Source organism: Cupressus sempervirens, chromosome 3 (assembly GCF_028749045.1).
Source record: "Cupressus sempervirens isolate cs-2001-9-10 chromosome 3, ASM2874904v1, whole genome shotgun sequence".
Taxonomy (NCBI): domain Eukaryota; kingdom Viridiplantae; phylum Streptophyta; class Pinopsida; order Cupressales; family Cupressaceae; genus Cupressus; species Cupressus sempervirens.
Window position 1 is genome coordinate 531,569,903 of NC_143120.1, and position 72,089 is coordinate 531,641,991.

The 72,089-nt window shown below is 35.1% G+C and overlaps 1 protein-coding gene across 5 annotated transcripts; it reads right to left on the bottom strand.

Moving 5' to 3' along the window:
- Positions 1–10,048: 10,048 nt before the first annotated feature.
- On the bottom strand, positions 10,049–58,748 carry LOC149567508 (uncharacterized). 5 transcript variants are annotated; one of them, XM_089820726.1, is made up of 5 exons: positions 58,193–58,735; positions 57,934–58,088; positions 15,055–15,292; positions 10,897–10,961; positions 10,049–10,789 (listed from the first exon to the last, which is right to left on the bottom strand). In XM_089820726.1, the coding sequence occupies exons 2-5, from the start codon at positions 58,040–58,042 to the stop codon at positions 10,680–10,682; spliced, it is 522 nt and encodes a 173-aa protein (XP_089676852.1). In that variant the 5' UTR covers positions 58,043–58,088; positions 58,193–58,735; the 3' UTR covers positions 10,049–10,679. The 5 variants fall into 5 exon arrangements, with proteins under 5 accessions (XP_089676852.1, XP_089676853.1, XP_089676854.1 ...); XM_089820727.1 differs by having other exon boundaries at positions 10,884–10,961; positions 57,934–58,748; XM_089820728.1 differs by having other exon boundaries at positions 10,930–10,961; positions 57,934–58,735.
- Between the last annotated feature and the right edge of the window lie 13,341 nt (positions 58,749–72,089).

The window sequence follows — 72,089 nt, forward strand, 5'->3', positions numbered from 1 at the left end:
TATATTAAAGATGCATTTTTTGCATTCTATAAGGAGCTCTTTACTAAAGAATTTACCAAAGAGAACTACTCTAGGCTTGAACAATGCCTCAAGTTGATTCCCAAGAAAAATTATGATATTGAAGCTAGAAGGCTAGATATGCCCTTATCTCTTGAAGAAATTAAAGTTGTTATTCTTTCTCTACCAATGAAAAATCTCCTGGCCCTGATGGTCTTCCTGTTGAATTTTATAAGCACAATTTGGAATGGATTGCCTCTGGGCTTTTAGAAGTATATGAAGATGCATTCAAGGTTGGTCTCTAGGTATTGATATATATATAGAGGGATTATCAAATTGCTACCTAAAGGGGGAGGTAAGTCCCAAGTCAAGAATTGGAGGCCAATCACATTATTAAAATATTTCTTATGAGATTATGGCTAAAGCTCTAGCTAAAAGACTTGGAACCTATTAAATGAATCGATATCCCCTACACAAACAAGGTTTATTAAGGGAAGGTTTATTCTTGAGAATCTGGTCACCAACTGGGAAGCTATGCACTAGGCTAGAAATGTTGATCAAAATGTAGTAACGGTTTACTTGATTTTGAAAAAGCATATGACTGAATTGAATGGCCATTGTGAAGGCTATGCTTCAGGCCTTCGGGTTTCCTTCTTATTTCTACAAATGGATTGATATTCTACTAAAAGACTCCTCTACTATCATTGATGTTGATGGTGATACCACTGATAGTATTACTCTAGAAAGATCCATTAGAAAAGGGTGTCTAATTGTGCCTTCTCTATTTGTGATAGTTGTTAATTCTTTTTATTACAATTTTAGGGCTACTCACCTAGTGCCCCCGGTCAAAAGTATCACTCTTTCTAATCAACAGGTTTTGCTTAATGCCCAGTTTGCAGATGATACAACATTGTTTATTGAGTTAGAGGAAGGTAACTTTGACAACATGGTTAATAGACCTCTATATTTTTGTAAGGTCTCTGGCGCCAAAATTGCTCCTCATAAATCATCCATCATAGGATGGTCCATCTCTCCCCTGGATTGGATAGTTAACAAAGGATGGCAATGGTGGACCAAATGATATTGCCAAATATTTGGGTATACCTTTCTCTATTGATCCCTCTCTTAAAGACATGTGGAATTGGACCTTTCCTAAAATTTATTTTTAAAATACCTTAAATGGAAAACTCATATGCTCTCTCTAGTTGGTAGAGTTCAGGTGGTCCAAAAAGTTCTTTCCACACATCACATCTATTTTTCATCAGCTTGGTTATTTTCCAATCATTAGAATGCTAGCCTGGAAAAAATCATGAGAGACTTCTTGTGGTCAAATGGTATTGGGAACAAAAAAAGGCACTATGTAAAGTGGGAATGGTGTTGTCTTCCCAAGGATAAAGGGGGTATGAGTATCAAAGACCTCAAGACACATAGTATGGAAATGGCCTCCAAATGGATTGTGAATTCCCTGTTAAGAGATGAACCATGGAATGTTCTGGTTAGGAATAATATAGATAGATCAAGAATAAAAAAAGGTAAAAGTTGGATTGATATTCCTCTATGTGATAAAGTGTTTGGTAGCTTTCACTTGACAGTGTTTGGTTCCAAAAGCTTTCAATCTATTTAGAAGGCATGGATCCACATTAGAACTCTTATCCTTAGAAGGGGTGTATGTGGGGGTTATCCTACATATTCAGTTTTGGATAGATCTTTATGGTGGGGGTGGAGACTAATTGCAAACCTCTAGCTCTTACTCAAAGTTGTTCTACCAAGAATTGGTCCAAACATGGGATTTGTCTTGTTAGAGACATTATGGTTGGGAATCGGTTAGGGAAATGGGAAGAGATCTCTGGAAAACATCACATTCCTAACACTTAGAAGAAAAAAAAACTTCCTCTATCATTAGTAAAGTTGTGGGCAATTTTTTTCCTAGTTATACTATGAATATTGAACAATATTTGAGATGGATCAAGTGGAAAGATGGTTCTAGTTTCAATATTATTTCCACTAAGAAGATCTATCATATGCTCAAAGATGAGTGTTCTATCTTTGACAGGGTGAACCTTAGTTGGGGGCTAAAACTATCGATCTCTAGATGGCAGTTTATCTTTAACCTTCTCTGGCACTCTCCTTGTGAGCCTAAAAAGTCTTACTTTAGGTGGCTGCTATTTTTGAGAAAACTTGTTGTTGGTAATACTTTACCTCATGAGTTGGGTTATCCTATTTTTTGTGGTATTTTCTATATTCCTAAATCTTTCAAACTCTTATTTTTTTAGTGTCCTTTTGCCCAAGGTGTGTGGTCTATCTTCTTTGGGTCTCCCATTGTGTGGAATGAAAATCTTGGTCTATCATGGAATGAAGTCTTAACTAGGTTTGTATAGTCCTTTGACCTCAAGTCTAACACTTTTTGGTTTGTTCTTACTTGTGAGATTTTGTGGTTTCTTTGGAAGGAGAGAAATGGAGAGATTTTTCAAAAGAGGAGGCAGCGTACTGAGTTTGGATGTAAACTCATTCATTTTTATATTATGTCACAAATTGTTGCAGCCTTAGAGATTACCAGAGACAAGTTCATGATGCTAATGAGATAGGGGCAAGTCATGATCTACAAAAAAGACATTGTCTTGTGCAAGTGCTTCTTCATTCACAAGGATATGCTCAACAAAAGAGAAATGGACAACCTAAACTATTCCATTGAGAAGCTTAGTATTGAAGACAGATCCAATGTTGACTACAAGGTGCATCATGATCAAGCATTACCAAGACACGGAGACAGATAAGACATTGTTGGGCACTTCTTTCAAGCCTTTTTGGTGTCAGGATCACTTTTTTGTATTAATAAGACTCTACATGAATGTTGAATACTCCAAATGTATGTGTGTAATGATCACTAGTTTTTGCATATGTGCAAGCGTTTATAGTAGTTCTTTCTTGAAACCTAAGGCTAGCTAAGATTCTAAACTCTTCTGAGGCACTAGTTCTTCTAAGATTTGGATTATTGTTCTCAAAAAAATTTACTGTTGTAATTCAGCTTTTTTCTCTATCTTAATACCAAAAAAAAAGTAAATTTACAATAGTATAGGTCTCCAAACATGTATTATTGTAGAAATAGTCTATTACCTAGTAGCATCAATTAGAGTTTGTGGCTTTTGTAGGTCCTAAAAAAACACAGTGGTGAAATGCATGGAAAGAAAAAATAATTTATTATCCCTAATTAAAAATCTTTTGTATTTCCTTAGAAGGTGAAATGTTATAATTCATAAGTGACAATAATTATCATGAACTGAGGAAAGAGAGTAATTTATCAATTAGTTATTTAAAAGTGGGTGTATAGCTTATTCTCTTGGCATGCCAAGAGGATTTTAAATATAAATTACAAAATCAACACATAAACACAAGCTCAATACTAAACCATACAATGCATATCAAAATTGATCGCATAAACTTGCAAAACATAAATTAAGCCCATAAGCAATAGCTTTCAAGTATTACAAGATAATATCATTTATTTTATGACAATGAAGACTAATAATTTAAAAATAAAATCTTAATGAACTATTGGCACTTATGTACTCTATATAGCCTTGAAGCTTGTAGAATTTTAATCCACATACAAGTTTCTCTTACTTATATGTCATTGTATAACAGGTTCAAGTCTCAGTCTATCATACATTTTATTTCAAAATGGAACATTGTATTATCTTGATTTTTTAAGGTTTTTTCAGCAAGAGAATTTTTATGTGAGTCACTCCATTACATGGAAAGGATCTTTGATCAACTCCTAGGTAAATTCTACCACAAGTGTGATGCACATACAACACGAGCATGCACAACTCAATAGAATCCTACAAAATGACAAAACTGTAGAAAATTTCTACCTTAAAGGGATAGAAAAAATTTAAATGAAAAGGTTTTCCTCTTGTTTATTCTAATCTTTAATAAAGGTTTATATCACCAACACTTTCTTAAAATTGTTATATTGGGTCAGAAGAAGAAATGTTACTTCTAGACCAATGTCCAAAGAAGAAAAACCTACACTTTCTTTTACACCTAATATTTTCCTTTTCATTAGTATATTGATTTTCGATGACCTCAAGATTAATTGTCATATACCCAAACTAAGTTATGCTTATTTTTCAAATAGACTGAAATCAAAACTCTTGAAATAAGGAGAAAAGTCTAGTTAACCTTGTTTTTTTGTTGATATAGGATTTGGACATTATGATCCCTACTACTTTAGATGGAGGTGTGAATGTAAACAAAGATTGGGCATCTACCCCACTCTGAGCCCATTTATCCCACAAAGACTAAGATATAATTACTAATTGCCCAAAATGATAAGATTGCATATTAAACAAAAGAAAATGTCTAAATGACCATGACAATTAATGTTTTTACCAACCTAATGGTGAATCTCTCTTCATTCCAATAGAGAAAAAACATATTTTTATATTATGCTCACAATTTTTAATATACTCCCTAACTTAAATCCCTAAGATGTAAAAGTATATTAGAAACATTACATTCTTCACTGACTTCACATAACTAAATGACACATATTTGATCACAATTTTAGTATAAGGTAAAGTGACTAAAAGTGGACAACCCTTCATGATGTTACTTCACTCAATTAGGGTTGAAAAATTAATTGGCTTGAAGTTGGTACTAAACGAGAGCCACTTCACACCCAATTTTCTTAGCCATGGGTTTATCATAGAAAAAAGAAATGTTTTCTTAATTGTACAAATAAAATGCTCAAAATTCAATGCGAGTTAACATTGACAAATGCTATCCTTAACTAATTCTAAACCAAAGAATTCATATTAAGTCTTTGTACTTCAAAATTTCCTACTATTAAAATAGAAAAGAAAATGGGGTGATTGCATATGACTCAAGTACTAAAGTTTCATGGAAAATGAATTCTTGAAATGATGTAATTTGTCTAAATATAAGAAAGCAATTAGCTAAATTCTATATAAAAAAATCTCGAAAATATTATGGGTTACTATTGCATGCAATTTTTTCATATATTTCTTTGAAAATTCAAAATATCTTTATTATTACTGCATAGTAGTAGTAGTTAATTAGGCTCATTAATTTGGCACTATTGGTAGTGTTTTCACTCATTTAAGTTATTTTCATGTAGAAAAGAGAAACATAAAATTGAATTTGGACGTGTATATCCTTGTATACATAATGAGTCGTGCAACTAAAGACGGTTGAAATAAAAAATAAGGGAGGAGATGAAGGATGCTAGGGTCCATATTACTCAGAAGGAGGAGTTGGTTGCTAGTGATGATTCAATGCGTACACTACCTCTTATATTTTAAAGAGATTGCAGGTGGTATTGAAGTTTATGTAGGAGTAGATATTAGTTTTTATCAATCTTCATGTGATCTACTTAAAGAGGTTGTCAAGCGGTTGTTAATTTAATATTCATAGTTGTTGATTTAATGTCTAATATTTTTTACAGTATTGAATCAATAGTCATGACTTCAATTTTTTTATTTCTTATGACTAATCGTTATCAAATGAAAGGATTGTTCTTACACCTTGATAAAAAGCGTGTTGATTTGGCACCATATTTGATGACCTGATAGTTAAAGTTTAGTTATTAGTGGAAAAAATTGTCAACAAAGCTTATAAAATATAAGAAATTTTTTAATTTACATCCCATTAAAAAATAAAGAATTCAATAAAAAATTTAAAAAACTTTATATAGATGAATTTGACTCATGTTCATAAAATCAAATGGTCTAAAGAACCGAGAGAATCGAAATTATTCTATTTTCCAGATTTCTTTCATATCAACTCCTTAATTATACATTTTAATTAAGGAATTTACCATATTTCAAAACTTTTACCTCCTCAATAATTTTATTTAGACTGTCCTTCAGAAAATTACAGATAAAGTCTATTTAGCCCTAGAATGTGTTTATAGTCCTAGACATTAAGGCCATGATAAATTAAATTATAGCCCTTGGTGGACATTTTAGGTACTTTCAAAGAAATTTCACAATAGAAATTAAGAATGATTATCACCCAATCTTGATGTTTCCCATAATAATAAGAGTTTATTAGAAGCGTTGAAACACAAAGTTCAATAATTTCACTTCACTAATTCCAAACAACACACCTCTTACCATGTCAGAAGTATACAGACAAGGCAATGTTTGATTGAAAACCATCTTCTTTACCTTTGCCACATGTGCCCATGCAAACATTTATTTTTCCTTTCCTCTCATATACAAATAAATATTGTGTTTAAGAGATAACTTACTCCAGTGAGAAAAGAGCATCAGAAAACAATGGGAGACGTGAAAGATAGAATGAGTTGAATTTCTCATTCCTAGCTTCATAATATGTCTTAATGTTTTATTGCTTTGATTCATTGTTTTACATTCTGTATAACTTCCAATAATTTCTAGATTGTCATTTCATCACTCTTATGGAAATGTCATATTCTAATGGACCTGAAACAAGATATCTCATCTATTTTTACCACTTTCATCTAAGTAATGATAAATATGTCAAGAAATGTGAGGGCAAGAGACATTTTTGAAGTAAGTATTGTACACTCGAAAGTGTCCCACTCTAAACCCTTCTATCCAAACGATTCCATGAGTTTGGAATGCTTGGATGCCGGCTTAGAGCTCCCTATCCACGGAGTGCAAGAGAGTGTATTTCAAGTTCAAGGGCTCTTAGATGAGCCTTAGAGATACTCTTCTTGCTAGTAAACCATGCAATGGGAGGTTCCAAAGACAAAATGCAAGAATGCAAATGTCCCAAGGAGTTCCTCAAGAATGCAATGCAAATGAAAATTAAACTAGGATGATAATGCAAAATGCAGCTATGCTAAAACATGTATGAGAGTGTTACAATACCATTATTAAGCTATGTGAGATTAAGCTACATGTAAAAATGAAAGCTAAGCTAAGATGCTATGGTATGAGAGAATGTAGACAAGAAATAGAAGTTCTCCACAAAGCTCCAAAGAAACCTGTTAGAAAACCTGCAGCATAACAATATTCAAAAAAATGGATGGATTGAGGGGGAAAGCTCTCTCCCTTTTAAAGATGTATGGACGGTGGAGATCAAGATGAAGATGGTGGATGATCAACGGTGGAATTCGAAAATAAGAGTGATCCATGTGCACACACAAATCAACCAATAGAATATAAGGTGACTTGTCATATAAGACAAAAGTCACTAAGCCTTTTCTTTTAATTGTAAAATAGAAAAAGGACTTTATGTGTGCACTTTAAGTGGGTTAGAAGAATGGGATCTTTTATTTAATTAAAAGGGGACATGTTCTTTTAATCAAATAATGAACTTAGGATAGCATAGTCAAACTATAGGTTATAATCAAATAAATTGATTATTAGCAATTTGGCTTAGGTAAGTGATTAAATTAATTTAGCCAAAATGTTGGAAAGGGGGCTAATAGTCTAGATGACCATTTTTAGGTGATTACAAGTATATGATGCAATAAAATGGGTACTGGATTTGTGACTTAGGTAGATACTTTGATGCAAAAATGGTGGGATTCTTTGTCATTTTGTCAGCCAATTTTTGTAAAGATTGGTATTGAAATAAGGAAAAAAAAATTGAGTCATTTCGTTTGGATAGTCCAAAAATTTAAATGTAAGAGTATAAGGTATTTTTGAAGTTATAGGGTCTTTTAATTGGGTGCTAAATTTGAGGGATTCATATATGCCTTTATGTTCATAAATGAGTTTTTCAACATATTGGTTAAAGTTTCATGGTCTAGTTTAGTAGTTTCATGGTTTTGCACAATATATCTCTTGCATTTTTAGCGTCTGTGCAACTTCGATTGATGTGTTGGACTTGTTAGATAAGAGGATTCAGTTGTTAAATATGATAATACACATGTTTGTTATGTTAAACTTAGGTGTTAACTCTAGAATTATTTTTTTGGTATGGTATGTGCACAAGTTTTAAACAAAAATTAATGATTTTACAGATCTTGATTTTGATGTTTCAATTTTAGAAGGTTAATTGTAACTGTGCTTCTGCTTGCATTCATACATTTACATAAAAATAACTTTGGGCCAAGCAATTGCAATTTTTGGGATAATACTTGTAAAAGTTGTGAACTTGTGAAAGAAAGGAAGGATGTAGAATCCTACACAATGGAAGAACCTTTGTTGAATGTTCATGGAGGAGAAGAAAGAGGGATGACAGAGAAAAGACCCCAACCCCCCTATGGAGGAGACTACGATAAGAGCATTGTTTATATTGGTCTTTCGCCTTGGTTGCTTCCACTATACATTTTCATAGATGTTTTTCATAACTGACATATTTTTAGATTCAATTTTAACTTGTTTTAGATTTGATATTATTTTCGATTTTTAAGTCTTTGTTTTGTTTAGAGAGGCTTTTGTATATTTGTCATTGTCATTTCTTTGTCCTTGGTTGCTGCCATTTCCAAATTCTCACCAAATTTATTCACTTATTATGTGATGCAGTGGAAGTTTTGGTGTTGGGGTTTTCAAATCTAGTGGTAGATGGAATAATCATGGGATTTGGGGATTTTTTTCTCACGTATTACAAAGAGGGATTTGGTTGATAGTGAAAGAGATGTCACAAAATGGAATGTGTGCTCTAATCTACCTCCTCAAGTCACACAAGTTGTTGCCACTTATAGTCCCTTGAGATGGACCGTCAAAGGCTATCATTTGCCTTTCCAACAATTACTTCATGCAAGGATTAATCTCTCAAACGATTTCACAAACACGGTGATGTGCAAATCTCCATTCTTCTACACTCTATGGCTATGATCAAAGCAATTGCAATTGTATCAAACTTTGACTTTGATGGCCCACACTCGGTTGTCCAAACCATTTATCGGTAGTCTAAAACCATTTGCCGATGACAACAATTTTATGGCATGAGTCAATTTCTGGTTGCAAACAACCATGTAGAGAAAGCCTATCGGCTAACTACCAACCCAATCAATCCACTCCACTACTTAAGGATATTCTTGATCTCAGACCTGAAGTTCAAAAGATGTACAACCTTCAAGAGGATATGGCAAATTTCCTTAAGGACCTTGGCTTACTCTTGGCCTCTTGACTCTTTCATGTGATCTATTGGTTGGCTCGTGTCTATTGTTTTTCTCTTCTACTCATTTTTAGGTGGTTGCTGATTTTTGACAATGTGTCTAATGTAAAGGGTTTCAGGTCCCTTCAAAACATATATTTATCTCTGAAAAAACAGATCATTTTCAACAAATTTAAAACATTATTTTTTTAATAAAAAAAAGTTTATGTACCAAAAAATGATGGTAATAATTCTAGTCTTCAAAGATGAATAAATGTACCAAAAAATGATTGTAATAATTTTGTCAAAATTAGAATGTTCACTAGTAAATAAAATGATGGGAGACAGGAATAATAAGTAGTCATTTATTTTATTTTATTTTTAAATAGAATAATTTAATATTTTTAAGAAATTTATTGTTCAATCCATTTGTTTTAAAGAATAATAGGATTTTTATTTATTTTTAAAACAACAAAAATAGAATGTTCACTAGTAAATTAAATGGTGGGAAATAGGAATAATAAGAATTTATTTTTAAAAAATCAACAAAATTAAAATGTTTACTAGTAAGTAAAATGGAGGAAGAACAAACTAAAATTATTATATATTTAATAGCAAACTATTTATTATTCACCCTTTAAAATATTTCTAAATTACTAGAATATCAAACGTTAAATATAAAAAAATTATTGCATTGAATTTTATTTAACATAAATATAATGCCTCCCATTTATAGAAGACTGAAGCCTTAATTTAATTTAGCTAAACGACATCACCAATAAGAGACAAATAATATTACCATTAAACGAAACCCAGCAAATTTCTGCTACAGTATCGTAAAACATTGTGTGAAGCCAGAGTTCTTTTCATAAGACACGTTAATTCATTACAATTAAATCATACATGCAATACCAAGCAAAATTATGTTAGGTGTTACATTGAGGTATACATATATATACACCCACGTATTAATGGCAGAAAGCTTGTGGATGAATTTACTTCAAAAATCCAAACAACGCCTTCATTCACTATTGAACAGATCACAAGCTCTATTGCAAAGAAAAATAGCGGTTTCCTTCAAATTTAACCAGTTCAGATGTGATCGACTTTGACTTCAGCATATCATAGTCGATGGCTTCTTCCACTGGATAAACTCAATGTTAAGAATTTGCATTCATTATCATTGCCTTACAAATGTACACTTCTCTAAGAAAAAGATCTTTCAAAACCATCCTGATTCTACATATCGCATTTTAAATTCATTCAAATGCTACTTAAATGAAGGTTATAATTTTCAAATGGATAACACAATCGCCCAGACAACTAGAACCTTCAGCTTCAGCTTGCTCGTACTGAAGCCCAACAGCATGTATAAATCAGAGCACAGTGGGCATACGGTAATGATCAATAAATACACAATGGGCATGTTATAAATCACGTATTCCTCTCAAATTTGGAAAATCAGTTTAAGGGACTAAATTTGGAAGTTCCTTAGGGAACTCGGATAATCTCCCTCTTCCAAGGTCTTGCTTTATATTATTATATTCTTATTGGCTTGATTACTTTTTTGATTTGAGAAGGATCGACTCACCCACTTCTAACCATTAAATCAGGTGGCAGAAATCTTAGGTGGTAATGATACATCTTGACGTGACCCGTGGAAGATTAAAGCTTTCTTGACTCTTCTTGTAAATTACAATCCAAACAATATACACGGTCATATTGGTTATTGAAGCTGCATGAACAAAGCAGGAAAGAGGTGTAAAAAATATATCAATATGAATTAAGAGCAAAACTTTCAGAAGGATCATAAGGAAAGATATTTTTACTTGTATATCGTACAATAAGAGCAAAAATGGTCATGACAATGCTCACATAATCGAAAGCAGCGATCACAAATTACTCTTCTGTAAAGTGGAAACAAAGAACAGTCAAAATCGTTCCAGCACTGGTGGAAAAATGCTATATACAATTTATGTTGAATAATATGATGTCGTCTCCTTGCAAAACATTATTCTAATTTCCAATGCTTCTCCGAGCTTTGCGGGACAACAAAAGAATTTCAGAATTTCAAGAATGGCAGGGTAGCAATGAAAATAATATAAAATTACTAACTTGTAAGTAAATAAAATAACTTCTACGTAAATATTTCTCAAAGCTGTTTAGATATATGATATATGATATATGTATTGAAGTTATCTATACTGGTAAATATTCAATCATACAAGTTGGCATCTCTCTACACTTCCAATATGAACCTCTTGTACACCAAAAGTAACTTAAGCGTGCATTAGTAAACAGTCCCCTTTCTCAAACATATTCCATAATAAATAAATAAAAAGATATAGTCCTCAACATTGAAATTCCTAACATCAGCCAAATCAGCCAGAATTTATCAGCTTTGCAGACTACATTCCATTGATGCAGAAATAAGCTACAATCACATACTGTGATATCACAACAGAATTTTGTATGCTTGTGGAATATCAAAATCTAAATTACAGTTCTCAACTTCGGAAATCCTAATATCAGTCACCTGACTGAATTTTTTAACATATTTGCACACATGAATGGGACATCTAAAGCTATATTCTATACGTATTATATGACCAAAATAAAAAATTGCCTCAGCTATGCTGCCTGAATCCATAGCTACCTGACTTTATGTTATACATCTCAGCAACAGCACAGGAACTCATATAAGCAAGTAGTTGTACATGCTGGCTAATATGCATCTCCCAGCCTAGTAAAACTCACACTATAGCAGCCATGCGATCTAAAGAATTAGTTATACATTCTAGCTTCCTACAGAGGATATCTAGACTATAAATGCATTCTTGTCTTGGTTGTAATTGATGCTTAGTCCACATCATACTGCTGCTACATGTGTTCAAAATTTGCATTGAATCTGTTGCTATTCTAAGCTCTCAGCCTTGAACATATAGATTTGACATGAGGATGCCCTGTTATGTGAGTACATAGTAGTTGAAATAAACTTTTGCAGAGAATGACAAGATCCAGTTCCTGAACAAGAGAGTGTTTCCTCTTCTACAGTTTAGACTCTGCTAAGCAAGGAGGTTTTCCCTAAATGAAAGATGGTTTAACTCAATTTGGCACGCATAATAAGATTAGAGTAGCCTGATGCATCTGATATGGATTTGAGTATGATACAGCTTAAATATCCTCAGATTGATGCAGGAGCATCCTGCCTGCCTGTGGCAAAATGGGAGTATGAAAACAGAGTATACACGTCCATCAAAGCATAATGAAGAGTTAGTCCAACATTGTAGTTGCAAGTACCTAAATGGAAACATAGACATGCCATGTGGACTGTATGACAAAAGACTACAGGATTTACAAGAATGGATATGTCTTAATAAAATTTCAAGTAATGAATTGGCAGATGTAATTCCAAGAAAGGGCATTGTTACTTCTTTTAAAAGGACAAGAATGGAAAGGAAAAGGCTAGCATGGTGGAGGAAGAAGAGTAACACTCAAGAGAAGTAGTGCAGTGAGAAAGTGAATAAGCTGCTAGGATTTTTGGATAGAATGGAGGGTATGAGAATGGAGGGTATGAAGTGAAGCATCAGAGCAGACAGGAGGAGACCTGTGCAAATAGGAACCCCTGATTCCTTGCTATTGAGTGGAGAGAACAGCATGAAAGGAAGAAGAGACATAAACTAAGTTATGGAGTCTCACACATCACTTCCACCATAGCTACTCCCAGAGGGTGGAACAAGCACTCTCATCTCAAACTTCTCTCACAGAGAAGAATGCATTAACAAAGGCTTTCACCTCAAACTTCTCTCATATAATCCTTGAACCCTAGAGAATTCTTCACATTAAGTGTGGGGGTTTATGTAGCCTTTGAGTAACATCAGGACAGTATGTAATGCAAAATTTGTAGATGCCAAGGGATGATCCCAACAACCTGTACTCCAACACGAAGTTGTGTGTGTAGATTCCCTGCAAATTAGAGTGGGCTGAATGAGCTCAGGCTGTGATGGAAAGTTGTATGATGATATTTTTTCTTGGTGGCAAATGATTACGGAATTACTTGACAGTATGATGTGAGGATAAATGACTCTAGCAAAACCCGTCTGCTCTGTTACAATGCATTTACATGCAATGTGTAAGAAAATAATCTTGTAAGAGAAGAAATGATTTGAAAATAAGAATGATTCATCTTAAAGACAAACGAAGCATCAAATAACTATCTCATCCAAAGGTGATAGATAGGCAACTGCCATGTTGTGGTGGATAGTGGAAGGACTTCTAACTGCATATTCCTAATGTATGATTGACTATACCATCACAACAGCAAGGTGTTCTCCACACCCTGCAGCGGACACCACCTCTTGACCATACTTTCCCTGAACACTATATAAGACAGTTGATTGGGCTCAGAGATGATGGAAAGGGTGTCAAAGCTAATGTAGCTGCAAGAGAGATATTCACCTTAATGACTTGCGATGAGCTTCCATGGAAGTCATCTGTCATGTTTTCATGTTTCTCTTTCTCTACTGGGCTCAAGCTAAAGTTCTCTTCATGTTGCCATCTTTATTATTTTCATGTTGTGCGATGATCATATTATCTATCTGTTGCTTCTATCGTGGCTGAAGAGTATCGCATATAATATGTTTGTGCCTTGTGTGCTCTTACCTGGCACCATGCAGTTGTAATGATCTGCTTGCAGAGAATATCATCAATGAAATGCTGAGTTGGAGTTGTCGGTTCATTATTTGATCCTGTCAATTCATTGATGTCATTGGTTCATTGCTATTGTTCGTTATCATTTTAAAGATGCCATGTGTCTTTTGTACCTGTCGTCAATTGGTGAGAATTAGCGACCTTTCAGCTTTGAACAATTTTTGTCTCTCTACAAGCAGCGATTCTTGTGTGTAAGCTTTGCGATGCTTATTAGAGTCATTTTGTATTAGTGTGTGTTGCAGAGCATATGCAGAATCAACCAACGATTGATTCTTGTGAATGTAATTCATATGCTTTGTAAGCAGTTTTGTTATTGAGGGACTCTGAGACTTTTGCAGTAAGGCCTTTGATTCACTGTAAGTAAACATCAATCATAAGGCAGGAAAACTCTTGTATTTGTTTTTGAGATCTAAAAAAGGATCTGTTCTTTGGGGGTGGCTGGGTTTTTCCCTCAAGTAGGAGGGTTTTAACAGGATAAAGATTTGTGTCTTCTGCTCTTATGTTTTTTAGTTTCTGGTTATTGCATGCTATGTTATTCTGATTCGTAACATTAACAAAGGGCTCCCACATTAAACTACCAATTGTATCAGATAATTCTTGCACCAATAACAGTAGTCCTATGGGTTTACCATTTATGCTAGCCTAGTCTTATGTAGGTAAGGTTAATTATATGTGACCCATGCCATAGCATTCTCATCCTCTATTCTGTTTGGCTTTATTAAAATTAACTAGACACCCCTTCAAAACAGTTGCTGGTTTTGAGTATTTCGAAAGTTGCCATTCATCTATCTCAGTTATTTATTACTTGTTTTACAACTTTGTCATGGCCGTATTTCTAACCTTCTACCAATTACCTTAACTTCTTATATCCAGGTCATGCTATTCAACACTCATAGATCAGCACATTTTGGGTTTAACATATACTCAGTCAACCACTATACATTTTTTTATATGCTTTGCGCATGCTTTCTACTTTTGGGAGTGGTTGGCATTCATAAAAGCTGTTTTGGATCTAGATTTAGAGATAATTGTTTAATTAGAAAATGTCTCAATGTAAAAAAATCAGTCTACATGCTGTCAATTTTGCATATATTATCCATCAACAATATTTGCCAGAACCTCAAGAAAGTGTTTTCAACTAGCATGAAGCTATCATATTCCAAGTTCTTCCTTATGTACATGCATCTTTAAAGTTAAAAAGTCACTACAAACAAATATAGATAGAGAAAGAGAGGCAACAGACACATGGATTTGACTAGACATACAATTTAATTCAACAGACTTACTCACCTGCATGTGGAACAAGAACTCCTTTGACTCTCTGTACAACACGAACATGAGCTTTCTATCAGGTTTGATTTACTTTTACATGAAGCTGTAACAGTTGATGCAATCCCAGAATTTTGGAAAGAAGCTTCTCCAGTCGCACTTTCTTGACCTTTCATTTTTGCTGTTGCTGGCTTTGACATGTCACTGTTAGAACTGAAAACTATTCCAGAACCATCTCGCATTTTCAGTAGAGTAGATTCTACAAAGAAACATATAAACTTCATTAAAGGTTGCAATGACGCTTCAGCAATCATGCAGTCTCAACAATGTAGAACACAATGACACCGTGTTGGAGTAAGGACTGCTTAAATTAATTCCAAAAGTCTCTGCTATCCAGAAGCTGAAATACTTCAAGTAGTAATTTATACAGAAACTACTCTTGAAATTAGACATTATTTAACATTAAGCATTCCACTTGAGTGTCAAGCAGATATAGACCACCGTGTCTAGGGAGATAATGTCATGTAATTAATCATACATTATTTAAGGAGATATGCAGCTTTCCTGTCACAATCTTTACTGACATATAGTATGTAGAAGATTCTAATTTCCAAACCGTTCTGGGAAAACATAGTAGAGGTTGCCAGCTAAAATATTACTTGCTTAGATCAGTTTAGCATGATCCATCAGATTGTGAAGAAGAAACTCTTGCTATCCGATTTCACAGAAACCTCAAACTGAATTTTGCAGTTCATCGGCCATCTCAGGGAACAGCAAATGGCATGAAGAAATTCTTACTAGCTTAAATGTTCCCTGAAAACCCATCAATATTATTAGACATTTAAATTAGATGTCACTAACCACTGAACCTATCTCCTAGAATAAAGCTTTGAGATTTCCAGAGGGCACATGTTTCAAACCAATTGTATTCAAGCCACTTTATTTTATAATAGTTGCTTCAACCCGTTGCCCTAGGTCAGACTAGTGACCATGAATTACATATTCAGGTTAACCGTTAGAAGTTTGACTTTGAAGTAAATATGTTACCATTCTTGGTACTTACAATGTCCAGGAACAACAAGATAAAAACTAGCTAAGTAGTATAACTAATTTGAGTTTGTAGTAAGGATGTTTAAGTTACCTTCTCATAATCTGTGGGTCCCACATGATCAAGATTTTAACTTCATTTTGCACAAAAAAACTCATTGAAATGGAACACAAATGGAACTAAAGTGATTCCTCTTTTAGAGATGTATTGATATATTATACCAAAAAACTTGGTAATTTATGTTACATTTTATGCTTATTTACTAGCATTTGGCTTGAGGGTAGCATGAACACCATTTGTTTCAAATCATTGTCCAAGCCAAACTACTGACCATGGGTGATATATTAAACTTAAAGCTTACCAGTTATTGTTGAGAGCAAGAATTTCAACATTTATATAAAGTGCAGGGTGCTATTCTCTTAATTTTATAATGTGCATAGAGTTAATTTGTCTAGTTATCTATTATAGATAAATCAAACTCAAATGTCAAAGTCTGATTCACCAATTTGACATTTGAATTATTCTATTACTTACATGAACAATAAATAAATAGCATTATTGCTCTGATTTATATATTTTCTCTCAAATTAAATTTTACATGGTCATCATTCTCTAATCACAGGAAATACATTGTCTCTGACTATTGAATTAGTTAGGCAGCGGTTCATGTGAAGGGTTGCCAATTAAACCAAGGAGTCGTGCCCTCTCAGCCCCCGATCAATATATATAATATGTACGATCTCATTGCAAGAAATATATATGGAGACTATCAAATCAATTCCTAATCAGATCATGAGTGAAGATGCAGTTTATACAAGTATATAGCAAAGGATATCTATAACACTGAAGTCATAGATCATTCATTATATAGCAGAGGATAAACCTCGACGTCATGGCACATATTATATCGCAGAGCATCTATTGTAATCACAGTTCATACAATATATAACGCACAGATCATACTGAGATTGCAATATACATATATTGTTGCTGAAGATATACATATATAGATCATAACATATATTGAAGAATATATATATTTCAGATTGTGATTCTACAGTAGTTTGGATTTATTATAAAGCAAGATAATTATATGACAGCATTATTGTATAGATGTGTTAAATTAGTGTGAACTAATTTCATCTGACTGATCTGATACTTCAAATTTACATGGTATCAGAGCAGGCTTAGATCATATACCAGATTTATAAGCATATTGTCAGATTAATATATATGACTGAATTGAAAGTGGAAGATAGACTTGATGGTGAAGTAAATTCACCTCTTGGAAATTCAGAGTGCTGCTTACCTTAGAAGAAAATGAATTAGCAGAACTCATAAAGAATGATATGCCTGAAACAAATGATGTCAACGAATTATCTCAATGGAGGAAAAACAGTACCAAAGCCAAAAGGATCTTAGTGAATTCGGTAAAAGATCATATAGTTCCCATTGTTTCCAAATTGTCAATGGCAAAGGAAACGTTCAGAACCTTGGAACAAATGTATGAAATCAATAACACTAGTCAAGTATTAACATTAAAACAGAAACTTCATCACATAAGATGGCAAAGGAAGACTCTATTACTTCATACTTCTTAAAGATCACTGAATTAGGAGATCAACTATCAACTATTGGATATGTCATTGATAGCAAGGAACTGACCATGTTAGCTCTTAATGGACTCCCTTCATCATGGAAATCATTTATTCAAGGAGTTAGTGCAAGATCCAAACTACCAAAATTCGATAGACGAAGAATGGACACCACTCAAGAAGAATCCAGACAGGCTGCCAGGGGAATTGATTCAAACACCTATAATGAAGAAAATCGAGCCCTAACATCCAAAATGTTAAGAAGAAAAGGAAGATTTAAGCGAAGAAGAAACTTGAGAAGAAAGAGAGGCCAAAGGATAGATTCAAATTCTAAACCTTATGAGAAGACAGATTTATCAACAATCAAGTGCTTCAGATGTGAGAAATTAGCACATTATGCCAGGGACTGCAGAACCAAATTCAAACAGCAAGCATCTACTGCCAGTGTACATGAAGCACCTGAAGACAGAGAATTCTTATTCATTTCAGCAGTATCAAGTAACACATTAAACAACAGCACTACCTGGTTAATCGATAGTGGAGCCTCTCGACACATGACACAGTTCAGAAACAATCATTCAAAATTGATTGAAAAACAATCTGATCTAGAAGTAACTATTGGAGATGATGCTAGTTATCCTGTAATAGGTTCAGGTACTACCTATTTGAAATTAGAATCCGGTATGCCACTTCAATTGAGTGATGTACTATATGTACCTGGGATTAAAAAGGAATCTCGTATCAGTTTCTGCATTAGATGCAAAGGTTATGAAATAGCTTTTGCAAAAGGAAAAATACTTGCTTGGCCTAAGAATTCTCATATCAAGAAAGCACATGTAACTGGATATAGACATGAATGCTTGTATGAACTATCTGCAATTTTTACTCAAGCCTTGTTCATGGAAACTTCAAATAAAAATGAACTATGTCACAGAAGACTTGCCCATTTACACTATAAGGCACTACCTTACATGGAAAAGATGGTCAAAGGTATTCCTCATCTTGACCATGAAAGAGAAGGCACTTGCAAAGGTTGTGCTTTAAAAAAGAATACAAAACGTCCTTTCCCTAGAAGTGAATATAGATCTAGAGAAATCTTAAATATTGTACATTTAAATTTATGTGGCCCAATGTCAATACCATCCTTAAGTGTATTTTGTACTGTATAACTTTCATTGATAATTACTCTGGGAAAACTTGGATCTACTTTCTTAAGTCCAAAGAGTCGGAAGAAGACCTAAATAAGTTTTAAAAAATTTAAGCCCGAGTAGAATATTATTGGGAAAAGGATTAAAATCCTGAGATCTGACAATGGGGGAGAATGTCTAATGATTTTCAAAAAAATTGTATACAAGCAGGAATCAAGAGAGAATTTAGTGTTCCCTATAACCCTTAAGAAAACAGAGTAGCAGAAAGAAAAAATAAAACAATTGTATTAGAAGCAAGAGCTATGTTACATGATCAAAATTTTCAAACCTTCCTATGGGCACAAGCCTCTAAAACTGCTATTTATGTTCAAAACAGAAGCCCACATCATATTCTTCAAAACATGACTCCTAAAGAAGCCTTTACATGTGAAAAACCTGAAATGAGTCACCTTAGGATAACTGGATGTCCCATCTATATCAATGTAGCCAAAGACTAAAGAACTATATTAGAGCCCTCCGGGAAAAGGGGATTTTTTGTAGGGCTATAGTGAGTCATCTAAAGCCTATAGAACTATATTCTAGGACAAAAGAAAATTGAAGTTAGTGGAGATGTTATCTTAAAAGATGAAATATCCCAAACCGGATATTTGCTCAATTTTTCCTCAAAATAACATTTACATCATAAACATATGAAACCGTATCATAAATAAACTAGCAATGTAAACCATAAGAAATAACCCAACTAATATTTATCTGGTTGTTTCCTCAAGCTGATATTCAGCACTTGAATATAGGCAAATGTATTACGAAACACAATAGAAAACCAGTAGATTTACCATAAGATATTAATCCGTTCTTTCTCATAATAGTATTCAAGACTCAAGCATTATAATGGGTTACAAATCAATAGTAGTAAACCAGTAAACTCTTGTACAATCTCCTTAAAACATGTTATTGCATTATACAACAACAATACAATAACCAGCATTAAAGTCCAATCCTAAATACAGCTTTACAATCAAATTGGAAAACTTAAGAAAGGAACCTGTAAGCACATGCGAGACACCTGATGTGACGTCTCCAAGGACAATAGGTTTGCGTCCATTGTCTGTCAACACGAGGGGTTACGTCCTCATACTAGCTGAAAGCTGAAGCTTCCTGAATAACTCTCACAAGAAAGAAAACTGAAACTAAATCATAAATCAAGCATGCCCAACTGAAAGAGTCTCTTCTCCTTTTATCCTCACAGTTGTGACTCTTCAACTTACTTCCTAGCTTTTTGTCTTATCTCTCCTTGTCCTTTTTGCCCACTTTATAATATAAAATTGACCTTTTATATTTTGAGTCCACGCTCTCTAAATCAATTTTAATATTATGTATAATATGCCTTTAATATTCCTAAAGTCCCAAAAAAGGGACATTACAAATCTCCCCTCCTTGAAATTGCTTGTCCTCAAGCAATCAGTACCAGGGTCCCATATGAATCTGCAGGTTGCTCTGCAACACAAACTAAAAACAAATCCGACCATCCTGCAAAGCAATGTCACTATGCAATCCATCCGTCAACCGGATCCCATCTAACTCTATGAAATAACGTTGCACCTATAAGTTATACAACTCTAATCATCAATGTCCAACCTCAAACTGGATAGAACTACAACAAGGTCCTCAACAATCCATAGATACATATGATCAACACCTGGATCCTAAACCCTGTTGTCATAACCGGCCAATATGATAAGGTAGAAATGTATTGGTGAACTATGCATAACCCAGTAGATGGCGACAACCTAACCTAAAAAGATGATGTAAGAAACAAGCCGCTCAAAAATAGAAAGTAACACTCTAGGCGCATCAAATACCATACTGTTGTCATCAATTTGGAGAACCTTCAGGTACATAGGTACTATGAATAAGAAGCTGAAAAACCGTTCCTTGAGATTGAAACATAACTCTCATCAATACTATACCAAAGTCTATCCAAAGGTTGGTGTATGTAATCCAACCAACTGCTGTATGGTGTGAAATTGGGAACCCTACTCGGACTGATCCAATGATGAACAATCATAATCAATTCACCACTTCCATCCTGTGACCCATATTCAAAGCTAGGAATCGTACCAGGATTCCATATCCTGAAATCAGAATCATCTTCTTCATGATAATCAAAAGGAGTCCTTGTTTATCTCAAAAAGGGGATTATCAAAAATCCAATCAGCATCTACTTCGAACATGGGGTTGTCAATAAGTTGAATGTGATCTAAAACTTTGGTACTTGGTCTTTTAGGACAATTGTCCAAGTCATAAGTTTGTTGAATGCTATCAAATTCATCAATTACCTCTAGGAAAATCCCTGCCTCTCTTTATCCTTATGTTCCCTAAAATGATTTGTACTCTGAATCCGATTTTTTGCTTCCTGAAGAGAAAATTGAGTATCAACCAATGCCTCCGGAATATACTTAAGCTCCTTGTTGAGCTCTTGAATCTCATTCTTTTCTTTATTCAGCTGATCAACATGTATTTCAGCAACCTTAAGAATGTTATCCCTGTCGAAAAGCAAATATAAATAATCTGATTTCATAATTTCAAGAGTTGTTTTGATTATTTGCAAATCAGAAACAAGTGAATCTGCTTCCACTCTCTTTTGAACCTTCTTGTAGAGATCTTCCACCATCTTGTGAGTGTTGTCATAACGTACCAGTGATGCCACAACCATGTCATTACTAACCTTCAACCTATTCTTTAAGGCATGCATTTCATTATTGTCTTGTTGAAGCAGTTCATCGTCTTGCAATGTCATCTTAGATTGTTCCTCTAAATTCATGTCATGGGTATCAAAAATATATGGTTCATCATACAAAGATTCCAATCTACTATTACGTTGTGTGCAACTAACCTCATCAACCCACTTGTCAAAGCTAACCTCCAAATCACCAACAAAGAAACTTGCACCCTATGTAACATCTATGTAATCGCGAGAAGGCTGCAAATGAATGGTAGTTAATTGTTCTTCTTTTTGAAGACCCTCCATTCGATGATTTTGGTCTGTCAGAAATTCTTCATATACACCTTTGCGCTGGTCTTTTGTAAGGAATCCTGAACCAATTTCAAATACTTTATTTTTGTCATGTTAGTCTTATTTTGCTGCTATAGATGACATTCCATGTAATCACTAAATGATAGTTTATTCTGAATTCGGGTAGGAAGTTCTTTATACTCTCTATTAATGTCGATTATTTCTGCTCGTATATCGGATTCAAAATTCTGGACTAACTACTCTTATGGCTTCATAGTATCTTTCTTGATTTTATCCAAATCTTTTCCCATTGCTGAATGTTGTTATCCTATTACTGTAAGTCTAACAAATAGCTACATTCTGCCCCAAAATTGCCTTAATGTTCTTGAACCTCTAAGTTTTGTAGATTGGTATTGGTTTATTTGTTTTTGCAACAATTTTTGAATAATTAGGAACTCATCAATAAGCAACTGCCACAAACCATTGATCTCCAAACTCAGAGTATTTTGTACACAATTGCTTTGTCACTAATGATGTAAAGCCAATTAATAAGGCTATTAGAAAAATAACTCTCAAGTTATGGATCTAGAACGACCTTCTAGAACTTAGTCGTTTTTAATATAATATCTTGATTCTTCTTGCAAGAATGTCTACAGTGTTACTTTAAACATTACGAGAGTCCATGCTAAGCCTTGCTCCAATTATTAATACTACTCAAAACGTAGTATTGGTAGCAAATGCAAAAATTTGGATATAAACAGCGATTGCTCCCAAAATTATAAAATCTCATTGTCGGCTCCACACTTATATTCCATTGCGCGTGGGGTGCAACAGTCTTACGATCCTTCTACATTAATATGTATCAGAATTTACCAATAATTCACTGAAATGACAACCAAGAAATGATTGTTTATTGTCTACACCTTGATGCCTGCAAGCCTTTTCAAGTTCAGTTACGAGATGATTTGAATTTTACCAATGAAAATTATGTTTGCTTCCAAACGTCTGAAGACGTTGGCACAAAGATGTTACTGCACTATCCAATCTCATACATGCAATGACACCAATTACTTGTGACTGCCCTCTGCCAATAGTCCGGCTTGAGAACCTCCTCTCAGTCGACTGTACAGTTCCAACCCTTTGTTACGGTTGATGTGTTAGTTCCCAAAACCGCAGATTGGAATCCTACAAGCCTTGCCTGCTCAATGCTGGGATATCCAATCGGTTAAGGCCAACTTGACAGGATTGATCGATGCGATACAAATCCCCTACGCTTCTGGCTTTGCAAAACCAAGGCAGGTGTACCTGATCCTAGACAACAACCTTAAATCCAAGATGCTTAAAGCAGATTGGTTAGAACACAAATGTATTGAAAGTTTTCCTAATGGCAAGAATTATAGAAAAAATTTTAACTTGAAAATTATGAATGAATAAATAAATGTGATAATGTTTTAAATAAAAAATGAACACAACAAATGAATATATTAATTCCTCAATGAAAAGAAATGAAATAGTTGCCAGCATATCAATTATGAATTAAGGGCAATGTAAAGACCAGTGCTTAATTAAATGGGCAATCAGAGTCAATATTATAAGTTGAAACATACAACTTTATAAAGTTCAATGTATTTAAACTATAAACAATTTTAACAATTGAGATGCCACGGATCAATTATATAAACGCAATTTTAAACTAGTCTAGGATGCACTTTAACTCCTGTAGAGACAAACTAGACATAAATACGGAAACAATTAAATATTTCACAATATCTATGTTTATCAAGTTTAAAATGCAATAATGACCCAATCCACTTATTCGACACAACTTAATAATAATTTAAAACTCTAATGCAAATAAAAATAGATACACTTGCAGATTGTGCTGGAAATAAAAATTACACATAGAGACACTCCTTATGGATGATCCATCTACTGCATTTCAATTTCGGAATAGCATATAAATTTGCTCGGTAATTCAATCCATGGGCTTTGTTCAAGAATTCATTTCTTTGCCAATGAAAAAATATAATAATATCATAAGTCCCTCCGAATATATAAAAATTTAAAATATGACTGAATTATCCTCAAATTGTATCTTACATTCCCTATTTATAATTTTGCATAGGACATAGGGGGTGCTTCTTCAAAACATCACGTCCCTTCATAAAGAATAACCAATCCTTGTTAATAATGGGGGTTTACTATAACTATATATATTTTGGAAGTAAACAAATAAATAAGCCGCATCATTTCATGGCGATCTTCCCGCAATCAAAATCTTCAAGCACCGCAGGAATTTTAATCATGCTTGGGCTTTATGTTTCTTTGCGTAATCGCATCCAAAAATTTGTCTTCATCTCTCGTGAGTGGGCTTCCATCACATGTTTCCATTTTGAACAAACAAACCCTCCCATCTATTATCTCCAGACCAAAATGAACGGTTTAGTTTCTCGTATGTTGGCGTCCAACTCCCTTTGCTCATCACAGGCTAGTGCAAACACTCAATGCATATTTGAAATCCCTCTATTTGTATGATGACTTGTTTCAAATTTCTATATCTTCCATTTGCATCTCTTCACCTTCCACTCGAGTATCTGCAAACAGAGACAGGAAAAAGTCAAATGTGATGGAATAATTTGATCTCCTTACATTTTCAACAGAACACCAAAATCCGGATACAAGTATTATTGGTGCTGGGTATGCATGCCATTCATTCGTTGTTTGAATCATGGTGACCTAACAGACAGTATCCCCATCGTGATCGCTTCATAGTTACAATATCCAACTATACATTGTTCAAACTTGATACTTTGTGCTTTTGTCCATTTAATGAATTGTATGATCAAGTCTGAATCCCTTTCTGTGAGACACCAAGACAAGGATTCTAATTTGCTATAGCAATATTTCATCTGTCAATTTTAATGATAAATCATAATATTGAATACATTAAGTTCTGAAACTTCTCGTGATCTGGACTATCTGTGATTGCAATTGTGCACTATTTGGTATTCACATATGTCCATCACTTTCTTCTCCAGAGATTATTATTCTCATTTTCAAACTGTGAACATCTGGTCAAGAAGTTTTCAATATACACCACTGAAGAGACTGTTGAGTCAAGCTGGGAGCATACACATTGATTGTGACCTACAACGAGGTCCTTGATAAGTTTGGAAATTGATGCCAGTGGTTTCATTGCTGATTGGGCCTTTAGAACAACAGACCTATCATTTCGCAAAAGTTATATCAGACCAATACCACCACTTAAAGCAGGAACATCAGATCTTCATTACTCTTTGTTGATTCTATTGTTCAGAGACGCTGTCGGACATTGGACACAATCATTGGAAGTGGTAGATCTCAAAAGCCAAAAGCACAATATTCTTGTGAATATATGTTGTTGCGCTCCCAGATTCTACTATAACAAACCTCTATGTCTCTTGGATAGATTCACAATACTGAATATGATGCCTGTAGTTGCATCAAATTTTTTATCCATTGACTTCATTATTTTTTCTTGTTTCTTCTGTTTGATCAATGATTACTGCCTAAACTTAGTTACTGTTATTAAAAATGTCCAAGTGTACAGATTGTATCTACATAACATCTTTCTGAAGCTTGACCTCTTTATTTATATAATTATATTCTGAAAATCAAAATAGGAGCCTGTATTGGCGAAGTATTTGGGATAGCTTGCATTCAACGTTCAAAACCAGTCCTCTTCTTCACATTCTTCTCATCACAGCTCTCCGTGTTTGGAAACATATTATTTGGATGTAAGTAGTGGGTAAGATCTAATGATTTTCCCTTTAACATGGTGCTTAAGACTCTAAAATTTACTAAAATTTAGAGTTCCATCAGTGGCTCTTGTTAGGAACATATGCCCCTTGCGGACATAATGAGAATTCTAGCTGTCTCTAGAGGAGCAGACCAAGCACCCATGCTAAGCATGATACACGGTGAAATTGGGTGGCCCTTGGCCCCCCAAAAAGAACACTGATCATTTCCTCTATCGAACACCCAATTTTGATCCCATAACACTTTGAACCTTGCTGAAGTAGATGTATCATGTTGTCTCCTACTAAAATCTGATCCATTAGTACATATAAAACAATCATCCCATGATATGTGCTTGCCTTGTTCAAGATTAGAATTTACACTTGTCTTACCAATAGGATCATTTGAGAAGAAATAAATTTCATCATCTTCAAATCCAAACATCTGATCTCTTATCTCATTGATTTGATTAATATACATAAAAGAAAAATTCTTAAAAGAAGGATGATGAAAACTTGGAAGCAATTCTTTAAACATATTATTAACAAATGTTATCACAAAGTCTTCAGGGGTACTTACCTCGGTATGCTGCTCATACTTCATACCTGTATCAAATGCATCATTCTTATGAGTAATACCTACTGCCTCTGCTCCATGAATGCAATCCTTTGCATCTAACTCTTGTTTAGCCTTTGAGAAGTCATTAAGTGTATTGTGATGTTTGCTGATTGGAGGGTTCGTATGTATGTAATTAGTCATACTTTCATTAGAACAAGTCACTTTTGTCTGATTTTCCTTTTGCACACAATCTGTCCCACATTCCGAATGATTCTCCTCATAAGAAAATTTTGAATATAACCCGCATTCAAACATTATGACTTCCGTTTTCTCAAGAATCTGATCAATTGAGATATTTGAAAAATATTTCAGTACTAACTTCCAACACTTACTCGTTATTATATACATTTGGTTCCATCTCATCTTCACATTTTAAATGCAACTATTGATCATAAAATGGATTTGAAAATGGGTCTTCTTCAAGGGATGCGACTTTTCTTTTACCAAGAATTTGGTCAGATATGAAATTTGGAAGATATTCAGAGCCATGCTCATATGATTGCATTTCTTGTTCATATGATAAACTAGGAGATGTCTCATCTTCTAAATACATATCATGAATTTTGTCAACTTCAAAATCATTAGGTATGTGATAGTCCTGATATTTATGATTGCATAAAAGATCTTCAAACAATGAATTCAAGAAAGCAACCCCAGAAATATCTTTATGAGAACTTTCATTTGAAACCTTTTCACATTCATATGTTGTCTCGTATGTTCTTTCTTCCTCTCATTGAATGTTCGCATTTTCCTTAAGATCCAAAATTGTATGAGGGTTAAATTATTCATTCCCTTGTGCTAATTCATCATATATGGGATCTGAAAATTCTTTGAAATTGTATCCAAATTGATCTGTTTCTATACTTAGACCATAATTCACGTCTTCAACAAATATATTATCCTCCTGAGAGTTGTATGCCCCTTGGGGCTCATTGGTTTCCATCTCATGAAAGTAATATGGATTTGTAGAGATGGCTGAACTTTATTGTTCATTGAATATTTCATAGGACACACCTATTATCTCATTAATCTGCTTTTCTTTGTATACAGGAAGAAAAATTTGACCACCCTTTCCAACATACTTTTGATATTCCATGTCTAACAAGATTGAAATCTCATCCACACTGAGAGAATCCTCTTCATCATTTCCATTTTCTTCACAATCCAATTCCTTACCGGTCTCATCATGATCGGATTCTTCTTCGATTTCTTCTACATTTGAATCTGAAACATCATTATGTTCTTGTATTACTTTGGTATCTTTTTCTTCATCTTTAATAGCTTCTTCCCATATTTGAAGAAGGAGCTTCACATCAGGGTCCTTTGGCAAGATTCTCAACTTGACAATTTTGTTTAGAAATTCCTTGTAAGGAGGCTTGAGGTTCAATGGAATCTCATGGCAAGGGTTCATCATCCTAAAAAACAAATGTGCTCAAGTCTCACCTTCATATCTTTCTATATTGAAAAAGGCATCAAGAGGAGACATGTCAGGATCCTCTTCCATGCTGCAATTTTGATCTTCATATTGTTCATAAAACATCTCTTCTTCATGGCCCACATCATGAAATACAGAAAAGAACCACTCCTTCAATTCCCTCCATGATGAAATGCTCTGTGTAGGCAATAGGTCAAATGCTTCCTTTACAAAATCTATAATTGTTCTAACAAAAAGCCTCATTGCATGACTTTCCAAATCCACCTTGTATGCATGTAAGAATCTGTAGAAAGCATTCAAATGATTTAGAGCACATTCACTGCCATCTCCATAGAATTTGGGGGCAATAAGTGAGTCTTAAATATAAATCATTAGGATCATGTTTAAATCTTCCTAGGTCTAGCGATCTATCTTCACTTGGACGATATTGTTTCCTTTTCTTTGGTTGGGACATTTTGCAATAGCAATGTTCACTCTTTCAAGAATAAGAAAAGTACATCTCTCTACGTCACTTCCCTCAACAAAGTCACTAATGACTTGGGCACTCCTTTTGTTGAAGTACCAATCAAAATACAATAGATTCACCACCTCCAAATGGAGGAAATGAATAATCTTCAAGAATTTGAGTTCTTCCTTCCAGTAGAGTATACGTCACCAAAAATCGAATCTACAGAAAAAACTTTAAGAAAAACATACAATGCTTCTACAAGATCAAATCTTCATAAAGCAATTTAAGATTTATAAAATAATTCCGAGAGTTTGAAATCTTCAAGGAAATTAAATGCACTGTAATAAACTTATCAATTTGGAATTTTAAATATATCAAAATGTTTTAACAAATTAAATAGAACCTAACTCTTACTAGTCTACAATCAGAAACTCTTAGGGTTTACTTTGCAACGATTCCTAATAGAGTCGCCAATCTATTGGTTCCCAAAACCGCCGATCGGAATCCTACGAGCCTTGTTTGCTTGATGCTGGAATATCCAACCGGTTAAGGCCAACTTGACGGGATCGATTGATGTGATCCAAATCCCTTGGGCTTCTGGCTCCACAAAACCAAGGCATGTACACCTGATCCTAGACAACAGAACTTGGATCCAAGACGTTTATAGCGAATAGATATAATACAAAGACAATCTCCTTAAATGGCAAGATTTTAAGGAAAACTTCTAGATTGCGAATACTGAATATTATCTTCAAAATTCGATTACTTTAATAGAGTTGTGAAATGCTGAAAAAAGATTTAAAGTGAATTACTAAAACAAATAAATATCAAACCCTTCAAAGAAAAAGATTAAAAAATTGCCAGCATATAGATTGAGAAATATGAACGGTTTTAATGATCAGTGCTGAAATTAAAAAGGGCGATAGAGTCAATATTATAAGTTTTCACATACAACTTTATGATATTATGATATTAAATCTATAAACAATCTAGTTATCAAGATGCATCAAATTATTTTGTTTTATGCATATTGAAACTAGTCTATAATGTTTTAACCTTTAAAAGGACAAAATAGATACAAACAAGGAAACAATTATAATATTCCACAATATTTGTATTTGTTGGGTTTAAATAGCAGCCAATAATTTGATCCACTTATCCCAATAATAAATTATTAATAGAAAACAAAAAAGATCACAAAGGACGAACTATATAATATTTAACTCTATAGCACATAAAAGTCTTACTAATTATACTGCGGAAAAATTCATGTTGAAGACACTCAAATATAGATGCTTCATCCAACACAATCTGATATCACGCAATATTTGAAATGTATGCCCAATAGTTTCAATCTCCAAGAGCTTAGTTCAAATTCAATCTCTTCCAAAAAAAGAATTATAATAACTTGTATGCCTCAGGAATGCAGATAATTTTTTGGGAATAAAAGTGAATGGTAAGTGTTTGATTTTACATTACATATATTTATAGAGGACCAAGCAGTATTGGTTACTTCTCCAAACATTGTATCTCTGAATTAAAAACTAAACAATATTAAAAAAAAAATTATATGATAGTAACAACCGGCAATTTAATTACTCTATCAATATTTTCCTTTATCGGCAAGATGCTTATAACCTCAAGTGGCTAATCCAACTATTTATTGTTGCAATATTGATTTCCTATAGCAATTTTGATATAAACCTGCAACATCTGACCTCTGTCGCATATTGCATGTGTTCTTCCAACCTCTAGTGATTCCTCCATCTGTCAGGTGTCAAACCCCCCACGACTTCTACATTTTCTCTTTTCTAGATTTTCTTGCCCATGATGGCTCCCACATCTGAACGCAACCTGCCAAAACATATACAAAATATTATAAGTGTATAAGTAAACATTTTATGGGAAAATACTTACCTCAAGATCCTATTGACGCCGTTGACACAAAGAGGAGCAAACTTGATTCAAAGGGTGGCATAAACTGTGACTTCCATACATCATTTTTACCAACGAAGATTCCCGGAAACATCACCACTGTTATTGCATCCTCTTATCAACATTGGATTGCTGCAGACACTGCACTTTATCTCTACAGATGTTATGATATTTACATCTGACAACATCGTCTATAGAAAAGGGATGAATTGATGTCGAAATCTGAAACTCGGCTCATTTATTGTCTTGGCATGTACACAACAGCATGTTGGCACGTGTAGTTTGCTATCTGGGCAAATTCTTTGCATGTTCTCCCAATCACAACCGTGCCACATCCTTTTGAATAGGGATCATGACCGTTTCATGTCACTTTTGTATGCTGAATAATCAGTTCTTCTGAATGGCTTTATACATATATAATTCAAAATTTGTTGAGGAACCAAATCGAACTTCAAATGCAACATATAGGCCTCCACGATATGTATTTTTAAATTATTGCTTTTAGTCTTTAAGTTTTGATTTATCAAAACTTGGTGCATCAGATATTTGACCCGATTCAGAACGAAGCCATCTTCTCCAATATAAAAGCACATATGCTCGTTCGTTCTCTATCTATGTTGTAGTTTCTTTAAAAAATGCTTTCATCTCAACGCATTCCATATTAGTATAGGGAACTATCCATAAGATGATAAATGATGTTCATATGTTATTTGTGTAAGCCGAAAACTCCACATAACAGTCAAGGCTTGTAGTAATATCAATTTGCTCTTTTATCATCAGTTATACATATTCATCATGTTCTTTCCCTATTTTTCTTAACTGTTCAACATCCAGTATGAAATAATCCTCTCTTCATTATTTGTGAATAGTACTGTGTATTTTTATTTTTATTATAATATTCGGACATCTTCATATACATGATTCTCCAGTCCTGTCTTCTTTGCATAGAAACCTTGTTTTTGTACAATACATGTGTCATATCTGTACAAAATTCATTTATCATTCACTTGACCTGTCGTTCCTTATCTCTATTGGATACATACTCTGCCAATGTATCTTCATCAGCAAAAGATCAAAAGTTTGAAGAAAATATTGTCTTCTGTCTCGAAAGGCATCTGCAGACCTTTATAATTCTGGCTTATCACATTAGACAATATCTGACTCTCTCGCTGCCGGCTGCTAAATAAAATCATTGAATATCTTGTTATTTGAAGAATCAAAATATATGAACAATCCCAACCTGTTTGAAATTTTCAGAATAGTGAGATTAGTGTCCCTGCTGCATTTTCTGAATATAATGCTCATATTAGGTGGTTGATCTGGGACTTCAATATCTAACATTAATAACTTGCTTTCTTTGCACATTGTAGCTTCATCAAGACATAAAAGGGACCCATTTCAATTTGAATCTACAACGTAATCTCACAAATGGAGGCACAACTTTTGGGCTCCATCATGATGAATGGTGGACATCTAATATGCCTACCCAACTTTCAGCTGTTATGTTTGCTCGTACATCAATACTCAGCTCCAGAAATTATCAATTTCAACTACTCATACTCTGCTAACTTTATTACCAATAGCTGATAACACCCAGTTCACACAGCGAGACAACTCTAGTATATTCACGGCACTCTTATTCAGCTCCTGAAAAAATACCATGAGTCTTCAATGTATCCTCTAACTTCCAATGTCACGCAACCTTTGTCAACTCTTTTAAGGCAATGACCAATCACAAAAATGAATCCTGTCAGCTTTCGACGGATTTGGTGTATAAAATCACATTCACGGCAACAAACCTATTCACGGCACGTTGGACTATAAAGTCGAATGTCTTGAGCTCCTATCAATTATCTTTCCTTGTATTGTTCGGCAACACATATTAGACTTCTTCTGCAATATTACAAATGGCAAAGTTATATAAGGACTGCCGCTATTGTAAAGGTTTGGATATAACAAGGAAGCATTACCTCCCAATCTCCAACTAATTCGTCAGACTTACTAAAGGTGACAAAATATCGTCGTTACCAATGATTCCTCCCCTCTCAACAAATGGTGGTGGTATACAAGTTTCCAAACTTTCTATAACTGTCAAGTCTCTCTGACACCAAGAATCTCATTGAAGATATGACCGTCCTCAATAGCAATTTGATAGCTTTCCCCCGCAAGTCGAACATTCACATTAATACTGGGCAAACAGCATATAACGTCTTCCCATAACTGCCCCGCAAACCTACGTAAAATTGATTATTTGCCCAACTTTGAATGAAGTTCGAGCAGGCAATATCCACAACTCGATTAATATATAGTTTGGACTTCCTCCTCGACTATAGGTTCCTATTGTCTGTCATTTAATCCATTTCTTAAATTTGTGATCGCATATATTTTGTGGCCCGCTTCAACTCATAATACACGGTAGCAATATTGGGTATTGGGAAAGACTACGACTCAAAATTCCTCTTCTGACTGTGAAGTTGAAGCTTTCAACTCACCTTATATTTGTCGTCTACGCTACTGGAGTCTCCTCTATAGAAACCAGTGATTGCATTCTATCCATTTTCACCAAGGGAGGTTACCGCATGCTGGAGTAATATGTAATTACTTGCTACCGTCTTATATAGTCTTCACCCGTGTGTGGATGGCAACGTAACTTCACAGCATGCTAGAAGAGGAGTCATGGGACTATAATTGTCTACTACCCATGTTACCCAATGGTCTTCCTTTTTCCATGTACCATCTTTGCCTAACCCAATCCTTGTTATGTTGGTTTGGGGATTGACTATTGCCTCTACCTGTTGGCCTTAGACTAAAATTGTATATCAAAGGCTCAAGTCCGAGACGCTTCCTCTTGCTAACTGTACTCTTTAACAACCCCGCAATTGGTTTTAAGATTTATGGCACCAATCTTTCATCTGTTACAACAGGCTCCGTCAAAAGAAAATTTCACGATCCTTAATAACCTAGCAAATGTTATGGCCCTTGGAAATAGAACCCTATATGAATTTGTTCCACCGTTGCTGAAAGGAATATTAAGAGACGCTTGCACACACACCACGAATAGCAATACCAAAAATCCAGTTGAAGATTTGTAAACACCAGGTCTAATGATTCAATTTTAGAATTTCAAACTATATCCTTATTTCTCCTGAGGTCCCAATATTTCCGTCCACAATGAAATTGTTGATTAAACTCCGAGGAATGAAATATTACAGGACCAATTAATCTTCCCCAAAGATAGAGCTCTTTTAACAACCTTTTGTCTCAAGGAAACCTCGTAACCCTATTATTTTCAGAACAAATATTTCTGGCTTCTCCCATATTTGATAAATTCTTCAAGTAATCTCACAGGCGGCTAGGAAAACCAGCTCTGATAATTATTTTCCAAATAGACCTCACAGGATGCCAAGATTTTTAGCTCTGATTCCACAGAAATATCCCAAACCAGATATTTGCTTGATTTTTCCTCAAAATAACATTTAGATCATAAACAGATGAAACCATAGCATAAATAAACCAGCAATGTAAACCATTACAAATAACCCAACTGATATTTATCTGGTTGTTTCCTCAAACTGATATTCAGCACTTGAATATAGGCAGATGTATTATGAAACACAATAGAAATCCAGTAGATTTATCATAAGATATTAACCCGTTCTTTCTCATAATAGTATTCAAGATTCAAGCATATAAAATGTGTTACAAACCAAGAGTATTAAACCAGTAAACTCTCCTACAATCTCCTTGAAACATGTTATTACATTATACAACAACAATACAATAACCAGCATTAAAATCCAATCATAAATACAGCTTTACAGTCAAATTGGAAAACTTAAGAAAAGAAACTATAAGCACATGCGAGACACCTGATGTGACGTCTCCAAGGACAATGGGTTTGCGTCCACTGTCTGTCGGCACGAAGGGCTACATCCTCATACTAGTTGAAAGCTTAAGCTTTCCGAATAACTCTCACAAAAGAGAAAATTGAAACTGAATCATAATTCAAGCATGCCCAACTGGAAGAGTCTCTTCTCCTTTTATCCTCGTAGTTGTGACTCTTCGACTTTCCTCTTGGCTTTTCATCTTATCTCTCCTTATCCTTTTTGCCCACTTTATAATATTAAATTGACATTTTATATTTTGAGACCATGCTCTCCAAGCCAATTTTAATATTATGTATAATATGTCATTAATATTTCTAATGTCCCAAAAAGGGGACATTACAAAAGAGGACATTGCCTTCAGAAGATCAAAAGGATATCATATAGAAGCTGAAAATGAAACGACTCAAGATATGGAAGTTGATCCCCCTTTTCAAGTCTCAGAGGGAGATAACTGAGATACAAGAAGACAATGAACCATTGAACCCCACGGATGGCCCTCTGTTGTGGTAAACTGTGGAAGAGATCACTATTGTGGTAAACGATGGAAGAGACTGAAAAGTTTAGTGCTCCCAAAGGAACTTTTAGAGAAAGCAAGAGACCTCACAAATTCTCTAACTACTTAGCATTAATGAGCAACATTCTTGGATCAAAACCTACTACAGTTAAAGAAGCAGAGAAACAACAAGTATGGAAAGATGCAATGATCGAAGAATACCAATCCATCATAAAAATTACATTTGGGACATTGTACCAAGACCCAAAGAGAAATCAGTTATTTCTTCAAAATGGTTACTCAAAATAAAACATGTAGCAAATGGTAGCATTGCAAAATACAAAGCCAGAATTGTTGCTAGAGGATTCTCACAAAAGGAAGGCATTGATTATGAAAAAACATTTGCACCCGTAGCCTGTTATACATCTATTAGAACCATTATTGCAATTGTTGCAGCCATGAAATGGATGTAAAGACTGCATTCATAAATGAAGTAATTGAAGAAGTTTATATTGAACAACCTGAAGGTTTTATAATACATAACAAGGATACTCGTGTATGCAAACTAAAGGAAGCTCTCTATGGTCGTAAACAAGCTCCTCGGGCCTGATATGAGAGAATTGATCGTTATCTATTAAGCTTAAGTTTTAGTAAAAGTGATGCAAACACAAACCTATACTTTAATATAGTTAATGGTGAATCTTTGATTCTAGTTCTCTATGTTGATGATTTATTTCTTACTGGTGAAGAGCATCTCATCATCAAATGCAAGAAAGAATTAGCATCCAAATTCGATATGAAGGATATAGGGAGTGTGCATTACTTCCTAGGATTAGAAATATGGCAAAAACATAATGAAATTATCCTCAATCAAGGAAAGTATACTATTGATATCTTGAAGAGATTTGGTATGTTAGACTCCAAGTCTATGTCAACACCCATGGAAACCAATCTAAGGAAGTTAAGAGAATCAGTAGCAAATTCAGACCTTGTTGACCCTACTTTGTACAGGCAATTAATTGGGTCTCTGATGATCTCATTAACAGAAGGTCGGACATTTGCTATGCAATAAGTGTTCTCAGTCAATTCATAAATGAACCAAGACATATACATCTGGTTGCAGTTAAGCACATCCTAAGATATTTATGAGGTACAATTGGTTATGGATTGAAGTATTCTTACAATGTGAATCTAAATTAGCAAGGATTTACAGACTTGGATTGGGCCGGTAGTACAACTGAAAAGAAAAGAACTTCCAGTTGTTGCTTCAATTTAGGATCTTCTGCTGTTTCCTGGTGTAGCAGGAAACAATCTTTTGTAGCTCTTAGCACAGCTAAAGCAGAATATATTGCAGCATGTATGGCAACCCAAGAAGCAGTATGGCTAAGAAAGCTACTAGCCGGATAATTTGGTGAGCCTATAACTCCTACAATTATCCACTGTGACAATCAAAGTTGTGTCAAGCTCTCTGTGAATCCTGTATTCCATGATAGGACAAAACATGTTGAAATTAAGTACCACTACATAAGACACATGGTTCAAACAAATATTATTCAACTCAAGTATATTAAACTGAAGAACAAATAGACGATATTTTTGCTAGGCCTCTTGCTAGAGAAAAATTTGTGTATTTTTGAGACACTTGGAATTGTGGAAAATGGGGCTACGGCTGAAAGGGAGTTCTCAAATCACGCATAATTTAATTCTTATAACTTTTGCTCTTGTCATATTGAGAGATTCCATGATAACCCTGGTTGTAAAAGGTCATGTTGAGACAGTCCATGACTTGTGATGTTAAGGGATTTCATGACAACTCTAATTACAATCATGTTGAGAGAGTCAGTGATTTGTAATATTAAGGTCATGCTGAGAGAATCCATGATGAGTTAAGTTGAAAGATTCCTTGACTTATTCTTGCGTTGACAGATTCTGCAAATATGCACCTGAAGATAACATCATGATATATGTCATGTTGAATGATTCCATGATAAATTGTGAGTTCTCATACATTTATCTACATAGATAAAGAGAGAGTGTTAATTTCTCTAGTTACCTATTGTAGTTAATTGAACTCAAATGTCAAAGGCTGATAGGCCACTTTGACATTTGAATTATTCTATTACTTACATGAACAATTAATAAATACCATTATTGTTCCGATTTATATCTTTTCAATCAAATTATATTTTACATGCTAATCATTCTCTTAATTGCAAGAAATGCATTAACTGCCTCTAACTATTGAATTAGTTAGGCAGTGGTTCCTGTGAAGGGTTGCCAGTTACACCAAGGAATTGTGCCCTCTCAGCCCCTGATCAATATATATAATATGTATGATCTCATTGCAACAAATATATACAAAGACTCTCAAATCAATTTCTAATCAGATTGTGAGTGAAGAGGCAGTTTATACAAGAATATAGTAAAGGATATTATAACACCTAAGTCATAGATCATTCATTATATAGCTGAGGATAGACGTTGAGGTCCTGGCACATATTATATTGCAGAGCATCTATTGTAATTGCAGTTCATACAATATATATCGCACAGATCATATTGAGATTTCAGTATACATATATTGTTGCAGAAGATATACATATACAGATCATAGTCAGATTGTGATTTTACAGTAGTTTGGATTTATCATAAAGGAAGATAATTATATGACAGTATTATTGTATAGCTGTGTTAAATTAGTGTGAATCAACGTCATCTGACTGATCTTTAATCTGATATTTAAAATTTACACATAGTATTATAAGTTGTCAGTTTGTGTCGAATATTAATTTTAACTAACTTATATGATAATTGATATGTCTTATATAGTAGCTATGTCAGCACAGATGGCATCCAAGGCCTGAACATACAATTAATAAGAGCTAGAGATTAGTTTATGACCATCGTATTGAGATTAAGGTCTTCTTGGAGACTTTTGGATGTTTGTCCCCTCGAAATGGCTTATTACTCTTAAGATTATCAATAACTGTAGCATATTTCCTACTGTATTTTTCTCCTGTGTATGTTATTTCACTACAAGGGGCATCAAAGCATGATCTTCATACAAAAAGGCAAAATACATGGAGATTCTTTTCGTCAAAATGTGGAGCACATATCACACTCAATTTGGCAACTATTTTTACTAATTTTAGAGGATTGATCAGGAACATTTTGAAGCTGCTACAGTCCAGAGTTGCGGTCATTATAAACAGATTTGAAGAGGTTATTGCCAACTTAAGGTTTCTACCAAATTCAATCCCTAGGCTTAACAAACCAAAGCTATTAAAAATGCAAACTCAAGGTTTCTACCAAATTCAATCCCTGGGCTTAACAAACCAAAACTTTTTAAAAATAGAATAAAATAAACTGTTTTCTACGGGAATATCAAAAACCTATTCAAGCTGCTAAAATCCAGATTTGAGATCATTTGGAGCAAAATTGAAGAAGTTAATGCAAAATAGGGTTTCAACCAAATTCACTCCCAAAGTTGCAAATCAGCAATTTTCTTGGAGACTTCTTTTTGACAAGTGAGATCTAGTCCCTGTTAATGTTTTTCCCAGAAATAAAGATAAACAGCAATAAAGAAAATGAAGAAACAAAAGACGCAACAATTTATCCTAGGAAAATCCTCCAACATGAGGGGAAAAAACCAACCACACCAGAAAAATCTCTTTCATTTAAAATAATAAAGTCCAAGTACAATGCTAATCACAAAGAGCAATCATATATATATTGAATTGAGAGATTCTTCATATCATAACCAAAAGTCTCTTCATTTTCCAAATGCAAGTCTCTGTTAAAGGAAAAGGTTCATTTCATTTCATTTATTAAATTACCTTTTATCCCTTCTTAATATCTCTCTTTATGCACTTATGCATTCACATTTAATAATTAATTAGTAATTATTAAATGGCTTTTACCTTTTAGGTTACTCTTTTTCGAGTTTTGATCTCCTTCTATAAGGATTGACCTTTTGTAATTATCTCTAATCTTTTTCATTTTTGAGAATACAATTTTTAGTATATTTTCAAAGCAAACCCTTGCCTCTTCTTGTCTTTTTCTTTTCTATGACAGGTTTTTATATGCAAGTATTCTTCGAGCTTTGTAGATTTGTATTGCTCAAATCCTCCATGGTATCAAAGTCAGCTCTGCTATAGCTTGTTCGGTATTTGGAGAAAAAGAAGAACGAGGGTTTAATAGAACAGATCTGGTGTTTTTTGAGTTTTTTTGTGAAAACAAGGGGGTCTGATTTTCAGAGCACTTTGAAGCCAAACAAACCTCACGGTTAGATTCAGAAGGCATCGAAACCACCATTTTCATATAAAGTTTGTCAATTTTGGAAAACATTGATCTAGGAGGCCAAAAAATTGCCCAGCAGGGCCATACAAGCCTCCACAAGCATTCTGAGATGGTTTTTAAAAATAAACGATAAAAAACCGGCCCACTAACAATTTGTCAGCCCACTAAAAGGTTTTCCAGACCGCTAAGAAGGTTTGTCGACACCGCAGACTTTTGTTGGCACTGCAGAAGTTTCCCAACGCCGCTTGTTGATTCCAATCGTCGGCCTCCTCGTGGCCGCCAATCCTCCTGAGCACCGCCCACTTGCCGCTCTGCCGGCCTTTGCCACTGCAGCTTCGCCGCCCTCCACCCACCCGGCTAGCATTGTAACTCCATCAGCAGTGGACTTTTTTTTTTTAAATATCTTTTTGAAGGCATTTCTGAGGGCCCTATAGTTTTTTTCGCAATATCTTGAGCATACAGAGGTCTTTTTTTTTATCCGAAAAAAGTGTCGAAAAGCTGGTTCCGAGACAGAGGCAATGGAGCAGGTAATTTTTGGACTTTTTTCCAGTTTGGTACTTGTTTTGTGCTTGAAGTCCATCGATGACTTCTATCTTCCGAGGGGCGTAACTTCTTCGTTATAGCTATATTTTCCGATCTATAAAAAGCGTCAGCAAGCTCTTCTTGAGCCCTATTCAGATTCTCTACTATTTTTCATCAGTATTCCTCAAAGGTACATGTGATTCTAAACTGAATTTTTTTCTCTTCTTTGATTTACACATTCCTACTAACAACTGGGGTTCGTTTTTTTGCATTGTGGGGGTGTTTTGTCATATTGTTTCTATTATTTACTTATGTAAACTAGATCTTCATTCAAAAACAATTCAACGCCTTCTAAAACAATGGCCGAGACCTCTTCTTGTCTAGAACTTCTAACCTCTCATAACTATCACACTTGGAAGACCTTGATGACACGGCTTCTCCGGTCAAAAGGGTTGTGGTCTTGTTTAGATGCAATGCAACCAATTTTACAAAGGCCTTTTGAAGTCATGCAGCACAAGAACAAAATGGATGAGGCAATAGGATTGATTGCTTTACAGGTATTCGACAGTCTACAGTTTCATCTTGATGGGTGCAATACCCCTCTAGCTATGTGGACCAAGCTTGAAGGCTTGTTTGGTACAGTGAATGAGTTCAGGGTACTTCAGATTGAGGCAGAGCTTACCTCTCTTGTACCAAATTCTTTTCCTTCCATTGAGGACTTCTTGATGAAGTTCAATCAACAGAGATCTTTATTGAAGTGTTGTGGGAAGACCAAGACTGACACTGAGTGCATTTAACTTATTCTTTCTAAGCTTCGTAGAAACTTTCAAATTTTTGCTTCTACCTTTTATTCCACCAAAGATGCTTTAGGTAATAGATTTACCATGCCATCCTTTGAGGTTTTTTGTGATCGTTTGACTCGAGAGCAAGCTAAGCTCTCTTAGTTGGATTCTCTCACAGGCTCACAAACTTGTGCATTGGTAGCTTGGCCATCTTCAAGGACAAAGGAGAAGACACAGAAATCTCATTCTACAGCCTCAGATTGATTCTAGCACTCACAGTTCATCAGGGCCACCTCCTCCTGAGGGGGGTAAACCAAAGCCAAAAAGACCAAGTGCGCTTATTGTAATAAGCCTAATCATGATGAGTCACATTGCTATGAGAAGAAGTTAGATGACTATGCCAAACAGGTTTCAGATTTGACAGCTCTCCTTCAGAAGAGAAACATTGATATTCCTTCTACTTCTCACAAATCTTCTTCATCATCATCATTTCAGTCAGATGGTAAAGATATAGGAAAGGGTCATGACCTATGTGCGACTACTATTCCTCATTCTTCTAGATGGTTACTGGATTCAGGTGCTTCACATCATATGGCATCTTCTCAGGATTTGATCTCTTTTTTTGAGGCTTCTCCTACTCCACACATTTTAATGGAGAACAACACTATTATGACTATTTGTGAGAAAGGTTCTATTGACATTGATGATGGTACATTTGATGATGTACTTTGTGTTTCATCTTTGTCCTCTAACCTTCTCTGTATTTATCAGATTACACACAGTGGAACAGGGAAGATAGTTGAGTTTGCACACGATTCAGTGCACATCACAACGAGTGAGACAGGCAATACTATTGCTTTAGGGACTATTGATCATGTTTCTCACCTATATTCCTTCTCACATTTTGGTCCACCATCTCCACTATCAGAGACTCGCTCTTTTTTTTCATGAGAGTCTACTGAGATGAAGTCAGGTCGCTTGAACTTATGTGTTGTTCCTAAGACCAATTTTGTGACTTCTACACCTCCACCTCCTGTTCAGATTCCATCTCTTGCATAGGATTACTCTTCAACATTGCCTACTATTGCAGCTCCACTCATCGAACCACCTGATGGAGCCCAAAAATTCAAAAATTTTGGGCATCCATTTGAGCATATTTTATGAGCATTAGCCTCCATGATTAAAATCCATTTTTTGCAATGCATCTGATGATGATATTGTTTTAAGGAATATAGGTGTTGGTCAAATAATTGATGGAAATGATGGTCAGCCGAGAAAAGATTGTATGGAAGGTGGAGGCAAGCCCCAATCTGAAAATGCTAAAACAAAGATTGATTTTGATACATCTGAAACTGGTAGAGATGCCAAATTGAATATGTGGGAGAAGAAGCTCACAGATTTTAGAGGAAAGCTGTATCTTGCACTTCTTACAACAGTTAAAAATCTTCCTCTCTGAAGATTATGCAAGCTTTTAGGAGTAGATATCACTTATGGTGAAATGGCAATGTGTTCCAACCTTTTGCAGGGACAAGTTTCAGAATGGGCATTATTAAGACATCATTCTAGTGAAGATTTGTTGGGGTACAAATTTGTGGCATATCCAGATATTGTTACACATGCAGTGGAACTTATAGAGAAGGGATGTGTGGTTGATGTCCAATAGATATTGTGGTAAACAAGGGAGCTGGTTCTTCTCTTCTTACCAAGCCTGTAAAATTGCAGAAGGTCATAAAAGCTGCTGCTGCAACCATGGAGAAACCTCTCACAGTTAAGGTGTAGACAGGCTATCTTGAAAGGAGGAACCTGATCCATTTACGAATTTCAGATATTAGTAAATCAAGCGCAGCAGCACTAACAATACATGGAAGAACTCGGCAGCAGAATGTAAGAGAATTGATTTTGTTGTCTATTTTGAGGAGTACAAAAAATAGATATGATGAAAAGCTTTCAGAAAAATGCACTCAGCAGACATAGAGAGATTTTCTGCAACTTTTACCAGCATCCTCCTTGTGTAAGGATGTAGAAGCACAAATTGTGAACTGTTAAGAACAAAGATGGGATCACATAACAGGCAAAAATATGGAAGCCCTGGAAAGCTGCTCTTTTATATGATCCTCCTGCTACAGGAAATACTACACTTGGGGCAGGGTATGAGTCATAATTGTTATAAGCTTGTGCTGGCAGTCATTAACATCCTGTGCATTATTAACCTGAGATGTTTGAACAAAAGTATCCACATCCCTCTGCCTGACTTGAAGGTGAGGCACTTTGTGTTTTCAAAATTGGAATGAGCCTTGGTGAAGTATGTGAAATCTGGGAGTGACCAACATATTTTCTAGTATATTTATGGTAAAAACATCAATCCATTTGTTCTGCATAACATTGATTGGGCATCGGACCAGGCATAGTTTGCATTTGCTGTATGTAGCCACGCACAAGTTGAAGCACTTAGAATCTGTGAAACAAATATGAGATCCTTGTTATGTGAATTAGTAAGCATCCAAGGCAATCTGCACACAAGGAATGTGTCTGTAGAACTGGAAGTGAAGAGCATACACTTGGAACAGATTCATCGTGCATGGTATATCTTGCACAGCCAAGCAAATGAAATAAATAATGGTGAAAGACATTGATAACTATTTCTACTCTGAGTGAATCTTCATGGAGATGTATAACAATACACGTAATAGATAATTTCAAATACGATGACTGACCAGAGAACATATGGAGTAATCAAATAAAGAAAGTTATCATATTGAAGGAAGCTTGTAGACAGGGATGCCATCGTAGCATTTGTTTTGATGAAAACTGCGAAGGGTGCAAGTATCTATCATGGTAATCTCATGGTTGAGACTGTGGTGAAATTTTTTTTCTCGAGTGCATATGAATGCAGATATCTTTCCAGCAATAGGAGGAAGTGATGAGATTCAACAAGGGTGTATGCTGAAGGGGCCATCTTTGGAGTCTTTCTAGAAAACGTGAAACATATTTACAGTTGCACAACGTTTGATACTCAATAGATTTACAAGAAGACCCTGAGTGTTGCCGTTGGATAATCAAGCGAATCTATAGCCATTATATTCCGCATCTACACTGAAAATTAATTCTTTGATCGATACCTAACGTTCTCCTCTTTTTTGCAGATATGCAAGGAAGATAGGGCACTTGGCGTGAAGTGAGCAATCGGATCACCTCTGCAGTCACAGTTTTGAGGACGTTTGAAGGCCCCCTTTGATCTAGGGAATGTCAAGGTTGCGATTGTCTGTGAAGGGTTTCAAGTCAAGAACAGAGTCAATACGCACAGGAGGTCTTCAATGTCAAATAAAGAGTTTGAAATCACAGGTGTATGTGAAGACATAAGTATAATTATCATACAGATTGTTGAACAAATACGCCCATGGCTCTCAAGCAGAAGAAGACTTGAGGAGAAGGAGAGACGAATATAAAATTAGAGTGGAGGATTATAGTCCAACACAAAGTTATGAAATTGCCTATTTTATTAGATCAAAATTGTTTTTCGGTTTTAGTTATAAATTGTTAAGTTATTGTTAGGTGTTATGAAAGGATGTGTTGTTTTATGAAGCACCCTTTCATCATTTATAAATATAAGATGTAATATCAAATGAGAGATACAACATTCAATTTTCATACTTGAACCTTTTTCTTAGCCTATCTTATGATATATTATATTTTCTCATCGGCAAAAGAGTGACTTGTTGAACTAAAGCATGTGGATGGTGGATTTTTGAGTCAATTTCATTCGGTTCGGATAAATTTGCTGTGGATAGATCATCTTTAAGGAGTGTCTCTACTTATAAATTTTTCCGGCATAATCTGTAAGCGCATTTATTTCTATTTGCATTAGAGTTTAACTTATTATTGAGTTGTGTCCTTTATAAATATCTTTCATTTATTTTTATAAATATTTTAATATTCAGATAAGTGGATTGGACCATTATCGCATTTTAAATTTGATAAACATAAATATTGTGAAATAATTTATTGTTTCCGTATTTATGTCTAATTTGTCTCAGTAGGAGTTAAAGTGCATTTTAGACTTATTTAAAATTGCATTTAAGTAATTGATCCATCGCGTCTGATTATTAAAATTGTTTATAGTTTAATATATTAAACTTTATAAAGTTGTACGTTTCAACTAATAATGTTGACTCTATTGCCCATTTAATTAGGCACTGGTCTTTTACTCCTGATTCATAATCCATATGCTGGCAAATGTTTCATTTCTTTCCATTGAATAAATAATATATTCATCTGTTGCGTTAATCTATACTTATTCTTTATTTTAAATATTACTTCAATCACTTACTTTTGTTCTCAGTTCACAAATTCCAAGTTTAAAGTTTTCTTATATTTCTTGCCATTTGGAAAACTTTTATCGCGTTCGCATTCTAATTGATCTATTTTTTAAGTGTCTTGGATCTAAGTGTTTCGTCTAGGACCAAGTACACCCGCCTCGGTCTTGCAGAGCCAGAAGCGCAGGGGATTTAGATCACATTGATCAATCCCGTCAAGTTGGCCTCAATCGGTTATCATCCTTGTTCGCTGCCTTGTTTCCTTCAGATTGGAGCGACATTGGTATGTTCATCGATACACGAGTTCTGTCATTCTGCGGGGGTCTATGGAGTCTCAAGCTTCTATCATGGAGGCTTTCATTGTACTTATGTTCATGACAGATTCTCTTGAGATGTTTCATTTGTGCATCCTTTTCTATCTCTTTTTGGAGTAGGGTTTTACCCACTGGGTTTTCTCTATTTCTCTATTTCATAAAATTTTAAGTGTAATTAGATATCTCATCAGGCCTTGTTGTCGGGACCCAAGTTTGCTTTCAGCATTGTAGTTCCCTTGCATTGTTTGTAGCCGCATTGTTGCTCATCTTAGGGGGGGTGTTAGAGAAAAAGGTTAATTCAATTTCATTTATTAAATTACCTTTTATCCCTTCTTAATACTTCTCTTTATGCACTCATGCATTCACATTTAATAATTAATTTGTATTTATTAAATGGCTTTTAACTTTTAGGTTACCCTTTTTTAGGCTTCAATCTCCTTCTATAAGGATTGATCTTTTGTAATTATCTTTAATCTTTTTCATTTCTAAGAATACAATTTTTTGCATATTTTTAGAACAAACCCTTGCCTCTTTTTGTCTTTTTCTTCTCTGTGACAGGTTTTTACATGCAGGAATTCTTTGAGCTTTGTGGATTTGTATTGCTCAAACCCTTCAATCTCTTCATATTTTCGAACACATTCACATGTCACATGTCACATGTCTCTTCATATAATAAAACGTCAAATATTTAGGATGAGACACCTAGCACACCTTGAAGGCCACATCATGCTCACAGAAATATCATCATAAATCTCTTCTCTAGCAATAAAATATCTCTATCACAGGCTACAGCTATAAACTTCAACACTCCCTCTTAGCAAGAGAGAGATCTTTAGAATGGCAAGCACACATAGCTACGACCAAAAACATTAATGAGATATACTCATCAAAGATTTTCTCAATGAAACATTGTTATCTCAGCATAACACTATTCACCATAGCTACTTCTAGAGGGTGAACCATAAAAGCATAAGATCAAAGTCATGGAGTCACACACATGACTCCCACCATGCCTACCCGCAAAGTGTGTTTCCACCATACGTACTTGCAAAGGGTAGAACAAGTGCTTTCACCTCAGACTTTTCCCAGAGAAGAATGCATTTCCACCATGCCTACTTGCAAAGGGTGGATCCACCATACCTACTCATAGAGGGTGGAATGAGGGGTTTCACCTCAGACTTCTCCCAAAAAATAATGCATTTCCACCATGTCTACTTGCATAGGGTAGAACAATTGGATTTCAACTCGAACTTCTCTTGCAGAGAAGAACTCATTAAAAGAGAGAGAAAGAATATGAGGATGATACATATGTTTTAAAATAGAAAGATTGATGATACAGAAAATGATAGTCAAAGGAAGCATTCTTTAACTTCAAATGGAGTTTTTGTAACAGAGGGAGAATGTCTAATTCTTTACAAGCTTGTGTAGCATTGTAATTACTAAAGCTCATGGTTTGGTCAAATTGGAGTCAACTATCCTACTTTGGTGATCAAAATTGTCCCTGTTGTGAGGGAGTATCTCTAGAATCTTGGTCATTCTTATACATGTTGTTAATGAGTTCTTCTCTGTAAAGGAGAAGTTCGAGGTGAAATCCCTTGTTAATGAGTTCTTCTCTATGAGAAGTTCGAGGTAAAATTATCCCTTGTTTTACCTTTTGCAACGAAGCATAGTGTTAATGCATTCTTCTCAGGAGAAAGTCTAAGGTGAAAGCCCTCATTCCACCTTCTGCAATGAGGCATGGTGGAAATGCATTCTTCTCAAGAAGAAGTCTAAGGTGAAAGTTCGTGTTCCACCATCTATGATGAGGCATGGTGGAAATGCACTCTTCTCAGGGAGAACTCTAAAGTGAAAACCCTCGGTCCACCCTCCGTGAGTAGGTATGGTGGATCTACCTCTGCAATGAGGCATGGTGGAAATGCATTCTTCTCAAGGAGAAATCTGAGGTGAAAACCGTTGTTCCACCCTCTACAAGTAGGCATGGTGAAAGTCATGTGTGTGACTCTATGAATTTAATTTTATAATGATGAATTATCTTATATTGAGAACTTTTTTTTATGAGAATCAATGTGATGAAAATTTATCATTGACATCTTTTGGTTGCACCTATGTGTGTTTGTCATACTAAAGATCTCTATCTTTCTAAGAGGGAGTGATGAAGATTGTAGTTGTGAAAGAGATCTTTATCTATGACTTTGCTATATATTGAAATTGAGATAATACCTATGTATTTGTGCTTACAACTGGAGAAGATATTTATGATAATATTTGAAATAATATTTTATGAAGAGACATGTGTCATGCGAAGAGTCATGCATTTGGAGACATGAAGAGTCTTGTATTTGGAAATTGAAGATACCTTTAGGTGTACTATGAAGAGTCTCTCATTTCAATTTATATATGTGATTGCTTAGTGTAATGATACATGGCATCGCGTGGAAAGCATTGTACTTGAACATTTATTATCAATAAAAGAGATATTTTGCTAGTGTGGTTGGATTTTTCCCTTCAAGTGGAAAGGATTTATCATTTCCTAGGATAATATCATGTCTTTTGTGTATCTTATTTACTTTTCTTATTGTTGTTTATCATTATTTTCTGGGCAAAACATTAGCAGTCCCTAATAAGCTTTAGTAAGATGATTTAAAGATTATTAAATTTGATTTCTGTAATTTATTGTAGAGTTATCTTGACCCACCATGTTGGAGTCTCAATAAGGGGCAAGAGAAATGTCCTATCACACCTGAAAATTTTACTACAAAAATGATGTATAACTTGAGCCAAAGGGTTCCATAGTTGTGGAATCCAAGGATGACGTTTCATCATTGAGGGAGGAGATGGAAGGGTTCAGTTCGAGTGAAGATAACTAGACATTCTTGAAGAAATTTGATTCCCTTGAAAGTTGTGTGGACTCTATGCAAGTGGATCTAAATCATAAGAATTGGGAAGATGTGTCTTACAAGATACAAGAGGTTTTTGGGATTGAATCAGATGTGTAGATGGATCATCGCCCAAATAATTTTATGACAAAGCACTTGACACCACAAATGGATATGCAAAAGTTTGATAACAAGGATCCAACCAATTGGTTGTACCAAATAGAGTAGTTCTCTGATCTTCATCATTCCATGTCAACAAAAAATTGCTTTGGTGCCATCATACATGGAACCAGAACAATTCATTGGACATTGTTGGCTATGTTAAGAGAATAATAAGAAGGGATGCATTGTCATATGGTTGAGCTTCCAAGAGAAATCTCGCTATACATTATGGTGACAATCTTATGGCAGCTACTTTAGCTAATTTACCAAAAAAAAAATGCGACAAGGATTATACTAAAAAATTCAAAAATTCGTCTTTCAGAGTGAAGCATGTTACAAAGGAAATTTTTGAAAGAATTAGTTCTAAGGGATTTAAAAGACCACATCAGATATGAGGTACGCACGATCCAACTAATTTGTGTGTCTCAAGCAATGATTATGGTAAGGCAGGTAGAGGAAAATTGTTTGACCAATAAACAGAATTGGTTTGTAAACATGAGAGATAGAAGCACTCCTACACAATCACTTCCTCAACTAAACTAACTATGCAACAAATTCAAGAGAAGACAGCAAATGGTTGCATTTTAATTATCATAGTAAGTACAATCGAGGACATAAATGTATTGAATAGAAATTGCTCTACACTAGAGGGCCAAGTGAGAAAAGGAATTAGTAGAGGTCGACATCAAGGCAGATGAGGAATTGGGAAATGCTCAACCAAATATTTCTTGTCATGCACTTTTAGGAAAAAGCACCCCACAAACTCTCGAGATAGTGAGTTTCTTGAAGAAAAAGAGGGTAACAGTGTTGATAGACTCAGAAGGCACTCTCAAGTTCATCGACAAGAAGTTGGTTGCTCATTTGAATTGTTTAATATATAACTACGAAAATCAAGTCTTAATTAAAAATGGGCATAGTTGTCTGTAGGAGACTACCAATTTAATAACCGAAGTCTCCGTGAGTGCAGCAGATAATCTATGAGGAGTACAATAGTGTACTATACTAGAGATAATCCAGATGAACTTTCAAGAGCTATTCATGTGTTTTCACTAAGGAGGGATTGTAAAACTAAGAGGGTTGCATGCAAAATCTCCACAAATACTAAGCTCTCATCAAATGCAAAACATGCTTAACAAAAGGAAGGTAGATGGGTTTGTACCCTAGCTGTCTTCATTATAAGCATATCACTCAAAAGTCTTCTACACCAATGGAGCTAAGGGATTGTAAATAAACACTCTAGCAGAAAAATGCCAAAAGGATTGCATCCTCAAAGCAATCATGATCATGTCATTCAATCAGTATACAAAAGCCAACTATCCAATGTCAAGCCCTGTAGCTATCCATACATACAAAAAAGTGAGATCAAGGAGTTCAAAAGATGCCAGAGGCAAGTATCATCAAGCGTAATCAAAGTCATCACTTCTCTCTAGTTGTTATGATGTACAAGAAAGGCAACACTTGAATGATGTGTTCTAGTTACACAAAGCTCACCAGGTAGAGCATAAAGATAAGTTTCTGATCCCAGTAACTGATGATTTATTAGATGAACTTAATAGTGCTATTTATTGTAGCAAACTCGATCTTCAATCCAGTATCATCAAATCCGAAACAGAGATGAGAATGTATATAAAGCATCTTTTTTCAAATCCATGGAGGCCACCATGAAATTTTTATAATGGTCTATGGTCTTTGGCCTCACACATGCACTATACATTTCAATCTTTAATGTATCTTCAAGCCATTTTTACAAGATGATATTTCGGTAGTATTTGATGGCATCTAAAATATAGGAAAACTTGGGAGCCAAACTTATAGGCATTCTTGAACAACATCAACTTTATGCTAAGCTATGTCTAGACTTTTGGATCAAAAATGTGTACATGTCAGTTTTAAATAAGGAAGTCAAGGTAGGCCCTCCAAAAATCAAGGCCATAGTAGAATGGAAAATGCTTAGGACCTTTAATAACCTACATAATTTCTTGAGGCTTAGAGGTTACTATCACCTATTTGTAAAAAATAAAAATAGCATAAAATCATCTTTCATGACCTTGTTGACAAAGAATTTCTTCTAATGGAATTAAGTAGCTATTAGAACATTTGAGAAACTAAAGGAAGCTGTGTGCACAAGTCTAGTTCTAGCTATCTCAGTTTTTTAAACAATCATTATGGAATGTGGTGCTTACAGACATGAAATCGTTGTACTATGTAAGAAGGAAGACCCATAACATTTGAGAGCCACCAACTCAAAAGTAAGAAACAATTGAAGCCAATTTATAAGAAGGAAATGTTAACTATCCTAAAACAGTCAAATAATGGAGTTTTATCTAATGGAAAGCCAGAAAACACTGTAAGATAAAGACAGATCATGACAGTCTGGGATCTTCCTTGAAAGAAAGGATGTCATCCGAAGAACAACAGAAACGAGTAACAAAGTTGTTGGATATGACTCAAAATCATATATAAGAAAGGACAGGAGAATGTTATGGTTGATGCTCTATCTAAGAGGGATGAACAAATGAAGCCACTATTGTATGCCATTTCTATATTGAAGACAGGTCGGATCAATAAGGCACAAGACGAGGGGAAGAAGGAAATGGATATTCAAATTCTCATTAAGAAATTGAACAAGACTCAAGTGTCTCAAACAAATTTGCATGGAGAAGGAAATGCCATATGGTAGAAGGACAAGTTATACCTATGAAGGAACTCAACCCAAAAGTTTAAGGTATCAGCAAAACTGCATACTTTGCCAATAGGTAGGTACTTTGAAATCTTGATGACATATCATTGGATCAAGCAAGCTTTGGGAGGAGCTAGAAAGGGATGTTCAGAAATCAGTAGCTAGAAAGGGATGTCCAGCAAAATAAAAGGGAGACAAAGAGGTGAAAGGAGGTATCCATGGATTACATTGCCAATTTACTTAGATCTGGAAGAAAAAATGTTCTCATAATTCTTGCACATTGTCTCACCAAATATGCACATTTTTGTGCTTTGGTGCACCTATTTGTAGCAAGCACTATAACAATAGCCTTAACTATTAAAAAACTACACGGAACTCCAAAAGTCAAAGTACTTGTATTAGTGACTCCATATTTACAAGTAACTTCTTGACTAACTCATAATCATGGTTTGGCACTCAGCTTGCTCAGATTTTGTCCTGACTCCTATTAACCTGAATAAGAGGGGCAGATTGAGGTGGTCAACGAATGCTTGAGGGATCAACTCTGATGTTTTGCTTTGGATAAAAATGAGAGATGGGTGTCATGGTTACCACTAGAAAAATCATAGTATGGCACTTCTTTACACACTTCCTCCAAAATGTCTCTGTTTTGGCACTATATGGGTACCAAACACCATCAATCACCTCTTCATTGGAAGCACACTGAAAATTTCAAATAAATGAAGAACATGTTCAATATAACATGGGGTACGTGCTTGTCTCAAGAAAAACTTGGCAATGGCTCAGAACATAATGAAGCAGCAAAGTAATCTGCACCAAAATGAAAGGACTTCTAAAGTGAGAAATTGAATCTTTGTGCAATTATAGCCATACAAGTAAATGCCAGTAGAAGTTGCAACAGCTAAAAGATAACAAGCTTGCACCAAAGTATTATGGTCCTTATAACTTAAGGTGTTACAGAGGATTGAAATGAAGCATACTAATGGAGTTACCTGTGTCAAGAGACATATAACCAATCTTCTATGTTTCATGCTAGAAGAAGGTTATCAGTCAAAGAGTTGCAGCACAAATTGAATTTCTAGATCTTAACAAAGAATGAAGACAACTCTTGGACCCTATAGGGATTTTTCAAACACACATTAGGTGGCTGCAAAAAAGGGGTGTAAAGTTTCTTACCAGATTTCAAATTCGATGGCAGACTGATGCACAATTTTATTGCAGGTATGAACACTATTGACAATGGACTGATTCGCTCCAAAATCTGTAGAAGTTAGTGCAGAAATAATAGAGATAAATAATATTGTTGAACTAAGAATGTCCTACGATCCTTTGATATGCTTGCATTAATAGATTTTGATGCCTTGTTTACTCGGGCAGATCAGGTATATATATTGAGTGAAAGGATGTGGGGATGAATGGTCATGTCTCCAAATGGAGATTCAGAGACATGGACATTCATCCTTACACCTATTCGGAAGTAACTAATCATTCACAATTTGTTACGAACTTAACACAAGTAACACAATGTAATACCAATCATTAAGATCTGCAGCCCAATATAAAGTGTAGATTGAAAGAGATCTAAATACCAAAGGAATTAGAATATGTTTCGATCCTGCCTTAAATGATCTCAGAAAATATATATCATTGGTTTCTATTGTGCATTGATTGCATACAGCAAGTATGTATGCATATATGTATAAAAGTATGTGCATCATATTGTTGTACATATATACATATATATGCTGATCACAGTAATGTCAGACAGAATATACATGCTTTAACACTCTCTTAGCCAGGGAAGACAAAGTGCATATATATAAGTTCTTCGTATTTGAAAAATAACATCCTCTAGATATATTTAAGAAAATCAAGTCTCGTGATATTCTTTCTAGTTATGGTGTATAGACAGATATCAAGTTTTATGATATCTACCATAAAAGATCATGGTATATCCATAGATATTATGTCCACCATGAGTTTGAACATATTGATTTTCAACAGGTATCAAGTCACATGATATCCATCGACATGCTCTTTTAGCTATCATGATTTTTCCATGAATATCAACTCACATGATATTCATCATGATAGTAATCTAATAATTATAAAGTCGTCACCTTATATTATTAGAATCAACATTTCATTAGAAAAGATTGTCACCTTTTAATAATGTACATAGGGTAGGCCCATGAGTCATAGAGTCACACATATGACAAAAGAGTTTACACTTTAAACATCTTTATTAAAATAATACAAATTTACAAAGTTGAGACTCAATCTCATAAACTTACATTTCAACCAAACCAAGTTTCTTTCTAAAATGATCAACCTTCACTTTAGGAAGAGCCTTGGTGAGAATGTCAACTGTTTGATCACCTATATTAATATATTCCAACTGAATAGCTCTTCTTTCCACCATGTCTCTTACGTAGTGGTAAGGAATTTCTATATGCTTGGATCTATCATGAAATACCGGATTCACAGATAACTTGATACAACTTTGTTTATTACAATGAATAGTGGTAGGTTTCATAGGCTCACAAAACAAGTAAGAAAGCAACTTTCAAAGCCACGCTGCTTCTCTAGCTCTCATTGCTTTTGCAATATACTCTGCCTCAGTAGAACTCTGAGCAACTAAAGCTTGCTTTCTACAAATCCAAGAGATCATGGTTGATCCTAAACTAAAACAACATCCTAATGTGCTCTTCCGGTCTTTTACACGTCCGGCCCAATTAGAATCAGTATATCCATGTAACTCCAAGCTGGTATTCTCATATTTAAGCCCATACCCAATAGTCCCTTGGAGATACCTTAATATATGCTTCAAAGCAACAAGATAGACCTCACAAGGTTCACGCATGAACTGACTTAATGCATTCACAGCATAGCAGATATTAGGTTGAGTATTTACAAGATACATCAGGGACCCAATTATCTGTCTATATAAGGTGGGATCAACTAGTCTGGATTCAGCACTTGCTTCCTTTAGCTTGTGTAAGTTGGTTTCCATAGGTGTAGACATAGGTCAACAGTCCCACATTCCAAATCTTTTCAGAATATCAATCGTATACGTCTTTTGATGTAGAAAGATATTCCCAGACTTCTAATGCACTTTCAAACCAAGGAAGTAATGAAGAATTCCTAAGTCCTTCATTTCAAATCCAAAAGCCACGTCTTTCTTACACTGATTAATGAGATGTTCTTCCTCTGTAATTAGATGGTCATCAATATAAAGAATTAGAATTAGCATATCACCTTTAGTGACCTTAAAGGTTTGGATCAGCCACATTCTTGGTGAATCCATGACTTAGAAGATATTTGTCAATCCTTTCATACCAAGCTCGAGTAGTTTGTTTGAGTCCATATAGAGCCTTCTTCAATTTACATACATAAGAGGCAGCATCATGAGTCACAAATCCTTCTAGTTGTTCCAAGTATACTTCTTCCTCAATTTTTCCATTTAGAAAAGTAGTTTTTACATCTATTTGATGGATTTTCCAACCTTTGGCTGTTACAGCTCTAACTGAGATATACTTGGCAATTAGTGCAAAAGTTTCTTCAAAGTCGATTCCTTCTTTTTGAGAACAACCTCTAGCCACAAAACGAGCTTTATGTTTTTCAATGCTACAATCTGCAACATACTTAACTTTGAAGAGCCATTTTGAACAAACAACAGATTTTCCCTTAGGTCTAGGAACTATATCCCAAACATCATTTTTTAGTATCGATTGATACTCTTCCACCATTGCATCTTTCCAAGCTTGATGTTTAAGTGCTTCTGAAGTACTTGAAGGTTCAGGGTTTGGACTCTCACACATGAAAGCATTGTATGTCAATTTTCTAGGTCTTTTGCTTTCTTGAAAAGTCCCTGAAGGTGCTACAAATCCATCTCCTTCCTGTATAATTTTCCTTGCCCAAAGTGGCTTTTTAGAATGATCAAAACTCTCTTCCTAAGTCTCAGAAAGGATCTCAGTTTCATTTGAAGTCTCTTCAGGGTACTCCCTCTGAATTTCAAGAGCAAGAGTCTCTTCTTGGGATAAGTCAACTGTATCTAATTCATCAAAAGTTTTGGTTCTTTTGAAAGCAATATCTTCTTCAAAAATGACATCTTTGTTGAATTCTATTTGTTTCTGTCCAGGTATGTAGACTTTGTATGCTTTTATTATTTCAATAAAACCAATAAGAATTCCTTTTATTCCAGTAGGTTCTAACTTTGTCCTTTTCTCCTTAGGTACATGAACATGCATAGGACATCCAAATATCCTTAAGTGAATAATGTCAGGTTTCTTTCTTGAAAATGCTTCTTCAGGGGCCCTATTGTCCAAATATGAGTGAGGACATCTATTATGAATATAGACTATTGTATTAGATGCTTTAGCCCAAAATGACATGCTCAAGTTTTGATCAAAAATCATAGTCCTAGCAGCTTCTACAATAGTTCTGTTTTTCCTTTCAGCAACTCCATTTTGTTGAAAATTGTAGGAGATTGTGAACTCCCTCTTAATCCCACCAAGTTTGCAGAACTCTTTAAATATTTCAAAAGTGTACTCTTTCCTATTATCTGTTCTCAGAACTTTAATTATCTTTCCTGAGGAGTTTTCAATGATTGTTTTGAATTATTTAAACTTAGAAAGAATCTCTTCAAATTCTTTGCACTTAAGGAAGTATATCCATGTCTTCCTTGAAAAATCATCAACAAATATCACATAGTACAGGATCCCTCCTATAGATGGTAAAGACATGGGTCCACATAGGTCACAGTGCACTAGTTCCAACACATCTTTAGTTTTGCTCAAACCACGAGGGAATGACTTTTTAGTGTTTTCCCTAAGGCACAACCTTTGAAGGATTCATTGTGAATATGGCTTAATTTGGGCATTTTGATTACTAACTTCTCCATAGATGTTAGGGCACAAATGTCGATATGAACTAATCTTCTATGTCATATTTCATTTGAATCTGAAGTCTCGTGCACAAGTGCAAAGTTTGCCTTAGTGCATAGCTCATATAATAGTCCTTGTCGTACTCCTATTGTTAGAGCATTCTTTATGGTGGAATTCTTAGGCCAAGCTAGTACCTTAACTTCCATGAATGCAATTCTATAACCATCATCTTCAAGTGCAAATATGGATATTAAATTCCTTTTAATACCTGGTACATAAAGAACTCTAGAAAGCTGAATAGGATTTCCTAATTTCAATTTGATGGTGCAAGTCCCAATCCCTTTTATGGAATGTGTAGAATGATCACCAATTGTAACTTCTTCATTTGTTTCTATTTGCATGCTTTCTAGGTTATCTTGATATCCAATGATGTGTCTTGAAGATCCACTGTCAACTATCCAAGTGTTAGATTTGGTTGATATTTGACTGGACAATGCTGAATAGAAGGCATATTTCTCATATTCATGTCCTTCGTTTGATTTATCAAATTTGGCAAATGACGATTGAGGTTTAGATCAATCGAGACAATTTATCACATAATGTCCATATAGATCACATTTGAAACATTGAATTTTAGACAAGTTTTTCTTCTGTTTACACTGTCTTTTTCCATAAAAGTTTCTTTTCCTTTTGTTGTTCTTCTTCTTTCCCTTCTTATGAGAGTTTGTGTTAAGAACTTGATCGTCTTCATCTAAGGTTTTATGTTTTCCTTTAATCATTAATCTTGATTCTTCTTGAAGACAATTAAATCTTAATCGATCTAGTTTTGGGATTTTAGATCTAGCACTTATACCTTGTACAAAAGATTCCCAAGAATTTGGAAGTCCTCCTGACGCTATTAGGCATAATTCTTGGTTGTCAATCTCATAACTGACTGCAAATAATTGATCTCTCAAATCTGTGATTCTCATGAAGAAAGCATTTATAGTTTCTCCTTTATTCATGCTGATATTATTCATTTGTCTTTTAAGAGCAAGTTTTTTGCCAGTGCTATTTATTATGAATGCATTTTCAAGAGCTCGAAACATGAGATATGTTGTTGCATTTTTGCCACAATAGGCACTATGTGATCTCGAACAGCATCCACGATTATCTTCATGGCCTTCTCATTATTCTCAATCCATAATGTTTTCTCTGGATCACCTTACGTTCTTCCTTATCTTCTCTTACAAAAGATTCCAATTTGTTTTCTTTTAATAACATCATTATACAAAGTTTTCAAAATTCGAAGTTATCAGCACTTGCAAGGTGGTGTTTGAATCTTAACATGTTTGTCATTTTGTAGAGAAAAGATAGACTGCTATTTAAATGTGAAATCCGATCTCTTAAACTTATGAGATCTCTCCTTAACAAGGCTCTGATACTATGTAAAGTTTCTTACTAGATTTCAAATTCGATGGTAGACTGATGCACAATTTTATTGCAGGTATGAACACTATTGACAATGCATTGATTTGCTCCAGAATTTGTAGAAGTTAGTGAAAATATAACAAAGACAAAATAATACTCTTGAACTCAGAATGTCCTTTGATCCTTTGATATGCTTGCATTAATAGATTTAGATGCCTTGTTTACTCGGGCAGATCAGGTATATATATTGAGTGAAAGGATGTGGGGATGAATGGTCATGTCTCCGACATTCATCCTTACACCTATTCAGAAGTAACTAATCATTCACGATTTGTTACAAACTTAACACAAGTAACACAATGTAATACCAATCATTAAGATCTGTGGCTCAATATAAAGTGTATATTGAAAGAGATCTAAATACCAATGGAATCGGAATATGTTTCGATCATGCCTTAAATGATCTCAGAAAAAAAAATCATTGGTTTCTACTGTGCATTGGTTACATACAGCATGTATGCATATATGTATAACAGTATGTGTATCATACTGTTGTGTGTGTGTGTGTGTATGTGTGTATACTGATCACAGTAATGTCAGACCAGAGCTACATGCTTTAACAAGGGGTAATCCCAGAATCTATTGAAGAATGGTCTAATAAAAAATTGCTACATTGGAAAACTAAGTTTTTGTGCAAAAACATCCATAGCTGATCAGCACTAATGACAATGCTTCTCTAAAAGAAGGGGGCATGCCACGCCCGAGTTAAGGTGCATAAGGTTATCAGTAGTTGGCTTCTGGCTACCTTAGCTCTTAACATCATATTGCAAATTATATTTTTCATAGAGACTTTAATGATTTCTCCCCTCAAAATAACGTATTATTCTGAAGTTTAATCAAGTAAATGCAGCATATTGCCTACCATGTCCTTCTGTTGGCAAGTTGTTTTATTACTCTAGGTCACCTAGATCAACGATTGTAGAGCCATTCCCACGAAGACTTATAAAAGTAAAGACAAATGCAGATGGAATCGAAATGGTGGCGTTTGCTAGCCATGACTATCCACATTTCACCATATTCCGAAAAAAATATATAATCCTCAATGCCATGGCCCCCAACAATGTTCCAAGCACGCCAGTAAATGAACTCAATGGAATGCATTTTTTGTCTCTAAACCTAGTTGGGTGTCTGTTATGCCTGAATGTTCATATTTTCTAAAAGAAACAAAAGCGCCCAAGACATAAAAACAAACTGACCATAGATAGATAAAGCGTCGTCCTTGGTGATTTTGGATTGAGGGCGATCAGGACATGCAGATAGCGAGCGCCTTTTCATACCCAGCATATTCAATTTTCCCGCCTCCATTCACAGATTACTCCCACGCCGAAGATTTTCCTTATCTATAAAGGGCCTGTGATATTATAACACCAACAGCACGTACGTTATAATGAATGATGCAAGAACATAAGCAGAATCCTGATCATTGATTTTATTCTGAACCCGTGCGTCCTTCACCTCCGTGTGAGATTTCTGTTAGCGCGATGGCGCTGTTTGCGATTTCGGCATTGAAGCTACAGTGATGTTGCACAAATTTCCATATGTGTAAGCTGCAGATTCAATCCCAACAGCTTGGAGTTCATTTCATAGAGCTCCACGTGCACTTACCCCGTACAATATTTTTGACCGAAAAAATTCACAATTTTATGCACTCCTGAAGTACAGAAGCATTGTACCGTAGACACCAGCTCTCTCTACAAATCCACTCGGACGATCGACCGCATAGAATCTGCAGAAGCGGTGGAAATAAGAAAAAGCATATGAAATGAGAGATTAGAAGCTGATTCAAAGAGCCCTCTGAAAATGCTGTTTATGGGATTGAGGAAACTCTTTGTATCTATATTCAATCAGCTGGGCAAGGAGTGGCTAATTTCTAATCACCGCTCCCGCCTTTTCTAGATCGCCACATCTGCTCCAGTTCATGGATGATCTCCCACGCCCAAGAGCTCGAGAGGGAAAGGAAAATGGTTATTTCGGTGTGTAAGGGAGAAGTTGAAAATAGTCACGGGGCAGGAAATGTTATTTTATTTGGTATTAGGAATAATGTATTTAAATTATGGCCCTCCCTAATCTCCACACAAACCGTACTAAAGATTTAAAAAAGTCAACATAAATTTTTTTCAGATTTACTAAAATACTGTGAATTTTTTTCAAAAATTCTGTTGTTTCCGATCACAAAACATGCAATCATGAAGATCAAATGTTGAAAATTTAAAAAAAAATCAGTATGTTTTTAACTTCTTAAAATTTGGTCAACCATGCATTTTGTAAGGATAGTCACATCCTTTAATCATCATTAGATTCGCTGAGGTATAGTTTTTAAGTGAGTATTTAATTATTATTTGGATTAGCTGAGGTATAGTTTCAGCCTTATTTTGAACTAAGTATTTAGTTATTATTTGTTTGGATTAGCTAAGGCATAGTTTCATGTAATTTTTTTTATGAGTGACACTTTATTGGGGGATTCATCAATAATCTTATAATTTCAAAAGACTTGTTGATCTTCCACACATCCAAGAGTACAAGAGGGAAAATAAAATATTAATGTGGTGTAAGTCTATAAGGAAGAAACTAAAAATAGTTAGGTGGGAAATGATTTCAAAATATTTTAATTTGTTTTTTATATTATAGGAGTCAAATATAAGGGGTTGGCTTTTAAGAACAAAATAAAAGAAAAAATATTTACAATAGACTACCAACTACATGATAATAAGCAAATTTATAGTCTCAACATATAATATAAAACATTCGTGTCTACAAAACATACATAATCAGATCAAGTATTTATCTAGCATTAAACTAATTAATGTACATATGAGTGTCCATCATAAAAACAGTAATATGAAGATAAGTCCTAAAACTACTATTAAAGTTTTTTAAACCAAATAAGATCATGTAGGCCCAATCAAGAATTTGCACCGCTAGGTCTTCCCAAAAAATCAATAGCACAAGAAAGAAAACACAAAAAACAAAAGGCATAATTTTTTGCATTTTCCTTCCCCGGCCTCGACAACAATATCCTTGCACAATCATTTGCCAGAAACTCATAAAGTTTCTTGGAGTCACCACCTCCTTGTATCTCATCCTCCTTATCATGTTGGAGCAATTGTAGTGTAGTTGTTGTTGCATGCATCACCTTCACAACGAACCTTGTCAAGGTATTGAAGTTCTCGTCTAGAACAGTAAATTGGACCTTTTGGGTGTTAATATCTCCTCTGGCCTTCTCCATAATACTCTCTAAAGTCTGGCAACCCGCACATTTGGCCTTAGGCATCACAGTATCCTGGGCCTACAATAAATTGGAGTTAGATAAAACCTTTTATTTATCTTGTTTACCTGGTACCCTCCAAGGAAGTGGCAATCATAGGGGAGGCACCATTTGTGGTTGAGCAATAGGGGGCAGGGGAGGTGAAATCCACAGTGTTGATAATGAAACTAGATGACACACGGGTAGAATCAAGATTGGTCTCCTTCTTCTTCTTAACCTCTTCCTCCTTTGAATCTGAATTCTCCTCTAATTCTTCCTCTTTCTCTTTTGCCTTGTCCTTCTCAACATATTTCTCCCTGAATGCCTTATCCTTCCTCCTTGGTTTGTTCCTTTTTTTAGACTCGCCCCCAACCTCAACTCCTACTCTTTGATTTTCATCTTCCTATTGCCCATTTGCTTCCACCTCACCATACTCTTAGCCAATCTATTAGATCTCCTTCGACCACCATCATTATTTTCTTCAAATTCCATCAAACCAACCTCTGCAGTGTTTTCAATTTTGGGTGTTTTAACATTTATGTGGACCCTATTTGTATCTTTTTTCTACTTTTTAGAAGTTTTAAAGGATGTGGAGGATGGGGATGACTGAGGAGTGGGGTTCGCAAAGTAGGTACCACCTACAATGTTCAAGGGATTTGTCAGACAATGAGCATCTTGCAAGGCAACACAACAGGGAAGGCAAAGAGCTAAGTGGAAATTATAAAGGCAAAGGATGAGCCCCATGTATCATATCACAAACTTCTTGCCCTTCTTTTTCCTATCCCTAACATCCATCACCATAACCTCAAGATCATGCAACAAGAAGGGGATGGATATTTCATCATGGTGCCTAAAATGATTTATTAAAGGAAAGTGGAAGTAATAGAAAGTACCAAATCTACCCTCAAGTGTTAGACACTTCGTAATCAGAAGACATACCTCATCCCATTGTTATGGTAGGTCCCCATGACTAAACTCACCTTTGTGCTTGACCTGAGCTTCATCCTTCTAAAAAGATCTATTGAGGCTAGTTTCATTTGAAACCTTGGTAACCTTCTACCATTTTTTACCTTCCATGGCTAAACCAATAGCCCTAGTAATGATTTCCTCATTAACGTGGAAGGTAATTCCATTGACAGTTACTCTCCTGTCATTCCAATAATTAACAAACTACTTGGAGAAGTTTTCATCATATCCTGACATTGCCTCCATGAATGGAACCAAACCACCTTCCTTAATTATCATCTGGACACAAGTATATTTTTGCATATAGTCCTCAATTTTGGGAGGCTCAATCCTCAGCATATCACTTCTCATGTTGATTAATAGTATTAACAAAGATCTTACTCCAAAAACCTTGATTGAAGAGATAGTTACTTATAGGAAGCTCACAAAAGAAAAGTTTAATGATAAAGAGATATTTCGAGTTGCTATAATTATTACTCATAATGGTAACAAATTGTTTGTCCAAATGCTAGCAAAGAGATACGTGTGGGTAAACATTTTTACTATCAATTATCATTCTAACTTCTCTCTGAGAGATGTGATTACTAATCTGTGCCAAGAGCTTGGTAGGACATTTAAAAATAAATTTAACTTGATCCTCCTCTGAGATAATCTCTAGAAATAATTTTTGTAATCCTTACGGATTAGATCATTATAGCTCCATACATAAAATAAAAAGCCACCTTCTTTTCATGATTGTATTTTAATTTTAATTTAAATTCATAGAGGCACCCCTCTTAAAAATTAAAGTGTTAGACACTTCATAATCAAAAGACATACCTCATCCCACTAGTCTAGTAGGTCCCCACGACTAAACTTACCTTTGTGCTTGATCTGAGCTTCATCCTTCTAAAAAAGGCTATCGAGGCTAGTTTCATTTGAAACCTTGGTAACCTTCTACCATTTTCTACCATTCATGGCTAAACCAATAGCCCTCACAATGATTTCCTCATTAACATGGAAGGTAATTCCATTGATAGTTACTCTCCTATCATTCCAATAATTAACAGACTACTTGGAGAAGTTTTCATCATATCTTGACATTGCCTCTAGTCCGCCTCACAATAGGTGTATAATAATCATGCTCTAGGCCATGCTTAGGAATAGTGTATTCATTCTAAGGGTTATTTTTCCCACTATGAGATGCATTTAATCTTGCCAACCTAGGGACGTATACTTGAAATGATCGGCACAGTATGTGCACTAGGTCTCTTAATGAGTCATTATGCTTATGTTGCAGGAAAGTAAAATGTAAGGAAAAGAACCTACAATATTGCTACAGGAAACTAACAAGTTTAACTCTTTACTTAAATGAATACTGGAAATGCAATGAAATGCTAACATATATTCGAACTCAGTTCATCTACTATAATTGTTCTCACAGATGTTGTAGGAACATTCACAAAGTATGATGCTACAGGAAGGAACTTACAACTTCTACTTGCAATACTAGAAATGCTTGGAAATAAATCTATATTATTCTAATCTAATCCACCTTCCAAGTGGGCCCCCTTGGTTGGCTTCAACTAAACTACTAACATAGGATAGAAGCCAAAAACTATTTCATTACATTTCAAAAATTCATTACATGGGAACAATACATAGAACTGTAAAAACAACTGACTGCAAAAGTTAACAGTTTGTTTTCATAAACTTTCTTCTTCTAACTAAACTAACACACTTGGTCTAATCCTTATATATAGAAGATTGACACTTATTCCAAAACAGAAAAGTAAACAACCTAGCTATAAATTTGCAAAAAAGATAATAGCTCAAGACAGGAATAATAAAGTCTAAACAACTGCTTGACATAATAATAAATGCAGAATGTAGTAAGTCTTCATAGCTCCTCCATACTTGCAGTCATGTCCTTTGGTACTGTTATGATTTTTCTCCACCGTGGCTAAACCTCAATGTTCTGTTCTCCTTAAATGTTTTTGGTTGTCTTCAACGTTCATATTTGAATTCTACCAATCATCTTCAGCCTCATTGCTAACAGGTTAGTTATAATGCAAAAATAATTGCAAATAAGCATTATCAAATTAAATTCAAATATAAGAACACACATTCTAATAATTATATGAAATACTACATCATATATATAATATTGGCAAAAGATGACATACTATGTACCCATAGGTTAATCATTGGTTTAGGTAAACATAAGTTCACAAATGTCCTAAAGAAAATGAAACAGAGTATTAACAAAGTGTTTTAAACTATCATGAAATAGAGGCAATAATTAGCCTCATCATTTGCCCCCTCGTAAACTAATGCTTGTCCTCAAGCATGGCATTTCCTAGTTAGTGACTTGAATTCCCCCACTTCTATCCTTCCTTTCCTGCTACTCTTGAAGGTATAATAGACTCCTCGTGTTCTTTCCCAAACCTCCCTTTTGTTGTCCTCCTGCAGCTTGTCGAGTCTGTCAACTTAATGTCATATAAAGACCACATGAGCATTGGAGGTTGCATAGTGAGTGGGCACCATATTTTTGGTCTAGCCTATTTCCCTGAATCTAGATACTTTGGAGCTTGATGAAGGGTAGCATCCAAATTGATGGGACTATGTGGCTCTAAGCTTTTAAGTGACTCAGGTAATCTAGCCCATCTACTTCTGGCACCAACCATAGCTCTCTAGAAAGAAAAGTAGGGTAAGTTTTTATAATCAGCATAGGCCTCAATTCTGGCAACGAAGATTCTATCCCTTACTCCCTTGTTCTTATCCCCATAAGTTAATCTAAACTAGTCCTTGAGAACTTCTGTTGGTTTACTACTCTCAGCTCTTAATGGCAGGGGCTCTATTCTTTCCTCGTCTCTGTAATTATTTAGTTGCCTATCATAGTTTGCTTCATTAGACATCCAAGACATCAAAGCCCTTAGATGTATATCCCCTATATAGAGTAGAGGGTTCTGTTGGGTTTCTCAAGGGATAACAAAATTATGCACATATAATTCACGGAGCAAATCCTGCTGCCAAGATGGTAGAGTTTGATATAAACCATAAAATTCTTGGGCCGATTTAAATTCTGCATTTACATTCTTAAGAGTTAGCATAAGTTGGAATAAGAGAAATTGTTCTTTTAAACAAAGAGCATAAATTTGTGGTGGCGGTCTATAGGCAAGTGCTTGATCAACCAATTTGAGGGCATGATCCATCCCTTATTTTTTATTTGCCAATTGCTCTTTCAAATCTGTAATTTCTGCACTTAGAGACACTATGTCTTTCTTTATTCTTTTTCTCTCATCTTCCCATAAGGCCTCAGCAAACATATGTTGTCTAAACAACTGGAAAAGGAGTTTTTGCAGGGTAATGGAACCACTGTCTTCTTTATGGTTTATTTTCCTCTTTCTCTATTCCCTCCATAAATGCTCTACAAAATCAATAAGCCATGTTGATTTATAGGGAACTAGGGCAGTGTTTGGATAAACTTGCTTAGGAACTATTTCATCTCTACAGCTTGAAGTATTTGGTTGGCCTGCTAGGGTATTATTTAGATTTTCATTAACTTCAACCCTACATTCCTCATTAGGGTTTTCAAGAATATTTGTAGTTTCAGGATGAGGAGGAGAGTGATCAGGAACAATTTGTACGAGGGATTCTTTAGTAAATAGCTTGGATGAGGGAGATTCTTTAGAAATTTGTCCTCTCATTCTAGGACTTCTTCTTACAGGGGTTTCTTCTAGTATCACAGCCTTCTGCCTACCTCTTCCTTTTGGTATCTCTACTATAGGAGTAACTACTGCAAGACCCTTCTTAGTTCTCTTTTGCCTCACGACTATAGGGTTTGGCTCTTCTTTTACCAGAACAGAGATTTCTTCTTGCAATTTTCATTTTCTCTTTGCTCAGCTAGAGGTAGGTTTATCGATTTCTTGAACAAGTAAAGACATAGTCTCTTGCACATTTTCTTGTACATTGCCTTGCACATTTTCGGCTTCAACCTCTTGAGTGCTTTGATTAGTGTACACTCGAAAGTGTCACACTCTAAACCCTTCTATCCAAATGATTCCATGAGTTGGAATGCTTGGATGCCGGCTTCGAGCTCCCTATCCACGGAGTGCAAGGAGTTAGTATTTCAGCATGAAGGCTCTCAGCCAAGCCTTAGAAATGTACTTCTTGCTAGTAAACCATGCAATGGGAGGTTCTTTGAGACAAGAGCAAGAGTGCAAATATCTTCAAGGAATTCCTCAAGGATGCAATGCAAATGAAGATTAAGCTAGAATGAGATGCAAAGTGGAGCTATGCTAAAACATGTATGAGAGTGTTACAATACCATTATTAAGCTATGTGAGATTAAGCTACATGTAAAAATGAAAGCTAAGCTAAGCTAGAATGCCATGATGCCATGGATGAGAGAATGTAGACAAGAAATAGAAGTTCTCCACAAAGCTCCAAAGAAACCTGTTAGAAAACCTGCAGCATAACAATATTCAAAATGAGGATTGATTGAGGGGGAAAGCTCTCTCCCTTTTAAAGATGTATGGACGGTAGAGATCAAGATGAAGATGGTGGATGATCAACGGTGGAATTCAAAAAGAGGAGTGATCCATGTGCACACACAAGTCAACCAATAGAATATAAGTTGACTTGTCATATAAGACAAAAGTCACAAAGCCTTTTCTTTTAATTGTAAAATAGAAAAAGGACTTTATGTGTGCACTTTAAGTGGGTTAGAAGAATGGGGTCTTTTATTTAATTAAAAGGGGACGTGTTCTTTTAATCAAATAATGAACTTAGGATAGCATAGTCAAACTATAGGTTATAATCAAATAAATTGATTATTAGCAATTTGGCTTAGGTAAGTGATTAAATTAATTTAGCCAAAATGTTGAAAAGGGGGCTAATAGTCTAGATGACCATTTTCTGATTTTTAGGATTTTTTCAGCATCATATATGATTTTTTTTGAATTTTTTAGAATAATTTAGAGATCACTAGTTCTCAAGCAAGATCACATCATTTTCTCCCAATGTCTAGCAAGGTATAGGATATGATGGAGCAACAAGCCAGTGGATAAGCAAAGATGGATGAGAAAAAAGTATGAAGCAAGTAAAAGTGATCCTCAAGGACTGACTCCTTAAGAGTACCCAAGCTAGGGAAAGAGGTGAAATAGTCATATGAAGCATGTTTTGGATAAGCAATGGAAGTAATGATAAAGATAGCATGTAGAATAAGTAGTGAAGCCAACAAGTGAGATAGCATGAAGCATGTAGTCCAAAAGAGTAGACATGTCAAGAGACCTAAGGACCATTTTTATTTATCATGATCAAGACCAAGGGGTCAACTAGATAGGATAGTGATGGGATAGAGCAATAAAAATAAAACTCAAGATAGAGGCTATGAGTGAATGGGAGAGCACAATAGAAAATCTTGTGGATAAGATAGCCAATATGCAAAGATAGCTCAACATTGCCAAGATCAAAGAGAGAAGAGGGGATAGATGGATGATGAAAGAATTACGCATGATGCCTGTTTGCCAGGTTTTCATCATGGTACTTATCTAAGGTGCCACAAGAAGTAGTTTTCACCATAGGATGGATTTATTTCTCTTTACTTTTGCTACCAAGGTGCCACAAGAAGTGGTTTTCACCAAGGCACATTTTCTTTTTTTTAATTTTTTCTTTTTTTTTTTCTTTTTTTTTTTTTGAATTTTTTAGAAAGAGCTCAAGCTTTTTGAATTTAGATAGTGCTCCTATAGGAAAGATAAGCCATGATAAGCCAAGACCATAGAAAGGTATGCTCAAAGATGTTGATAGTGTGATGAAAGGGAAATGGTAGTAGGAAGAATATATGGAGGATAAGATTTCATGTATAGAAACGAGGTGTAAGCTTTAGAGGATTTCATGAGGGTAGTTGAAATATTGGACAAGATCAACGTTGACACACACCTTGAAGGGTATTGGAATGATGGAGGAATCATGGATGAAATAACTTGAGGTTTAGATCTATGAGAAGGTAGAAGAGATTTGGAAAAAAGTGGAGTGGAAGGCTTTGGAATAATTTTAGGAAGATTTTTGGAAGAAGATGGAATGGAAGCCTTTGGAAGCTTGAATGTCAACTTTGAAATATTTTCAATATTCAAGTCTTTTAAAAGAGACTTGGGAATCCACATAGCTTTAGATTTTCCTCGTTCTTTGGGTGCTTGAGAGTGCATTTCTTCAATGATGGATTTAGGAACCCACATTTTCTTTGATTTAGCTCTCTTAATAGTGGACCTTTGTAGTCTCTTTTGTGCATTTTCCTTCTTAGCATTCACATGTCGATTAGATGGGACATAGTGATCTTTATTTTTCAATGGATTCTTATGTTTATTCTCACTTCCAAAGGACTTGGGATTTGTGGATGAATAAGGATGATATGACTGGTTTAGATGTATAGATGGGTGAAAAGTCATCAAGGATGAGTGTCTTTGTTGATCTTGAGGTATTATACGAGAGCTAGGGAATGAGCTATGAGTGAATGTAGGAGATGGAGGAACATAAGGTCCCAATATAGATGGAAGGTTTGAAGACTTTAGCTTTGATGGATAAGGACCAAGGATAGATTTAGAAGATGCAAAGGGATAGTGGGAAGGGATATCAACATCTTTAGAATGAGCAACATGGTCAAAGCCATCAATAGACTCATGAGTACCTTTGATAGGAACAACATTTTTAATAGAAGCACTTGAAGCTTGAGCACAATTTTGAAGTGGATGTGGAGAAGTAGAACATGAGGGGATGCTTTGATCTTGACAAGTAGCCTTGGATAGCATATGAAGAGAACTTTTCTCATAATTTTTAGTAAGCTCAAGGGAGATAATGGAAGTGCTATCTTCATCATACTTAGGAGGTGGACAAGTTATAAGATATGGAGGAGAAAAATCGTGAAAGAGATGAAAGGGTGCTTGATCTTGATCTTTCTTGACATTTATAGATTTTTCTTTTTGAGAGTCCTCTTGACATGGAGCCACTTCTAAGGACAAGGGAGAATGAAGAGTGAATGGAGTAGTTCTTGGATTAGGCGTAGTAGTGCATGAAGGTTGAGGATGTTTAGGATTAGTAGCATATAAAAGGTTTGTAGCCAAGTGAAGGTTAGCTTGAGTTTCTTTTAGAGGTAGCCCTTGAGGGTACGCATATTGCATATGGAAAGCACTAAGTTTTTTGTTTGATGGAGGCATGTTGGAAAGCTTTGAAGTGTTGGGAGATGCACAAGTGTTGGAAGAAGTGGAAGATGTAATGGAGCCACTACTAGACATAGGTTCATCAATGTAATCTTGCTCAAGAGAAGTATCCTCAGCACATGAGTCACTAGAGGTTCTAAGATCAACAATCTCATCATCAATGAGATCTTGGATTTTATGTTTCAGCTCTATACAATCAGAAGTAGCATGGTCATTAGATTGATGATAGGCACAATAGGTATCCAAGAATGGATTTCCATAGGAGCTAGACTTAGGCAACATGATGAGCTTAGTGCCAAGAAGTGTTCTCAAAATGTCATTATAAGAATTCCCCAAGGGAGTAAAATTTCTCTCAAAAGTATGTCTACAGTCCTTTGGTTTTTTCTCAAGTGAATAGAATGCATCCATGTCTTCATTATTATCTTGGTCAAAGATAGGTCCATCATGAAATTTTGGAATAGGCTCAAAGTAGGTATCACTTGCTTGTCCTCTAAAGAGGTCTTTAGATCTAGAAGATGAAGACATTTGATGTCTTGAAGTAGAGCATGCAGACCTAGAAAAAGAGGATGACCTCAAAGAAAGTGACTCACATGCATGTAAAGACCTTAAGGAAGATTCATGTAATGATGCAATCTTCTCCTCCAACCTTTTCTCAAGTTTAGACTTCATTTCTGTCATGCGCTTAGAGAGATGAAGGTAAGAAAGATCATGTGTCTCTTCTAGTTCTTTGTATTGCACATATAGATCTTGAAACTCTTTAGTGACATGGAGGATATCATGATCATCTAGATTCGGTTGAAGTTTAGTAGCACAAGGTTTAGATCCCATAGTTTTAGATGCAAAGCCAAGCATAAAATAGTGTAGAAGATAACTTGATATTGAAACTATAGGAGGTAGAGTATTCACTTGCCAAGATATTAGAGAGAGATTAAAGCGACTTGTCAAACAATATGTCCAAGAAACTTACGACATGAATGACTCAACTCAATAGCTAGGCAAGATGCCCAAATAGCCAAATAGATAGAGCAAGTAGGGTGACAAGTGAACAACTCTCCAACCCAAGAGTGTAGTCAAGAAATCAAGGTAACCATTTTAGCAAAAGGATAACTAGCAAGCAAACATAGACCATGAAGATAGGAAGACCATGAGCACTAAGATCAAAGATTCACTTTAAGCATGTTCAAGCACTAGAGACATATAAAAGAAAAGTCAAATGATGAGACTCCTCTTAGCAAGCAACACAAGAAAATGTTTGCATTTGATGTTTTGACTTGGTTGATAAAGTTTGACAATAGTTGATAGCATAGCAAGTTTGATGTTCAAAAGCAATTTCTTTCCAAGCAAGATAGTGGCACATGGAGTAGTCTTCAAACAATCAAGCAAGAGAAAAAGAAACCTTGCATGATACAAGCATATGTGAGGTCTTAAAAGAAATCCCTAAAACTATCGTCATGTGTATGTTCAAAAGATTTTCACAGGTCTAGCACATTCAAGAACACATCAAGCAATATCTACCTAGAAGTCATGGTTCATTACTCAACAACTTGGCCCACGCTTAATGCTCCTTTGCCTCACACCAAGTGGTTTCCCACAAGAGATATTGGCTTTGTCATGGAAATGTCATAAGCATAACCAAGGGAACACAGATGGTGAGTGTAAAATCTTGGGGTGATCCAGGTAGTCCACTAGGATCGATCTTTGCACCAAGAAGTTGAGCGGCTAAAAAAGGTAGTTACTAACTTAGGGTGTTTAGATAGGGCTTCCGTTCATAGTGTTCCTCTTGCTCCCAATTATGGGACACCTCACCTTGCAATGAGTAACCGATCTCGCGATCACAAGAGTACCTTAAGCATTCTTGCCTAGTGATCTCCCTATGGTCGAAATCCCATAAGCGATCACACTAGGTGAAGATAAACACTATGTCTACCAAGGTTTTATGTCCTTGATAGCCTTGAGTTTATAGTGGGTTGGAAGAGCTAGGTAATCGGCTTGTCCCCACTTGGGTCGTTCCTCTCAGGTTGTCCGAGAGCAGGCCCTCTAAAAAATTCTAACTACACAAAGTGGATCAACTTTTGGAAGTCAAGATTTCTGGTTCACCACAAGGGTGAAGAGCATACTCTCCTATTCCAATCATTTTCTCCCAAATATGCCAAAAAGATTCAGTTACCCCTTGCTTTTGAAACCAAATGGCAAGTCAAGATTTCTGATTCACAAGGGTGAAGAGCATACTCTCCTATTACCAAAAGACTCCAATCACAAGTTTTATGTGCTTATGGAAAATGAACAATTAGTCAATGCCACACATGAAAATAAAAAAGTAAGAAATTTTGGGTTTTTATGCTTTGGGCAGCCCTGCAAACAATGTTAGTAGCCCTTGCGCATTTGAAGCTTTGACATGTGTTCTTTTTATGCAATGTTTCAATTTTTTTTTTTCATAAGGATGGCAACTTGTAATCACAACTTGTTAGCACCAAAAGTTAGTGTGAAATAACATAAAAATCTGCAACAAAGTGGTCAGTTGCCTAAAAAATCCAATTTATCTTCCAACCAAGTGCATGCAAAGAAAGTGCAAGTTAATCACAAATGCTCTCATTTTTACTCTTTGGTTTTGACCTAGTCAACAAGATTTGACTTGTTTGCTATGATTTCGTATCCAAAAATAAAAATGAAAAGAAGAGACCCCTGTTAAAAATCAGAGAGCTTTCCAAAAATGCAAGAAATTTTAAAAAATCTCTTCATTTGCGCTCTAGAGATTGATTTTGTCAACATAGGCCAAATTTATCAAATCAAGTTTTTGATCCTTAATACGACTTCAAAATTCAAAACACAAAGAAAGAACCCCCATTAGAATTCAAAAAACTTTTTGAAAATATAAGTTTTTCCAAAAAATGCGTTGATTTGCGATCAGAAACAGATTTTTATGAAAAACAAAGAAAAACTCATAACTCCCAAAAATCAGGTCAAAATGCTCTGAAAAATGGACTGAGACATTTTGAGCACATACCCAATGTGTAAAAAATAATTCAGAACCAAACTCCAAGCGGTTTAAAAGATATGATCAAATCTTTAAACCAACTAAGTTTTTGGCCTTCAAACCAATCTACTTATGGGTTGGCCTTAAAACCAAAGTGATAATTCTACAAAAGCATTTGATTAGATCCAATATGTTGCTGTAAAAAATCAGAGATGAAAAATAAAAGCAAATGGAGCTAAAAACTTGATTCAAGCCCCACGGTGGGCGCCAAAAATGTACACTCAAAAGTGTCACACTCTAAACCCTTCTATCCAAACGATTCCATGAGTTGGAATGCTTGGATGCCAGCTTAGATCTCCCTATCCACGGAGTGCAAGGAGTTAGTATTTCAGCATGAAGGCTCTCAGCCAAGCCTTAGAAATGTACTTCTTGCTAGTAAACCATGCAACGGGAGGTTCTTTGAGACAAGAGCAAGAGTGCAAATATCTTCAAGGAATTCCTCAAGGATGCAATGCAAATGAAGATTAAGCTAGAATGAGATGCAAAGTGGAGCTATGCTAAAACATGTATGAGAGTGTTACAATACCATTATTAAGCTATGTGAGATTAAGCTACATGTAAAAATGAAAACTAAGCTAAGCTAGAATGCCATGATGCCATGGATGAGAGAATGTAGACAAGAAATAGAAGTTCTCCACAAAGCTCCAAAGAAACCTGTTAGAAAACCTGCAGCATAACAATATTCAAAATGAGGATTGATTGAGGGGGAAAGCTCTCTCCCTTTTAAAGATGTATGGACGGTAGAGATCAAGATGAAGATGGTGGATGATCAACGGTGGAATTCAAAAAGAGGAGTGATCCATGTGCACACACAAGTCAACCAATAGAATATAAGTTGACTTGTCATATAAGACAAAAGTCACAAAGCCTTTTCTTTTAATTGTAAAATAGAAAAAGGACTTTATGTGTGCA

Bases quoted from the DNA above. Each gene is read 5' to 3' on its own strand.
- LOC149567508 (XM_089820726.1), bottom strand. From the start codon at position 58,042: ATGGAGGCGGGAAAATTGAATATGCTGGGTATGAAAAGGCGCTCGCTA. The intron at 15,293-57,933 runs GTCAGTTTGTTT...GTTTCTTTGTAG, and splicing joins CGACGCTTTATCTATCTATG to AATCTACTCTACTGAAAATG. The intron at 10,790-10,896 runs GTACGATATACA...TTGTTCATGCAG, and splicing joins TGACCATTTTTGCTCTTATT to CTTCAATAACCAATATGACC.